Consider the following 71,299-nt stretch of genomic DNA (forward strand, 5'->3'; position numbering starts at 1 on the left):
CGATCACGTTTGGGGGGGGGGGGGGGGGGGGGGAGGGTAGACAATACCATATATAGTATAGCATAGCATACTATAGCAGGGGATGGGGGTACTTTCTTCGCTCGGGTTACCCTGATACCAAGAGAGGTCCCGGAGCCCCCTGCCTGGTAAACAGACAGGGAGCCCATCCGCTGGAGCTTGACCCGACGGCCACCGTTTGTGGTTTCTTACCCTTCACCTCTAAACACATCACCACGGTAGGTCACAACTTATTTTGGGGGGCTCGGGGTCCGTGGTGTCGCCAATACCATCACCAAGATTGCTCAAGGTGCCCCGAGCGGGGATTCTGCCCAAGTAATTACACCATTTACACCATTATGACGATTAGGTGGGTTACTTCCTCCAATTGTTATCGTACAAATGCAGGATTACACAGTTGGTCCGTGGTCACCGTTATTTATTCGTGTTTCGAGTGCTTTTTTCCGGACTAATGTATTTTTCTAGCATGATTTTGGGAGATGCATATTCTTTATTCAGTTTTTATAAAATATTATTTTGATATTGCTCGATTGTTCAAAATTTGCTTTCTCCATTTACTCAGTTACGACGATTATGTGTTACTTCCACCAATTACGCATCCCTGTGCAAAGGTGTTACATGCTCTTAGCTGTTGGGGAATGCTACCCAGTAAAAAATTTATAACCTTTTTTTTACCCAAGTTGTGCATTGGTATTATACGTATAGCACTGACCCTGGGGCACAGCCCAAGGAGTGCACGAAAGAAAATGCGCTTGTATTTTGCAATGCTGCCAGCTTCCCAGAAATTAGCTGACTAAAACTTTGGAGGACTGGAATTTGTCATGCTTGTCTAGCAGACAAACACGGCAAGTTCCCGTGGCCCTCCCGCAGCACACATAGTGACGGGAACAGCTGGGAACTCCGCAATATTTACAACTTCACTGCTAACTATGCAATCATGAAAGCGGATAAAACTTTGCACAATGTTGAAGTCACCTTGGAAGCCAATTGCCACATAAGTGATTTCAAGATAGCGTTGGTAAAATCAGTTACAGCTGTCTTCTGTAACAATACTTTCTCTGTAGACAGCAATGCGTAGACCACAGATGGGAATTCTGCAATGTTTAACCCTTAAACTGTGATTTACGAGAACATGAACCTCAGCATAATGATAAAATCTTGGCAATAATCAGCTCTGCCTCTGCACGGCATCTTGCGAAGCCAGCAATGTATGCCCCGGTGAGATAAAAGGAAAACAATAGGGCAAGTCACGCCGCGAGTGCATTCAAAAGATTTGACGTTTTGCGCTATAAAAAGTCTCACACCAGCAAAACGCGAGATGGGTAAGCATCACGAGATGAGCAACTGTACCCTGCCCTCCACTCAACGTGCTACCTCGATGCCTTTTGCATGCAAAAATCTCCTTCGAGGATCTCCTAGACTGGAGGCTCGAGTGGAGGGGGCACTCAGAACACCGGCAGGGTGAATGAAGTCCTGCACACGCTTCTCGCAGTGCTACCCCCGTGACCGTGCTCGAAGCCGTTTCCGCGGAGCTCGAACATCCTTTGCCTGTGGCAGCTACGGCATGTGTGCTGGGACTATGCTGCAGCCCGTTGGGACACGCTACAGGCAACAGCCACAAATTGTGCCTCATTAACTCCTACGCCCCCAATGTTAATGCAACTTTAGTCATGCCCCGGCACTAGCTGACATTTGTGATAAACAAGCCATTGAGAGTTTGAAGCTACCACTACCTGAAAAATTAGCAGTGGCTTGGCTCGGCTATGCCAGGGTATACGTATCGCGAGCCAAGGTTCAGCTGGTTATTCTTAGGTTTCCTGGTTGTCTAGGATTAGCTGATTATGCTTACTGCTGTTAAAACGATTTCCAATCCAGTCCAATCCGGTCTAGTCGTCACTGCTCCTCGCGCATGCGCAGCACGGCTCTCCAGGAGCCGCGCAAAACGGCTATCAAGCGGCTCCTGTGCAGCGTCAGACTTGGCTACTGCACAACGGAGGCGCACAGCTAGACACGCACCAGCGCATCTGCCGTGGCTACGACGTCACTCCTCTGGAATGCGCAGACCGGCGAATGTGCAGACCCAATTCTCTACACACCCGTACTCCAATTGAATTAGTAGATTTCAATCCAACACAATCCAACCAACGCCGCCTGTATAAACAGTGCCTAACGCGTGAGCGAAAAATGGCCAAACAGCCACTCTCCTGTTGCTCTCTCCTACCCTTCCCCGCTCCGTAGCCTTCCAGCGTGCTTCCGTGTCCGCCAGCCAGCGCCGCTTCTCGGAAACTATGCAAAATAGTGGAAAGTTTGTTTAGCGTTCCCGTGGCAGCGCTCCTACGCCTTCTTGTTTTTCACCATGCCTGTCTGTCTTGGTCTGTCACTGATAAAACTTCCTTTGTCACGAAGCAAAATCCCTTGCGCTGCCGCAGGCTGATGTCGGCTTTGCGCGCTTATCTACTCGGATCACAGGCCCTGAAATTTTCTGAGTGAGGCATCCCACCTCCATCCCCTCCGCATTTAGGTATTGTTTTGACCCCCCCCTGTTCGCACTCCGCATCGGTACGCACTTCTAAAATTGAGGACTGTACTGTAGAAGCGCCCGGACAGCGTGCCGGGATCGCAGCTGCTTTTGTTTCCTATAATTTTCTGAAGTTTACAAGCACGTGATAATATTGGAAAGTAATCGTAGAAGTGAGCGCCTGAACAAAAAACGTGCACGCAATTTTTTCTTCTCTAAATACTCCAGAAAGAAAAATATCAGTAAAATAATGGCTGCCCTATCCGAAAATATCGTTTTTCTGTTAGCTATATGTCTACCCGACAATCAGAATGTTCTTAGACTATTTCAGTCCACCTCCGTCTTTATCTTTGGAAAAATGCAGCAAGTATGAAGCGAGCGACACGTTGAACGAGATCCCCAGTGCGCCACAGAACTAGCGCCCCGTCACGGCTCAGATGTAAGCGAAACGGCCCTTGAAGCCCAACAGGCAAGCTGACAGACACACGTCGTAGAAGTGGGTGCAGCGTTCGCGACTCGCGAGCAGTGACGTAAGGCGAGATGTCCACCGGCACGCGCCACATAGCGGATCAGTGCCTGAACTAAGCGTCCCTACCCTTCCCATTGAAAAGCGTGCGACGCGTCAGGCAATGTTAATACAGGCGGCGTTGATCCAACTTAATTAAATCCAATCCGATCCAAACCAATCTTAATGCTCCTCGTGCTTGCGCAGAACGGCCCTTCACGGCCCACGCAGAACTGCTCAACCTCAGCCTGTGTAGCTTATGCTACAAAAAGTTGACAACACTTACAACCATAACTCTTACTCAGTGCATTAATACACTTTTCCTAGTTGGAATGTGCACGCTGCCGGACTACAAGTTCAGGCCACAGACTACTGGTTGTTGGCACAAGTCCAACAGGAGTGATTCTTCGAGCCAGCGTAACAGCTGAGAGAGGACGGACACGCGCCGCACTGGCGGCTTATGCACAGGAGAGAAAAGGGGTGTTGCCGAAGGTTGAATCTTGACTGTGAATTTAGGTCTGCAGTACTTTGGTACACACATGCGAGAAAAAGACACGACACTTGTCCCCATTCAATATGAAAATGACAAAATCGCGCTTTTATTTTTACACGTCATCTCTATGAACAATAATAACAGGGCGAAAATGGGCGGCTTCCCCGCTCCGACAGCGGGAAAACCCAGACTATGCACACAATGGGTGTGGGGGGATGGTCCCGAGCCGTTTGTCCAGTCACTACACTGATGTCCTGACGACCGTGGGCAAGCACTGCAGCCAACCAGGCACCACTCAACACGGGGGCGGCTGCACTTCTCGGGGCCTCCGGACTACATCATCCCACAAGTCCTGCGATGCGAGCGGGAGACTGGCCAGTCCCAGTCAGCTGCAGCGCTGCCAGACAGGGCCCAAGGGGAGTACTCTGCTGCTCACATGCCCATGCCCCCCATGCCTCCCATGCCACCACCCATGCCGGCCATGGGGTCGGCCTTGTCTTCCTTGGGAAGCTCCACCACCACGGCCTCCGCTGTTGTCAACAGCGACGCCACGCCCGACGCGTCCAGCAATGCTGTCCGCACCACCTGCACACGGAAAGACTCGGGTCAGCCACTACTGCGGCAGTGCCCCCGTTGGCCTGCATCCCATTCAAAAGAGTTTCGAGCTGCTTTCGTTGGTTGCTCTGCTCAGCAACCACAAGCAGTTTTAAGTGCGAATGCACTTTATAAGCGACCCCAAACCATCCACCGGCGGCGGCGGCGGCGGCGGCGGCGTCCGCAGTGCTCCTCTATATTTAAAAAAGAAACAGCATCCGGCGCCAGGTTTCGATCCGAGGACTTTGCGGCCGCAGCGCGACGCTCTACCAACCAAGCCACGGACGCGACGCTGATATCAGTGTTAGTGACGCGCCTTATATCTTTAACGCATTCAAACTACGTCGTCAGCGGCGTGCGTTGGCGACTCAGCGACGTTATAGCGGCTTGATAACTGCGTGGTGTACACATGATACTACAAACCCGATGGAAGAGATGGAAGAGAAGGCGGCGAGGCGGTGGGCTGCGGGGGCCCGAGCGCAAGCGCCGCAAGCGGGCCGACAACCGTGCATTCGCACTTTCACATTCTCCCCCTCGGGGAAATGCGGGGGAATTTTTTGCACAAACCTTTCTCGGCCCATCACATGCGGCTCGGCTGCATTCCTGCCTAGTCATTCAGCCTCGTCTGTAGACACTGGCCCGGCACTTTGGCCGCTAATGCTAGATGACTCCCACAGAAAACACCATCTAAGTCACTGGCAACTGCAAATCATTTCGCTAAATCAGGACGGTCAGTTTACAGGCAGTTGGTTCCTAAATTCAATGTCTAAAGTCAGGCACATCCCCGCAGCTGCCATGACACCCAACTGCGGCGGCACTCGCCTGCCGACAATTGTACCTATGGGCTAAAGTGCACGGTGAAAATAACAATAAATGGCTCGGGGTTCTGGGAGAAACAAGTTTCTTTCCTCGCACGAAAGCCTGGGATTCTTGCCTACATACGCTTGGCTAGCATTGGGCAGACAGACTTTTCGTAGCATGCAAGTCTTAGTGAGTAGCCCCAGCAAGGCACCTGAGCCAGTCAATAGTGCCCATCTACTGGCCTGGGGCAGCCACAGGAACTTGACCAACCTCCGACACCTCATGTGCGCAGGAAACTGCGCAATCGTTCACAATCTCCACTCTCCACTGTGCCCGCACTCGGGTACCGTCTTTACTCGTATCTAGGCCGATACTTTTAAAAAGTCGTTTACGAAAGTCGGGGGTCGGCTTAGATTCGAGGGTGCGGCTTTCCTGTCACCACTAGCCACTCAACGCCCTCTCGCGGCCATAAGCTTGCAGCCTGCAGGTTTGCAGGCGCCATTTTGTTCGTTTGAACGTTGTGAACTCGGCTCCGAGTGTTCTGTGTCTGCTTGCGTTCGTTGCTGCGTGACCTCGAGAAGCGCCCGTGTTCGCAGCACAATGGTGCCCACCAAGCGGTGCCACTACACCGCGGCTTTGAAGCGGAAGGTAGTCTTGGAGGTCGAGAAAACTTCAAACCTTCAAGCACAGCGCAAATTCGGCGTCGATGAGAAGAACGTGCGCCGATGGCAGAAGCAACGAATTGAACTTTTCAGCTGAGCTGCCAAGCGAATGGCCTTCAAGACCCAAGAAAGGTCAACACCACGAGGTGGACAAGGAATTCGTTGACTTTATCTGGCAGCAAAGAGAGGGTGGAATTCCTGTGACGACGGATAAATCAGGCGAAGGCGAGGGAGATCGCAAACGTACGAGGCGTTGCGCGGACTCGGTTCAAGGCCAGCAGGGGTTGGGTCACTCGCTTTATGAAGCGGTTCGGGTTTAGCCTGTGACGGCGGACGCCTGTGTGCCAAAAGCTGCCCCCTGACTTTGAGGAGAAGCTGTTTGCATTCCAGCACTTTGTCATCAAGAAGCAGGTGGTAAAGGAGTACCGAGTGGGCCAGATCGGTAACGCCGACCGGACCCCGGTGTATTTCGACCTACACCGAGAAGTGACAAGGGCGCGAAAGAAGTCAAGGTCAAAACTGCAGGCCACGAGAAGCAGCACGCCACCGTTGCATGGCCGAGAGGCAAAAGCTGCCACCGTACACTATTTTTAAGAGGAGGACTCTTGCGTTGTGCGAGCCCACGAGAATGGTTGGATGAGTGGCACCCTCGTCGAAGATTGGGTCGGGACTGTTTGGTAGTGATGTGCCGGTGCTCTGCTGTTTAAGGAGTAAACTCCTGGTTCTGGACTCCTACCGCGGCCACTTGACAGATGCCATTAAGTCCGTGCTTTTGGAGGGGATAGAAGCTATCTCCAGCTTTTTTTTCTTTTTGTAGTTCGGCGAAAGCTGTTTGCCTTGACTAAGTAGGCGAAGTCGTTTTTCGCTACAGCCCCTTCCGAAAAACGGTCCGTGGATTCCAGCAGGCACTTGAGTTTTTTGAAGCTTTGACTTCCTCCCTTGCATCTTATTGGGCTCTTTTCTCTTTGAAGTTGTCTGCCATGACAGTGCTTGTTTCTGGATACCTATGCCGGGCTTAACTCTTCTGAAATGGGAACGTTGAGCAGGCCGCCATGGTTTTTTGCAGCCTCGCAGATACGCGACAGCTCTGCCAAATTCTCGACCGCAACCTGCCTGTTGATGCTGAAGCCTCTTTCCACTGAGGCCTGGCCCAGAACTGCGAGGAAGAAGCATTGTGCTTCAGCAGCCGCACGAGAAAAGTGCCCCGACGTTCATGACCTTTTCCACAGTTTTCCTAGGCAAAACCGTGCGCACACAATGTCTCGTTTGTGCTCAGGGTTGTCGACCAGGCAGTCAGGCACAATTCTCAGCTTCCCAAGGCAGGGGTCGAAACATGAGCCCATGAACAACAGGGCACCTCACACTTCCCGGATCAGGTTCACCAGGAACTTCCGGCACTCTACTTTGTAGACTGTGGTTGGGAGTGACCTTCACAAAAGCCTACTCCTTCCTCATCGGGATGGCCAGCAGCGCCCACTGTGATGCCTGCGGGGCGGAAGAGGCTATAGAACATGTGCTGTGTCGCTGCCCCGAATACTTGTCGGAGAGGAGCGTGCTTGCCACCGCGCTGAGCCGATTGTTGGACAATCAACCATTTACGGTGGAAACTATTCCAAGTCATCGGTCTTTACCATCGACCTCGCAGAAGGCGACGAAAGCCCTTTTACGTTTCCAGAGTGAAACGAACTTGCGTGAAAGACTATAGTGCCCGAAACGGGACTAGAGTGCGCGCTTTCCCATTCCTATCTCTTCCCCCCCCCCCTCCCTTCTTTATTCCCTGAGCCCCATTCCCCCAGTGCAGGGTAGCAAACCGGGCTCTACACCTGGTTGACCTCCCGGCCTTTCCTTTCTTTTTTCTTCTTCTTCTTCCGGCACTCGCTTTGCTGCTTTGCAAAATCTCCTCAGCTGCTCCACCTTTTCAAGTTCTGCGTAAAAGCATACCTGCCAACCTGGTGACATAGAAATTCGTAATATCTGCGGACTGGGAGAAGTGGTGGGCAGCACACTTTAATTTTTAAGTCTAAAATGATTCATGTTTTCTTCACACGTTCTCATGTTTTCAGAACCATACATGAAGACCGTCAGTGTTGAAGAGTAATGAGCAGCAACTTCATTGGGAAGGGCAGCAAATTCGGATATCTACGATTTCGAGAACACTTGGTAGTGCTTTCGCGGCTTCGAGCCCGCCTTTGCACTGCGAAGCAACTACCGCAGTCGTACCACGCACAGGACGTGGCAGTCATACAAAGAGCGCCACGAACACGGAAGTCGTAACCGGCCCGTGGACAACATGCTATAAGCAGGCTTGCCGAGGTAGCAGCAAGTTCACCCCGCTGCGTAGCCCACCCCGAGAAGACGACAGAAATCGCAGCTTCGCAGATGGTGATAACAAGACTACGTATTGCTTTCTCGTGGTGGCGCAGGTTCCACAGTGTCGTTTAAATGGATGGTCCCAGTTTTTTCAAAAATTCGTAAAATTTCAGGCAGGATTTGTAAAATCGGAAGACGCATCAAAATGCGTACATTTTACGGAAAATTCGGAAGAGTTGGCAGGTATGGTAAAAAGCAGCATCTTCAACATCAATTCGCAGCAGCTTCGTGATGCTGCTGGCTTCTGTCATTGCGGCTCGAGAGGATGTTTCCGTGTTTTCCCACTGAAAAGTCGTTTCTGTGATGTTTGCCGCTTGCAAAAACCTCGTGGCGGAAGAGCAGCCCTCGCCTGCCACAACTTTGGATCGGTACTTGGCACTTTTCTAATGGCTCTTCAAGGCAGACTCCCCCATTATTGTGTTGCAATGTCAACCAACTTCCGACATACTGCGCACTTCGCTCGATAAGGACCGCTTGCCTCCGGCCTCACCCCGTGACGATATTCACTGTGTTCCAGCCACGCAGACAAACTGGCACTCTGTGCCTGGCATCCCATCAAAGTAAAGTTGCAGGCATGGCACGAAGCACAAACGCGAACCTCCGCCGAAAATGACGCGAGAGACCGGCGCACGGACCGAGTACCGACCGCCCGTTGATATAATTATTATATTGGATCGTATTGGATTATATTGGATTTCTGGCTTGCATTTGTTGCCAGACGACGCAGGCATTGCAGGTTTCGAAACCAAACTTGCCGTTATTGCCCTTCTGTCAAGACTGCTTGTTTTCGTGGTCAGTAAACGCGTTTTTGAAATCAGTGTGACTTACGTAACCAAGTTGTTCATTTGCTTTATTGCATTACATTCCTTAGTGAACAGTCCAGGTCGTGACACTCTTGGTTTTCCCGGTTCGTTTTTTGTGATTTTTTTTATCAAATAGTTGTTCACAGTCGACATGCCTGTTGCACATTAACCTCTAAAAAAATGAAAACTAAAATACATTGTGCTGTACAAAAAAATTCTAGAACTGTCACGACCTCGTCCATTCATTTTGGAATGCAAAGCACTCTGAACAAGTTTTCTATCATGTTTTATAAGTTGCTCCAGCTCGGTACAAGTGGAACAAAAAGAAAATTTATTAAATAAAAGAGTTATCAAAAAAATATTACCTTGAAATTTTTTATGGTGTTATCACAGAAGTATTTCCAGTAGCTGCGCCAATTTTCATCCACATCCACAAAGAAATAAAAAAGTTGATTTTGAAAGCCCTGCTGCCCCAGGGAACCCTGTCTCCCTACGCCCTTCCCGACGCACCTTGGTGGGGTCGATGATGCCGGCGTCGATCATGTTGACGTACTCGTTGCGCATGGCGTCGTAGCCGAAGTCGGCCTTGCCCTCGACGACCTTCTGGACGACGACGGCGGCGTCGACGCCCGCATTCTGGGCGATCTGCATGCAGGGCTGCTTGAGGGCCTTGCGCACAATGCCCACGCCCGTGCGCTGGTCCTCGTTGTCGGCCCCCAGGGCCTCCAGGGCGGGCAGGCAGCGCAGCAGGGCCGTGCCGCCCCCCGGCACAATGCCCTCCTCCACGGCCGCCCGCGTCGCGTTCAGCGCGTCGTTCACCCGGTCCTTCTTCTCGTTCACCTCCACCTGCACGCACCACGCAGCGTCAACTGGGTTCACCAGCTGTTGTAGCTCCCCACACACAGGCCTTCTCGTTTGCTGCCTCACACCACGGAAGTGCAGCAAGTTTACACAAGACGAGAGCTTTTGCTTTTTTTTCACCGCCTGCTCAAGTTTACCGCAGATGCATCCTAGCAATGGCACCGAAAGGCTGGCCCACAAAAGCCCTCCCACCAGGCCCCAGCCCAGCCCAATCCAGAGGTTGGTGGGAGGGCTGACGTTTCCAGCTTCGCAATGGAGGGCATGGCTTCTCAACTTCTCTTACCTCACGGGGCAGTGACGGATTCTAAACAGAGCTCATATCGAAACAGTTGACAGTCAGTGCTGGCTGTCCTCTTGACCGTGAAACCCACAGCCTGTTGAAACTACAAGGCACACAAGCAATGTGCAATTTACAGAACAAACTTCTACTGTCCCTTTGATGACATGGTCTGCGTGTTCAAAAAGCACGGGAGAGCTGACAAGTGTTCCATGCAAATGACTGCACTGCAGTGCCACATGAGGCATGCACACAGGCACAAACAAATACAATACATACGAAAAAATTTTTGTTTGCAAGGCGCACTTGAGATTTGTGATACAAGGAAGGAAACAGCTGCCCGTAATTCACCAGGGATTTACACAGCTGCAAACCTTCTCTTCTGGTTTGTCTTCAGTGCATTTTCAAGGCATTTCCTTCTCACTTGCTTGCCGCAATCTTGTTGTTAGGAAAAGGGTTTGCAATCACTACCCCGTTCTTGTTGAATTCAATTTAAACAGATTTTTCAGCAAAAATAGCACAACAGTGGAAAACAAGCACCGCCAACGATGCATGCCAGTCTGTTGACTGTTTCTTGGGTGCTTGAGCACAAGTTCGACGCAATAAACGGCAATTCCTAAAAGAACCTCCGTTAGCTTTCCACTGGGTACAGTGACGCGCGAGGGGCACATTCCACTTGTTACGAGATGGCGTCCTGCTGGGCACATGTGCAGCCAGCCCCCAAGTGCAACCTGTTCCTACTCGCATGCAAACGAGCCTCTCATGACCAAGTTTCCCGTGCCTAAGTCAAATCTATCAATGGATAGCTGTATGTCGGACACACGAGAACCTCGCTTCTTTCTTATAAGGTAAGCCCTCTGTACGCACTTCAAAGCTGATACAGCCACCGAGTTCAAGGTTAGCCAAGTTTGCTGTCCTGCCAGAAGGAACCAAGGCAAACACTACGGTGCAAGAAGCCACTTTGCCCGTCATTCGAGCCCCGAGAACCACCACCCTTCAGGGGTCCCCTGGTGAAGGCCCGGAAGAATGGTTAGAGAGGCTGGATATTCAACAGGTGGCCCAACACTTGGGCATATTCAGAAGGTTCTGCTCCAAATGATAGGCTCCCGTATGACCGGGGTGCTTTTCAACAGCGAGTTCTTGAAGACATTCACTGCCGTCGTACGAAAGGAATGAGCCGAGCTTTCACTGCAGACACGCACGCAACACCCTAATCAAGTGGTCCCTATTTTTGCCAAGGGGATGAGACTATTTCACCGTGCTGACCCCGCATATGACCGAAGAGAAAGTGCTGTTCTTGATGCGCGCAATAAAGCAAGAATTCTTTGTTGGCCTTGCCCGCAGCCGACTGAAAACTGCTAAATTTCTCTCAGATGCAGTCAGGATCGAGAAGGCCCTTGACATGCGCTTAAGACAGTACGACCGGCTAATCAGTACTCTACCCCCACAGATGTCCTCTGTGAAGCTGGCCAGATCTAGCATCGCTGCCCTTACAATGAACTCGGTCTGCGAGGTTTTCGGTCAACGCCCGAATGAGACGAATACCTGTTGCACACCAGCCGATGCCGGCAGCGCTTCAACTGCTCGCCATATGCAGAGATTGCCAAGTCGCTGCAACGGCACTGACTCGGAGCACGGAAGGTCGCCCACTTGACGTAAGAGGGAAATAAAAGCAGCAGCTTCTGGACAGCATCGACGGAATGCAAACCCTCCAGCACCGCAACGACACAAACCCTGATGACGCCAACCCGACGTGACCAAAGCATCACCCGCAAAACACCGACTGGCCAGCGCACACCAGCAGAGATGCGATGTCGATGACGCGGCCTCAGTGAGAAGCTTCTCGCATCTTGGACCACGCATCTAATTTGTCTACGAGGTTGTCCGATGGTGACTGCGGCACATCCCGAGAATGCACGTGGCTTGAAGTCATCCACATGATTTGTCTCAAGCCATGCTACGCCATATGACGGACGGTGAACCTTGTCTTATTTGTTTACTTGTGTTTTGAGTTTACCGCCTGGTCCAGTTTCTCTTTCTCGTGTTTTAAGCATTGCCTTCCTTCTTTGTAGGCCACACCAGCCACCTTGTCTTCAAAGGGAAAGGGCAGTCACTTAGTTCCCAACTTACATTTAGGCTTCCAGTAACGAGAGCAAAGCCAACCCTGCAGGTTCCCTGTGGCGCCTCACCTCGCTGGAGCCCCCGACGCGCAGCACGGCCACCCCACTAGCCAGGCGGGCCAGGCGCTCGCCCAGCTTCTCCTTCTCGTACTCGGAGTTGGAGAGCTCGATCTCGTCGCGGATCTGGGCCACCCGGCGGTCCACGTCCTCCTTCTTGCCCTTGCCCTTGAGCACCAGGGTGTCGTCCTTGGTGATGACCACCTCGCCGGCCTGGCCCAGGTCCCCGGCCTGGACGTCCTCCAGCTTGACCAGGTTGGCCTCGTCGCCAAACACCAGGCCCCCCGTGGCCACCGCCATGTCCTGCAGGGTGGCCTTGCGGTTGTCCCCGAAGCCGGGGGCCTTGACCGCCGCCACCTGCAGGCCCACCTTCAGCCTGCACGCACAAGGCAACCGAACCACCGTTCACGGCCAGGGCGGTGTTGGCCCACATCAGCTGGGACTGCGGGGTTTAACGCTCCGACGCAGTAGTGGAGGGCTCCACATTACCGTATTTATTCGAATATAGGTCGACCTTTTTTTTCCAAAAATGTGCTTAAAAATTGAGGGTCGACCTATAATCGTGACCGAAGAACCTCGACCTATAGTCGTGATCAAAAATGGCGAGCGCACCGAGCGATCCGTTTCTCCGTCGCGCCCGGCGCTCCTCAATTTGAGGCGGCAGCGCGGAGCATCTAGAACAAAGACAGGCAAGAAAATAAAGGAAAAAATAACAAAACAATCAGCGTAAGAAAACCACCCACAGTCACTGCCGGCTATCGCGCATTACCTGCGGCCGAACCGGACACGAGCGAGCTGACGTACTGGCTAGAGAGCCAGATTGGCTTGGCTTGGTGTCTTCGGAGCCGCGGTAGCGGCTAGCGCGAGGTGGGGGTAAAGGTGACTTTCGCCAGCTAGCGTAGCCACCTCGTGAACGGAACGGCGTTGCCTGCTTCGCTCGCTGTCTCTACTATCTCCCGTTCTCCGTTTCATGCGCTTTCTTTGTGTTTGCTTCGTTGTGATTTCCGGCTGCACGTGGAAGAGGAGCGTGCGAAAGGACACCGAGTGTCCTGCAAAGATATTCAGACCAAAGCTCAACAGTTAGCGCTGCAAGGCGGGATTGGCCGTTCAGCCTTCAAAGCCAGTCGGGGGCGGGGGTGGGTAATGAACTGCGGCGCATGCGGCGCAAGTTCCGACGACGACGCAGTGTGTGGCTCCGACCAGTGAGGTGACCGCGTTGTAAATAAATGGGAGTTTTAAAAAGTTTCCTCAAGTTTTCTCTTAAAAGTATGGGTCGACCTATAATCGAATATATTATTTTTTTTTCGGCGACTTCAATTTTTAGGGGGTCGACCTTTATTCGTGCTCGACCTATTTTCGAATAAATACGGTAGTTTTGACCACCTGCGCCGAAATCTCGTACATTTTCACTTTTCGCCCCCATCAGGAAAGCGGCCGCTGCAGCCGGGAATCGAACCCGCATCCTCTGCTAACTGCGACCGATTTCTCCCCACAAACTTTTTGTTTCTGCCCCCCCTGCCAATGCTGGCCTTCTCTAGGGATCCACTCAGTTACCCGTAATGACCAACGGTTATCTTGCCTTCGCATTACACACCCTGCCCACGTACATTTCTTCGTGTTAATTTCAACTAGTATGTCCCCTGTTTGAAGGCAGTTGAGTTTTCACATTCCCCTGCCATGTTTTGGTGTCGCCACAGTTGCCCAAATTTTTTCTCGTAACTTGACAAAAAGTTCAATATTAGAGTTAAACTTGCTTAAAAATAAAAAACAATTATTAGTGGCACAACTGATAAAACCTACCAACACGCTCAAAACAGGCAGTTTTTCTTTTTTTTTGCACCACCTGTGTACCGAACCAGGTTACTCTCTAATCCCATATCAAGTGAAAACTTATTACGATCAAGCTCTTTAAAATCGTTCTAGACTTAAATAATTGTTTTTGTAACAACAGCATACAGGAACTGCACCCAAGAGCACGAGCATTCACGTTTCAAAGTCCTTTGAGAACCCCAAAGTCCCGTTTGCTGAAATTTTAACGTAATGAAGTTTGGTTGTAGAAGTAGATTTTGGGAGACGCAAGAGCTGAAACGGGTGTCGATAAAACTCAAACGGCAACACGGGCCACCCAACGGCACGAGCGAGCTCCTTGCCTACTGTGTATGGCGCCGCCGCATTGTCCTTCGCTCAAGTTCGCTCATGCTTGTTCGGTTCCATCGTTCCAGCAAGTGCGCGGCAAAGCATTTGTGGGCCTTTATGAGCCTTGCTCCCGTTTTTTCACGGCTGTGTCCGCAATATGGGATGCGCACACCCTATGGCGAGAGATTAGAAGCGTGTGGGGATGCCGGCTGGCCCCGCCAGACGATTAGGCCTACCACCGCGGAGGATATTGGATGGGTACTTTCCTAAGCGGTGCGGATGACGTTTTACAGTGTAATTTTGGCCACATTACTAGCTTCTTGCCTGCATGAGTAACTTCGTTTGCCACACGTGTAGCGTTTCAGAGAGCGGTTAGAAGCGGTCGCTTGAGCTACCCACAACACGCAAGTGGTCTCCTGCGCGTATGCATCAACGTGCTTGTGACTCGCGAGGCGCGTTGTTGCACGCAGAAAATGCTCCATGCGGTTATGCCCGCGTAGATGATTAAGCTCCAACTAATGCGGTTAAAAAAAAATCCTTGGCTCTGACAGTGCCAGCACAAACACAAAAAGTGCGCAAGCCACGTTTTTGTTAGCAGGAACTGTTCCACACGGTTAGCACTTCATTTTAACCGCGAATTTCAATGTAGTGAAGTTTCAATTTCACCAACTTCGTTACACCAAGGTTTGACTGCATTGACAAAGCGACTTTGAGCAGCCCTCTCAACGGCCCCAGGTGCACACCTGTTGAGCACGAGCGTGCTGAGGGCCTCGCCGTCGACGTCCTCGGCGACGATGACCAGGGGCCGCCGCTGGGCATTGGCCAGCTCCAGGGCCGGGATGATGGACTGCACCGAGGAGATCTTCTTCTCGCTGAGCAGCAGCAGTGCGTCCTGGAACTCCACCTTGGCCCCCTTGCTGGTGTTGATGAAGTAGGGCGAGATGTAGCCCCGGTCAAACTTCATGCCCTCGATCACCTCCAGCTCGTCGCTGAGCGTCTTGCCATCCTTGACGGTGATGACGCCGTCACGGCCCACCTTCTTCATGGCGTCGGAGATGAGGTCCCCGACGGCCTTGTCCCCGTTGGCCGAGATGGTGGCCACCTGGGCGATCTCCTCGGGCGTGGTGACGGGCTTGGAGAGCTTGCGCAGCTCCTCGACCACCCGCTCGACGGCCAGCATGACCCCCTTGCGGATCTCGATGGGGTTGGCCCCCTTGGAGATGCGCTCAAAGCCCTCGCGGGCGATGGACCGCGCCAGCACCGTGGCCGTCGTGGTACCGTCCCCGGCCTCCTCGTTGGTGTTGTTGGCCACGTCCTGCACCAGCTTGGCCCCGATGTTCTGGAAGCGGTCCTTCAGCTCAATGGCCTTGGCCACCGTCACGCCGTCCTTGGTGATCTTGGGCGACCCCCACGACTGCTCCAGGATCACGTTGCGGCCCTGCGCAAAGACGGCAGGCAGGAGGGTCAAACATGGGGCTGGGGTGCAAGACAGCGTTTTTTTCCCTTTCCCATTTACTTCTAGGGAGGACAAACACTCCAAGCAGACGACAACACATGGAGTTCAAAGCCTCAACTCTGATCTCCCACAAAAGAGTGGCAGGGTCAGCGTGCTGTCGGACTGCAGAAGTTGTTCTCAAGTGCATGCTCAGCACGAACAGTGGCCACAGAGATAATATACTGACTCTAGAGGGAAAGCGTGCCGCTGAGCCAATGCATTGGAACCGTATGACACATAGTGGCAGACATGATACAACGATTTGAAGGTTGCCAGCTGAGCTTTTGCTTACTAAAAATGGCGAAAGCGATGAACCTGGCAACGTGCTGCTGTGGTGTTTCCGCGTCCGGCTAGCAAAGCATGATGGGAGAAATTGTAACATGGCGGCCGGCTGGCCAGACGGATATTGTGTAGGCGGCATCGACAGCATTGCGCAGTTTATCTCCTGTGGGTAGGTAACCAACGTGTTTTTGGTTTAGCGTGTGACTTATATGTACTGATACTATTTGAACAAGATGTGGCAACGCTCACACAACACTTAAGCTCGAATGATCGCATGCGTGAGGACGCCAAGGAATCAGGTGATCCGCACTGAGACGCACAGAAAAAGCAAACCAGTTTGTATTTCGCGCGTTCGGTTTTCTGACTGCCTTGATGGTAGTTCGCGTCGCAGCTGACAGATGGCGCCACCAGTCCACGGCGCGCGCGCCGCTCGTGGGACTTTATTTTCGGCGGTTGCACTCGGTCTTGCAAGAGGTAGCGTCAAACATCCCCCTCGCGAGGGGCACGATCAAATGCAGAGCATTTCCGGGGGCGCACGATGTTAAGTAGTTTGCGTTACGTTAATGTTGTTGCACTTGTGGCAACTGCTGACGAGAGAGTGCTCGTCAGCAGTAATTTCCATGCTTTTCAAATGAAGTGAAGTGAACTGTGGCTTTAGCTGAATGTGAAACCGTTATTGATACACACACACACAAAAAAGAAACGTTATCACATGGGCCAACGCTCATATTGCCGGTGAGTCGCGGTCCCTTTGAAGCACAGGAACAAAAGAGCATGGTCGATCGCAGGCCAACGGAGTGGCAGAATGCATGCCAAGGGAGTATGCGAAGAAATACAGTCAGTGGCGTGTCCCGTTTTCCTTTCTGTCTGTATTCTTCAAGTTCTAGCTACTTTCCACCACTTCGAAGGAAAAGCTTGCGGGACTGAATGGGGGCGTAACTTGCCGCACAGAGCGCGCGAGGAGAGAATATTGACTTATTGTTACTGATTAAAAAAAGAAACCTCACTTCGTTACATATTTACCTTCACGAAGGTTTGCGCTAAAGTTCGAAGCACGGAGAGCCGTTCCATGAATAAAACTGAAACGGACCGATTATAAAAGCTCCTTTTATTTCTTTTCCAATGGGAACGACCACTGGCTGCCACTCCGTAGCCTGTAGTGAACTTGCGGTCGTCAAGTTCAGATCAGAATCGCTCTTCCGGCGTCAGTTCAGGGCCATAGATGAAGTGCTTAACATGAAGAAATGAATGCCAGCCTAGCAAGCGCCCAGGAAGGCAGTTGCTCAGCGTGTGCATCCGAGTTGTTCCCGTTGTACACGTTTTGCACGCACGCAGATCTGAGCTGGAGACTGCACACACGCACACTGCGCAAGGGCCTCGCTACATCCTAGCACACTTAAAGAAAATCGAAAACAAAACTGAACGTACTCTTTGTTTGCACTTACTCTGTTTGCTAATTAAAGCTTAATTACACTAAAAGTTTTTTATAAAGCTAGTTTTAATTACTGAGGCAATTGTGTGTAACCATTTTCCTTCAGTTCATTGTTTTAGATAAATAATTACAGAAGGCTGAATGCAATTGCTCTGGCAACCATGGGAATTGTATCATGTCAGCGCCCACGATTCATACGGTCTCGGAGCTCGCTTTACCCCCGACAGGCACTGGGCCAGTTCAGCAGTGTCCTCTCTGTGTCCTGCAGCAAAGCATCGCAATGCAAGCACGCCCACAGAAGCGTACAAGCTTGCCCAAAGCGATGCCATTCCCCATCTGCTGCTTAAGTTCACCAAAGCTGGAGGTGCCAGGCATGCTTTTCCTTGCTCAAACTGCACTGCATGGGCAGCATACCTTTCCTGCTAACCTTTTCAGATTACGCCCATAGAGCATTGACAGCCGGCTATCGTTACATTCAAGGGCAGATTTGAAAACCATGCTGGCTGTTTCAATTAACCAACAAGCCCCTCGTGCCATCTACCATTCTGCGAGAAAAATGCACTTTTGTTCATATTTTGCCAGCCAGGTGGCAATCCTGCAAAAATCCCAAATGGGATTGGCAGTATGTCAAAATAAATAAATAAATAAATTTTTAAAACCAACAGCAAAAGGTGAAACTGCGTATCAGTTGCGGAACAAGATGGCCCCGTGTGCAGTGTGATGCAAGCTATAAAATGCCACAAATCGCGCGATACCACTGCGTCTTCGGTGAATTTCAACAATTTTAAAAGCAGAAATTAGGATGCGGACGATGCGACATTACTGAAGCTCAGTTCCTAGAGGGGTAACCAGTAGGTTCCTGTTACTTTTTGGAGCTTGTTTGGTGTTCTCTGTAGCCAATTGGGGTGCTTTATGATGCAAAAAACGTTATTTATCTTATCTGACAGTAAACAGGACTTGCTGCCTTATCTTGAGGAGAGACCCAGTGCTATGCCAAATGGCGTGCACAGCTGAAAGGCTGGCAGTCATATGTTCTAACTCTTCCATATAAAGAATAAGACTTTGCATACTTCAAAATGGGATTAGTTGGTTTGTTTGTTTTTTGAGATACAGTCGACACCCGTAAAAGGGACACTACGGCGATTTCAAAACACTGCTGGATTACTTGTGCAAATTGTAGTCTGGAGTCTCTAGGCCATGTTTCGACCCCTCGTTGTGTTTACACGACTATTTAGTAGAGAAATCAATTTGAGAGTGCTGTCCTCCTCTCTGCACCCTCCGTGCCAATTTCCTACGACGCTCACTGGAGATGGCGTGGCTTGAGTGCGCTACTACTGTGTGGCTCGCTGACCCTCCGACAGAGTCAGTCGCAGCGTGGTTGGGGCACTTTTTCGGGACATTTACGACTGCTCCCGTACAATCGGGAGTCTCTGGGAAAATTGAGAGTTGGCAGGTATGTAAACCGCTCCCACAGTGCTGTGTGCAACAAAGTCTTCTGCATATTTTTTCTATTCTGCGACGCCGTTTTTTCATGAAGCATCAAAACCAGCATGCCCAAGTTTCCACTGTGCAACAAAGCCGGCTGAGAACCTCAAAAAGACACGTGTTTTAACTGGCCTGTCGCTTCGTCAGCTTGTCAGTTGCAGTGCCGCGAACAACAGTACAGAACACGGCCCTGTTTTTGAGCTAGACAATTTGAATTTTGTCGAAAAGTGGTGGTCACCTCCACGCTTTAGACTTGGAACAACTCCCGATTTAACTAGCAACTATCGATAAATTTCTGCCACTGGATTGCACGTACCATTGCCGGGACCAGCCCATCACTTCTAATTAACCAAAAATTCTAATCAAGCAACTAGAAATTATCGAGAGTCAGCTGTATAAGCTCGTCAAAAGAAGAATGGGGGCATGAGAAACAGAGCAGCAGCCCACCTTGGGCCCCATGGTGACGGCCACGGCATCGGCCAGCACGTCGACGCCCTGCAGCATGGCGGCGCGCACATCGGGGCCGAAGCGGACGTCCTTGGCGTAGTGGCGGCGCAGGGCCTGGGACACCCACCCGCGCACGGGCACTCGGCGGTACATGGCAGCAGTGGCTGCACGGGCACGGGTGAGAACCGCATTTGCTCCACACTCCCTTTCTCACAGACAAGGAGGTTGTTGAAAAACACACCAAACAAAAGCATGCCAACGCAGCACTGTATTCAAAACAAGGTGCGGCAGTTTCGCAATGAATGTTAAGAACAGACCTCTAACAGCAGAGCTGCTTAGGGGCCCACCACGCCCTCCGTCTGCCGTCACGCTCCCAGTATGGAAAAATTCGCAGCAAAATAAAATGCTGTCCGGCAGCGCATTTGTGTTTACAGGCAAGACTGGTTGGCTTGGTCCTTGTCAGCTGCTGAGGACTTCGAGAGTGACGGAGAAATTCAAGGCGGCAGAAAACGATTCACTGGCAATCCCGCAAGCTTCCCTGCCAGCTTCAACGCTCCCATTTCTTCGCTACTACCTGCTCACTGGATTGCAATGCACTCCTTCAGCTATCCTCATGCTGGCTCTCCCGCATGAAACCCACCACAGGGGTGAACTGCTAGAACAGTTGGCAGTGGCCACAAACACAAACACTGCCCTTGGCCCAAAAGTGGTGCCGATTGCACTGTGCACACCTAGACAGTGAGACTGCCATTGTGTTAGGTGCGGAGTACCTTAGGACCGCACAACGTCCGTCCGCCTCCGTGCGCATAGCATTTACAATCACAAAAAATCCCACAGGCACCAGCAGGATTCCAGCCTGTGTCTGGTAGACCAAACAGAGTTAGTGTCAGCCGTCTTACCCATTGGGCTACGATCGCAAGTTAGTACCTGAGAGTGGAACAGCTTACTTCCCCGCCTGTAACGGTGCGGAGTAGCGTAGGACCTCCCAATGTCCGCCCGCGTCCATGCATGCGCACACCACCATCAAGCGAAATTCGATTTGAGCCGCGAGTTGCAGTTTCACTCGGGGAATAATCAAGGTGCCACTCAGGGCTCAAATTGAATGACAGTCAGGGAGCAAATTGCATGTCACTCGGGACGCAACTTGGATGTCATTTCGAGTCCCCGTGCTCCGCACCCTTGCCATCATCGACGCTGCCATTTTTTGGGAGCTTAAGTCCACTGGGTCTCCTGCTTGGGGTGGGGGGGGGGGCAAGAGATGACGACCTCCCATTCTGGGAAGAATGAAGGACGAGATGAGTTCTACGTGATTCCGATATGTCTGGGCACGACCAAATGACAATGTGACACGGGGTTTCTCCTACTGAACTCCGAGATGAAGAGTGGGAAGTGATAGCTGCCCGAGAAGGACTGAGCAATGGACGCAGTGGCAAAAATGGCCAAGGATATCACCACGACAGTAACGAGCTGCCACAACCCGCTCCAGGCGCTCCGAAGTAGTACAACATGTGCCCACACATTGCATCCCCCACCTTTGAGACACTTGGAACTGAAAACCCGGTGCACCAATGTCGGAGGCAAGTCATCAGCTACAGTTGCTCCTGCCAGCGCTTCCCCATGTCCGCACATTCAGGGCGAGACAATGAACAAAAAATTACAGGGGGTGGAGTCCTGGGAGCAGATAAATTGCCTTTTGGAGCAGCCAGGAAGGCCGTTGGACTGGGGCTGGCACAAGCTTCTGTGGCAGCCCCCGGCGGATTATGTTTCAGCTATTTATATGCTATATTAAGCATTCCAAGGAAGATGGCTCCACTCCCACAGCATTTGTGGCCTGACTGGAGGAGGAATGAGCACATGTGCGCGGTTTCTCTGGTCCTTCAAGGCAGGGCAGCTCGACAGCTCCAAAGATGGTCAACGCTTGGGGAGCGGGGAAGACGTTTGTCGGTCGCGACGGGGGTTTCTGGCAATTATCGGGGCTGGAAAGCGTCTCCTGTGCTGCCTTGTGTGCCTCCTCGTTGCCCGGTATCCCGTTATGTCCAGGGACCCAGCGAATTGCAATTGTGCGGCCGACTTGTCGAAGGCCTCCTGGACTACGCGCGTTATTTTTCCCGCATTCTCTCACGGCTTCCTTGGAGTCCGTGTAGAGCAGGAAAGTTTACATCTATTTTCGTAGTTTTCATTGCTTACCCCGCCATTCTTGCTGTTGTAAAATGAATATCCGTTATATTTAAGCGCAAATACCTCGTCTGTCTAGCTTACAAGCCCTGCCTAATTTGCGTTTGCTTTTGCCGACCTATGTAGGTTCTACATCACAGGCTCTGTTGCGGGAAATGAGCTATTGGGTTGCATGGCCATTCCCTTTTTTCCGAATTATATAGCTTATTTGTTCACGAGGGTGCTGATTTGGGCCTGTTGATATAACATGACGGAGAATTGAAGCGCTAGGACACAGGGACCTTGTGTGGGGCCTTGTGTGTCCCACTCGCTTGTCCCTGTGTTCTAGCGCTTAAATTCCTTGTGTGTCCCACTTGCTTGTCTCTGTCCTAGCGCTTCAATTCTACGCCAGCTTATTTGTGTGAAGTGTGCGTTAAAAGTGGTGTCAGTATGATTCCAACCAGGCAACCTTTCGAATGAACCGAACTTGTGTTTTGTCTGCATGGCCCCTCAAGTGGAAACCCTGTGACCCAGGGCAGCAAACCCTCGTCCCCCTTCTACCTCGGACTAGGTAACCGGTAACCGCATGAAAGAGGCCTTCTACCATCGCGTTTCTTTCGCCTGAACTGCTTTCCACACTACGCCTGTGAAGTCGTCCACAACGTGTGTAAGTGGAAGAAAGCACATCACGTGACGGCACTCAAGAAAATCGCACAAGCGTGCGTAGCGGAAAAAAAAAAAGATGATCGACTCCTATTATAACCGCCTTTAGGTTAGTCTAGTCCACCGGTTTGTTACTTTTAAAAGGCGCTGGTGAAAATGCAGCCATCGGAACCTCCATTTGCTTCACTAAAACGCAATTTTACGCAAGCGGGGTCATACTGCAAAAACTTACACACGCGACGACTCAGGAAGGACGACGGGACAAGCCCTCTTTTATTTGCCCCACGATCCCCAAGCCACCGCCTAAGCATACAAAAACGTTAATAGTATTCCTCTAGGGCTATCAGGTCGTGATTCCAATATAGTAACATTCTCTCCGATCCTGAAAATTGCGGAGCGCCTGTTGTAGTTCCCTTCACCCCTGGCTACCAGCCGCACCGCGCTCGAGCTGCATCGTGCGGTCCGCGAGCGCGATGGCCTCACGCGAGCACGAGACACTCGCAGCGCGGCGTTCCTCGTGCAATAGCTTAGTGTCGCACGCCAACAACGCGCGTTTGCTCTCCCCGCGCCCCACTCGTACTTAACCGCCAAGTGACCATCCGGAAACCTCACTGAGCACCGGCACGCCGGCTCTACGTCGCCTGCTACACGTGGGTTTAGGGCTAGATCTTGTACTACGCAAAGCTAAAACAAAGTGCGGGCGATTCTAGCCCCCCGGACATCACAGAGCGAACGAACTACAAGGCATTGTTGGTTTGCTCTACTCACTTTTTTAGCAGAACGACGTGAAAAATGCCCAAACTTTGGTCTCCCGACTCGCCGCGAACCACGCTGCTCGTCGCCTGCTTCTGGAGCTTTCGGCAACTGGCGAGTGCGATTGGCAAAGGTGAAAAAAAAAAAAAAGTTGTTATCTGCGGCCCCAAAACAGCATAGACTACTTCCGTTTCCAAGACACTTCATTAAATTTTAAATATTTTTAATGTGCTTGTACTTTTTAATTTAAAAATAATAAACTTACAGTATGTGTCAAGTAAATGTCAGCTTGATGCAGTATTTTTCGCAATAAGCTTAATGTTGTTAGTTATCCTGTTCTGGGGCCTAAACGTTCTAGAAACTACCAGAGACAAAATAATGTTTAAGCACTGCTTAATTAATGTGCTATAGTTAATCTTAAAACTAATTTCAAAATAAATTATTGCGACTGATATTTTATATTCCAATTTTTTGCTCTTTTTAGCGGGGCTAATGGGTTGTCTGCTGTTGTGCGCATGCGCCGTGTTGGATAAGAAACCCATGTGCTCGCCGCAGTCGCCCTTCAACCAGCATACACCGGTTCGCAGCCGTTAGGTTTACGGTTTCTAGAAACTTCGCGTTTCGCCCTCAAGTTAACGCACACCGTTAAAGTCCAGTCATGGTAAGTAGCTTCGCGCGCACAGAGACCCACTTTGGGCACGATCAGTGCATTCTTGACGCTGTGTGCTTTCTACTGGCGCTTCCGGGCAGTAGCATCGCGTGCGCACGTGCGGCCGTTCTGGTAATGGTCGTGGCGTGCGAGGCCCGCTTCAAGCCCCACTCTCTGGTCGCAGGCTGGCGTGGGCAAGCGTCTGATCCCGCTGCTGGACCGTATCCTGGTTGAACGGTTCGTGCCGGAGGCCAAGACCAAGGGCGGCATCATGATTCCCGAGAAGGCACAGGCCAAGGTTCACAGCGCTACCGTCGTCGCCGTCGGACCCGGAGGACGCACAGACGTGAGTGCGACTGGCCGGCGGAGCGCGTGTGTGGGTGTTCCGCGCGGCTCAGCGCGGGTACACTCCCTCATTGATTTCACTTTTGGAAGACAAATGATCAGTTCTCACGTTTTTTTTTCTACGAGCGAAAATGAACTCCACGTCTCCAGTGGTCCCCACCCAGAGCCGGAAAATGTGTATGAATAGTTACCGTCCAGCGGTCACCGGGCGCCACTCTCCCTATCGCATTTGAGAGTAATGTTTTGTGTTGTTGTTCTGCTCGCGTTAGCGCCAAGGTCCGAAAGCCTGCATGTACTATCCTGATACATTGAAATGCGAACAACGGAGTGCGTGGCTTTCAGTACATGCCGCGCGTCCTGGCGACGGGCCGCGTATGGGCAGCAGGAGCAAATTAAGTTACGAGAGTTCGTGACCAACCTTGGTGTGGAAAGGCCATTGTCTTCCCATCCGCTGTTGAACGTTCGGTACCAAATAAAAAAAAAAAGAAAACAGGAATATGCAGTTGACTCAAACTGATGTCTCGATATATTGGTCAACTCGAAACTTTTCTCCCGTGCAATTACCTCTCAGGAGCCATGTATTTGCCCCCCCACCCCCCACCTTTATCTCGAAACTGTTTTTTCGTGGGACTGCGCCCTGCTTGAAATGTCGACAGAGAGGACACAAGGCAAAGACTGCGCTACAGACAGCTGATAAGGTCTCCGTGCTAACACTTCGCTCCCACTAAGCGCCGTACACGGTCGTGAACGGCAAGTTTATGCTGTACGAGGTCGATGTTCCCGTAACCGGAATGCTGTCTGATGCCTACATCGTTGAGAGTGCTGTGGATGATGCAGCTGAGCATGAGGACGAAGAGGACCCTGGAGAAGTGCCGACAACGACAGAAACAACAAAGATGCTGTGCCTGCTTCGCAACAAGGTAGAATGTAGTGGTGGCGACCAACAATTGATGCGATGCAGCTTGAGAAAGCTTTTCTGGGACCAGGTGCGAACGCACAACTGGCGAGCTCCACGCAGTTCTCTCTTGCGCAGTAATAAAATTTGTTTGTCCTGCCAACTTTGTTGCTTTTATTGCGAAAGCTTCCCTGTAGAGTAGCGCTTACGTTACCAACATTAGCTCCTCTTTCAGTGACTTGGCCACAAATTTTCGGCATTTCGCTTCTCTCGAAATTTTCGGTGCGTTTTACGACTTTGAGTTAACGAGGGACTACTGTAGCTGTGTGCGCTGTTTTCACTTAGTGTAGGTCTGAAATTAGATGATCGCGTGAGCGGGTGCCGAATGCGGTGGCAAGACAACCCAAAATGCTGGCACGCCGAACGATGGTCTTTCCATACCAAGGTTGGACACAAACTCTCGTAACTTGTTCGTACTGCGCATGCGTGGCCCGTCACCGGGATGCGCGGCATGTACGCACTCCATTGTTCGCATTTCAATGTGTCGCAATAGTACAGCCATGAGCTTAACTTTACGGACCGCGAGAGCAGTGGCCAAAACTAACTGCTGCGCCATCTGGTTGCTGTTGCAGGTGCAGCCTGTCAGTACGAACCCCATGCCACTATCACTCACCTTTGTGTAACTGCCTTATGCACCGATAACCCGCCACGGTCGCTCAGTGGCTCGGGCGTTCTGCTGCTAAGCACGAGGTCGCAGGTTCGATTCCCGGCCGTGGCAGCCACTTTTCTGGTGGAGGCGAAAAGCAAAAACGCCCATGTGTACGAGATTGCGGCGCACGTTAAAGGAGCCATGAGGAGAGGAGGATGAGGAGAATAAACATTTATTGAGCATAAGTGCTGATAGCAGGGCACTTGCCCGGTTGAGGGCATCCTTATTCCGGGATACCCAGGCTGCGACTTGCCGTCCAGGCCCTCTAAACACAAGTTCGGTTCATTCGAGAGATTGCCTCGATAGAATCATACTGACACCACTGTTAACGCACACTTCGCTTAAATAAGCTACATAACTAGGAAAAAACGGAATGGCCATGCGACCCACCAGCTCATTTCCCGCAACAGAACCTATGATGTCATATGAGCCCACCTGTGCGATTGGCTGAGGACGAGAAAAGCGAACGCAAATTAGGCACGGCTTATAGGCTTTCTGAACGACCTATTTGCGCTTAAGTGTAATGCATATTCATTTTTCAGCAGTAAGAACGGTGCGGTAAACAACGAAAGTTACGAAAACGCACGTAAACATAGAAGTACCGATTCACACTGCTGTTGGTACTGGGCGCACTATGCTTGTTTTAGCTGCACAGCACTCTGGCTGTAGAACATAACAGAGCTTTAGAATGTTAGGAGTGGTTGAAATCACCATCAGGGATGACACCTGTCCCTTGTGTACCGGCCTCAGACATGTGGTGCTGTTATTTGAACCCCAGGGCATGAAGCGGGCTAATGGTAGCCTGCGCAGCATCAGAGAATATGGGGCGTGCTCTTCCACCAAACCTTGACCAATTTCTAAGAAAGCAATTGAGGCAGTTCATCCGTGAGCGATTTGACCACAGAATAGCAGGTTAGGAGCACATGGGGGGCTAGCACAAGCAACAATCGCCTCCTCACAATGGCAGCCGGTGTCAAAAAATTTTATGCTATGCACAGGCGGGCGTCTTGCTACAAATGGCTGATGGATTTCTAGTCTGGCTGCATGATTTACACTGCTTGTTTCGTTGTGCAATACCAAAAACTACCTTTGAGTTTTTTCGATGAAAAGAGAAAGTGGACTGCAAAGTAGTCATAACTATGACCATTATCTTGGTGGTGTTCTGGGCAACTTCATCATGCCCTAAAGAGTTGGTGTGCGACTGAAACATAATTTCAGTGGACCCTCGTCAATACTAACTCTGTTATGACAAATCCTGTAGTTAAGATGGACAAAAATTTTGCTCTTATGCGACATCCACAATGCAAAAAACGTATGCCTAAAGCAGATTTCTCGTAACGCAAATGAATTCTGGCAGCGGGAGTTTACTGGTTGGCTCTTCACTGCCATTGGTCTATTTTATGTTGTGCGCAGGATCGAAGCCTCTTGCTCCAATCTTGCAAAGGTTGGAAGGTGGAGGGTGGGAACACTGTGCAGCTATGAAAATTTTTCAACAAGTGTAGAAGAAAGGGAAAGTGCAGACTAGCAACTAAACTTTCATTGTGGAGAACAAACTCTTCATTTTAGAAATCGAACGCGTGCATTTTATTGCGTAAAAGTGTTTGTTTTATATTCTCTACAACTCGCTACTGCCTTGGCTATTGCAGTCTGGCCAGACGATCCCGATCTCCGTGAAGGCTGGCGACAAGGTCCTCCTGCCTGAATACGGCGGCACCAAGGTCGAGATTGAGAACAAGGCAAGCCTCTTTGTGCTCGTGCGAGCTGCATCGCAGTGGCTTAGGCATGCACAGGGGGGAAAATATCAGCATCTCCATTGGCAGCCTTGTTCGTGGTAATCTTGGGTGTGAAGACTGTTACAGAGATGCGTCCACACACCAATGTTCTCTCCAAATGGCTTACGGAGGGTGCGTGAAAACTTGAGCGCACCTTAAAGCGACCATTCCCGAGGCAATTTTATTATTGAAGACCGGAAGTTAAGGTACAAAAAAGTCAAGGTGTCGGGCACCTATAACACTGCAAAGTGTCATTTAGGCATATATTGGCGTCAAAACGTAGTTTACGCGTATATAGGCCCAATTCGTATTTACTTCAGCTGTGTATTTTCTCAAAGAGAGGGAAAGAAAAAGAAAGAAAGAAGGGAAGGAAGAACAAATTGAAGGAAGGAATGAAGGAAGGAAGGAAAAAACGACGGAAACAGCGGACAAATCTTGTGCTATGGGGAAGTAATTTTATTTTCTTTGTGAAATGCACCATGCAAGAGGCTCCATTTAACAAATTTACGTGAAAATTGGGTGATTAAAGGTGTTGTGCCACCAAATTTTAACTCTGTAAAAAGCCTGCTGTAGGCTTCCTCTGCATGCAACGACCCTCAACACGAAGTGCTGGGTACAGCAAGCGCTTAATATATATTTTAATTCGCTTCTAAAAATTACCTAAATGCTCTTCTGGAAATCGGGACCCATCGCTAGCGCCACTAACCATGACGTCAGTGAATTGCCAGCATAGCAAAGTTTGTGACGTCATACAACGTTAGCGACTCGAGCGACGTCAACGTGAACTCCAGTTACCACAGTTTGTTTGGTCGCTTGGTCGTATCGACACACTATGCCGATACGACGACGACGCGACACCGACGAGTCGCCAAACCATCGGCCAACTGCCTAATTACCAGACCGCGTTGTCACACTACGCCGACGGCGACACAAACACGTCGGCCGATGGAAAGTTGCCGGAGTGTGACTGACTCGCCGACTGAAGACGCCAACAAAACCGGTCGCCTCACTGGTCGCACGACGCGTCGTTGGGAATCGACCGAGAAGCGAAAACTGCGCCCCGACAACATTCGTGCCGCAATGAACGCGGCTCTATTTTGTTAGTTTCTGGAGGGTAATAAACTCGGTAAGTTCCATGAAGCCCATACAACTCAACACTAGCGCTAATGCGATCCGTATTTTGGCGTTCGATGCTTTGGCCGTGCTCTTCGACGACGCCGCTACCCCGGAATGCGTGTGCGATTGGCTCGCCTGTAGAAAATATAAGGTCAGTTTCGTGCAGAAGAACAGTTACGTAGGGTAATTTGGGTAATAAGAGATCAGTATCAGCAAAGGTTTTTAACGTAAAACGTAAAACCAAAGTACGGCAAGCACTATCCCTTCAGTGCAAAATCGCAGTCGCAGCCGGGCACACTTATTTTTGCGAGCGCTTTCGCAGAAGAGCAGAGTTGATGGCGATAAGCTGTCGCGGGGGCTTCGCGGAACCTTGCTGCGCAAGCGCTATTTAAGAAATTTGAGTTTACAAGCCAGGAATTCTGTAAACTAGCTAGTAAACACCGACGTACGACTCCAAGGATGGGCCTCCATCTAGTACACCGGCTTTCTCCCGGCGTAAGCCGTTTATTCACTGGCTCAATGGTCTTGCGCGTTGCGCCCGTGCGGTCAACGTTGAGGGTTCGATTCGCGGCGGGGGCAACATTTTTTTTTTTGCGTTTTTTTTTTTAGCATTTTTATGGTTTGCATATCCATGGTTTTCATTTGTCTGCATCCGAGGATGCAGACAAAGAATCTGTGTCGGAGCTGTCGCGGCTTGACGTGACGAGTCGGCGTGTTTACTTCCGTGGTGAAGCACGTATGTGGGGGAGCAGACGCCGCAGTAAAGTCGCAACATACTGCAGCGCCGCATGGTAGACACACGTAGCAGAGCCTCCTCGCAACACTGTGACGTCACTGCTTGAATCGGCGCCGAGAAACCGAAACCGAATCCTGTTCACATGAATCATGCGATAATATATTTTTTACTCAGAATATGTGCATGTGAGAGCATGTATCATGCTTTCTAATGAATTATAAAACGTTTGCAACAAAGAATGCACAAGCAACAAATTTGGTGGCACAACACCTTTAAGCACTACAATAACAGTTTTTTGGCCACGATAATCCAGCCGTTGGAATGTTTTATGCATGATCCTTCAAGTCAATATTTGGGTGCAAAAACAAAACACTGAACGTCCACTGAAGTTGGCGGAAGCGTACTTGTACTTTGGAACGCTCCATGATCTAATTCCATCTGCAATATCAATGTTTGGTGCTCGAACCTTTGGAAGTTCTTTCACCGCAGATTATCCAGGAACGTTATGGCGTATGTTTGAGACAGCTGTAAGATTCAGAATGGCTCGGTCCTTCGGGTGTGGCGGCAGACCTGTCCCGTACCTTCAAAATGAGCTCCGCACTCCGATTTAGAGTGCTGCCCACTGCTGAGTGCTTTCCGCTGAGAACGGGAAATAAGCACGCGAATGGGCCAAGTTGCGTCAAGTGTAGCGTGGTCTTTTCCGCTGAAAAGCTGCGCATAACCGAGAAGTGTGTGTGGTGAAAGTTCTCAGGGGGCAACAACAGCCTCTGGTGGAGCAGCCACAATGGGTGACTGCCCCTGACGACAACACTGGTGGATAACACCACGAATAGTGCAGTGAAGTCCAGATTCTAAAAAAAATTGAGTCTTGCTGTCGTGCAGAATGGGATGCCCAGCAAAGCTGCTGGAAATAACACCACTCAGTAGCTGTGTTCTTCATGCCGATCAAAAACACTAGGCAGCAGGTGAGAATATTTTCAACTAACCCTTGGTGCTAGATTGTGAACGACCTTGAAAGATGCCCGGCACGGAGGTGCCCACTCTAACCTCTCTCTCACGTTCCTCCTTTTTCCCATTCGTGCTGCATCTTGGCGGCTTCTTGGCTGCATCTTGGCGGCTATGTCCCCATGGTCGGCTGCACCTTGAAACTTTCACGTGTCGGATGTTCACACGGTTTTCCCCTTGAGCGGCACATGCGCGGTTTGTTGTATTTAATCCTGTCTTCACTTCTTTTGTATTGCATTAGTGGTGGACTGGGCATGTGGGGGAAAGTTCTCACCATTGATAGCCGGACACATCGCGACAGAATAGCACAGAACCAAAAGTTCACGTGGACAGCTGGCGGCGATGTTGGCTGCGGTGTCGATGCGTTCGGGCCTCTGGTGGCCTAGTTTAGTTTCTCGGCGTAGCTCAACACGAAGTTGCAGCAGCTCAAGCATGGGTTACAGCGTCGCCTCCTTGCAAACAGCACGAGACAAACCGAGTTGCAGGTTTCTGAAGCGAGAACAGGTGGCCAATCTCGCATTTAGGGAGATTGGCCTACATTGGCCACAAAACAACTCCAGCGTTTGCCATATTATGGCCACACTTGTTGGAACGAGAAAGACATGTCATAGTGTACACTCCCTCATTCGTTCGATCTTGTGCCACATGCACGCACTGTGTACCTTAGAAGAGCCACAACTTGAATGTCGAAGCTGCTGTAGGTGATCATTGACTCTGCGTGGGCCGGCTGCGGATACATGTGCATGGCTGAGGAAGAGGCCGCGCTTCAAGGGGCTTGGCGTGCAAAGCATCCACTAGAGACGATAAGTCGCACTAGCAGAGTGGTGTACGAAAAAGTCAACAAAAAGTAGCAATGGCTTAGCTTGGCTATGCCAGGATATACGTAGCGTGAGCCAAGGTTCAGCTGGTTATTCTTAGCTTTCCTGGTTGTCTAGGATTAGCTGAGTATCATGCTTAATGTTGCTAAAAAACGATTTCCAAACCAATCCAGTCCAGTCCAGTCACTGCTCCTCGCGCATGGCTCCTCCCGCAGCACGGCTCTCCAGGAGCCACGCGAAACGGCTATGAAGCAGCTCGGCACAACGTCAGACTTGGCTATGGTGCAAAAGAGGCGCACAGCTAGGCACGCGCCGGCGCCAGTGCATCCGCTGCGGCTATGACGTCACTCCTCTGGAATGCGCAGACCGGCGAATGTGCAGACTCAATTCTCTACACACGAGTACTCCAATTGGATTGGATTTCAATCCAACACAAGCTGATCCGATCCAAACCAATCCAATGCTCCTCGCGCTTGCGCAGAACGGCCCTTCATGGCCCACGCGAAACTGCTCATCCTCGGCCAGTGTAGCTTACGCTACAAAAACGACAAGCTCACTCTGGCCTTGCTCAACTTAAGGTTATTGAAATGCTATGCTGCCGACATCAACCACGACACCACAACGATAATGAAGCTCAACTTTGTTACCTACAGCAGCTTTTCCATTCAAGCCTTCCGTGTGAGTGGAAGCTTCAGCAATTTTTTATGGGGGAACGTGCATACGAAAAACACTGAAAAGGAATATATAACCCAAAAACGGCATTTTCAGTTGCTAAAAAGCCCACATAGGCAGGAACCTCAAAATAGGCACAATAAAGTATTGGTTATAGTGTTCCTTTTCCCTTAATTCATGCTTAAATGTTGAACAGGCTTGATACAGACTCTAGAAACAAAAAAAGGACATTTTCCTTAAATTTGCGGTATCTATATTATTTCTCTGCTCTGGATGGTGTAACTCAGTGGTAGCTGCAAGTGTCGGCTGCCGTGGTTGCAGTGCTGCGCTGTTTTTGTCGTCGTGCTCAGCCCTTTCCCTGCTGGGCTGTCTCTGTGTGCAGGAGTTCTACATCTTCAGGGACAGCGATGTCTTGGGCAAGTGGGCCGACTGAGCAACTTCCTGGCCACTCCTCTTCCATAGTGTGTCATCATCTCTCTCATAGGGCCTCCGTCATGCAGCTGTGCTGCACCAGCCTCTTTCTTTCGTTCCCTTTTGTACACAAATAAAGAGCTTCTACTGTTCTCCGCAGTCACAACTGTGCACTGGGCCCACCCAGCACTTGGTTGGTGTGGGGCCATGTGCAATGGGTGAGGGAGAAGAGACGCGCACCATTGGCGTGCCAGTTTGGGCTGCTGATCATGGCATGAAGTACTCTCGCGAAGCGATGGAGTGCAGTGCGGGGATCTCGTCAAGGTCGGAGGTTCAGGGCGAGATTTCGCGGCCCAGCATGAATACGCTGAGCTGGCAACTTCGCCTTCACTAGCGCGTGAACGTGGTGCTCACTAAACGTGAGCAATGGTTTAAACAGCTCAAATTGGCAATGTGGGACACATTTTTTTCTTGAACGCATTCTGCCCCATAGTTACATACTAACATACACTAGAGGGTCACTGGCGCTAGTGTCTATGCCGCCGGTCGTCTGCTTCAAGGAGGTTTATAAAAATTCGTCTGCTTCAATCAAACCCCATGAGGCCGGCCATGCTATGGTGGCTGGTGGACGTGTGATTTTCGAACTTGGCTTGACTCAGCCGTCATCTTTACTTTGATCAAAATACTTTTTTTAAATAGAACGTTTATTAGTGCATAAATTATTAGTCCAGCAAACAACTTGTACTATATGTTAAGTCTAAATTAAGGTTTAGAAGTATTCTTTTATAAGACAGGAAGAGATTTGTACTCTATAAACGGTTGCATTTAGCCAAGCGGAACCAGCGATTCGGCGGCGAAGGGCTTTTTTTTTTTTTGGCTGCATCTGCCGCAACAGTGGAAATAATAAGGGCAAAAACAAAAAGCTGCTAAGAAGCAACTTGACAGGGTTTCTGCCCCGTTTTGACAGCAAAAGAACAGCAGAAAAATTAATACAAATGGTTGAACTTTTTTTGGATGAAAAGAGCATACACAAAAGAATAATTGTCACGTGGATGCATCTAAATACAAATAAAAATACATGAGCAGTCATATGGACACTGGGATATACATATATAATAAGAAAGTAGATACAAACTCACATAACATATACATACACCCAATTAAAATATTACAAATATTTGTTTAATGTACTTGATGCAATATGACGCAACAAATGTTCATTAGTACCTACCATATGGTAGGTACTAATAAACATTTGTACCAAGTGGAAAAACAAGCAACCTGTGTAGTAAAAACATACAGCCAGAGAAATAATAGGCTCATGTAACAAACTAAAAGAGAACTTTTTCGGTGAACGAAAAACAGGGAAAAACAAATTGCATTATAGGAAATGTTTCGGAGAGAAATCCATTCAAAAGAATATAATTTCGGTGTGCGTGGCCGCGTTACAAATTTATTAGTGTCATAAGCGAATACCATTTCTATGACGTGCTCTTTCCATTTTCTGGTGGAGATAATATTTATTTGGTTATTTTTGCTTGCTGAATTATTTAAGAGACTGGGCATACTGTAGCCTGCGAAATCCGTGGTTTGTACGTGAGAAAGGAGTCATCCAAGGATTTTTATGTCTGATATTATATATAACTTCCAAAGGTGTTGTAAGGTTGGATAAAGTGAGGAAACATTTGTTATTGTACTGGACAGACTGTTTGTATTTCATCCCAAGATTATAATTATATAAGCTCGGCAGAGGCAACACCTCAAATTCTGAAAAAAAGTTTTGCAGTGTGGGCGTCGTATGAAACGTTTGCAATATGGCGAAGCGCTTTCTTTTGCAGGAAAATAATTTAGTCATGTTTGCTTGAGATGTGGTGCCCCATACAAGATGGCAGTAATTTAGGTGGGGGGGAGTGCGTTGTATAGGAGCAGTTTCGTTTTGGTGGGGATAACATGTCGCAGTCTGGAAAGAATACCGCAAGCCTTAGCCAAGCTTCCTCCTACGCGTTGAACGTGTGTATCCCAAAATAAATGTTCATTGAAGGTTACTCCCAGGGTTTTGACTTCTTTTACAACCTCTACTTTCTCGGATCCAAGGTATAGGTTTAAATCCGAAGTAATGTTTTTTGTGCAGTAGAAAATAGTACAGCTTTCGTTTTTCTTATGTTTATTTCAAGGGCGTTTAACTCACACCACTTCAGCAAATTTTTAAGGGTCATATTGGCTGAGTTTGAAAGTTCATTTAGGTCATATCAGACTGAAAAAAGAGGCTGGTATCGTCAGCGCAGACGACATAATGGGCACATTCACTAATATTGCATGAATATATGATTTATAAAAATATTAAATAAAATAGGACCGAGAATGCTACCTTGCGGAACTCCCGCTGTTACGTTCCTTAGCGAAGATGTAGTTTCTTTGATCGTGACACATTGTTTCCTGAAATTCAGAAAATACTTTATAAGTTCTAGAGTAACGCCACGAAAACCGTAGTGTTCTAGCTTGGTTAACATAATTTCATGGTTTATCCTGTCAAAAGCTTTCGACAAATCGATAAAAATGCCTAAAGTAATTTTTTTTTATTTTCGAATCCGGTATGTGTTCTTTTTGGGTTAATTAGCAGGGCGGGTTCTGTAGACATACCTCGTCGGAAGCCAAATTGATTCGGTGATATAATGCAATGTTTCTCACAGAAGGACGGTTACAAATTATTTTTTCCAATCCTTTCGACATTACAGGCAATATAGAAATAGGTCGATAATTGCCAAATTGCCAAATTCATTTTGGTTTCCAGATTTAAACAACACCGTAACTAAGGCGTGCTGCATATTTTTTGGAAAAGCACCCGTGGATAAAGATAGGTTAAAAATATGGCAAGCACGGGCACCAACAAGTCAAGTACAAATTTTAGATGTTTTATTTGAAGGTCATTAATATCGCGCGCTGTGCTATTCTTTAGGGACATGAAGACTGAATAAACCTCAGAGGGAGTAGTTGGCTCGAAAAAGGCCGAGTAACTGTTTGGTGGACCCAAAAACTGTTTCAAACCGTTTGTATTAAGCACTAAGGTTGTAAAATATGTATTGAAACTGTTCGCCAGCTCGACACCCTGTATCGTAATCACCGATTAATAATTCAAGTTTTTCAGCCTGCCTTGACCCATGGTTTAGGAGCTTGTTTATTTCACGCCGTATGACGTCATTACGGGAGCGAGAAAAAATATTCTCAAAGTGAGTTTTCTCCGCCTTACGCAGGAACTTCGACACAAAATTGCGATACTTCTTAAAAGTTTTGAAATCATCCGGCTTCTTTGTTTTGATGAACTTCGAAAAAAGGGAGTTTTTCTTTCTAATAATCTCAAGGCATTCATTTGTTAACCATGCTTTCCTTATCTTTTTAGATGTTCGTACTGTCTTTAGATTAAAGCAGTTATGATAAACTTCCTTAAGACTATTCTCAGCTTTTACTTTTCCGAGTGTTTCGTTGCGCTTATGAAAAATGTAGATGGGAAAATGATCGCCCAAGTCCGACATAATAGTCCCAGATACTATGCTATCAGACATGTTATTTGTCACAAACAAGTCCAAAAGGCTTTCAGAGTGGCAGGTGATATGCGTAGGCTGCGTAATCACATTCTTGCACGAAAAGGAATCGAGTAGGAAAAGCAAATCTCGAGATACTTTTGTGCACTGCAAAAGATCAATATTGCAGTCACCACCTATTACTATATCTAGGTTGTTCAGAGGCACAAAAGAAAGCAGCTTTTCCAGAAAAGAGTAAAATTGATCCGTTTTCTCATCGGGTGGGCGGTAAAAACCGACAAAATTAACCTATTGCAGGGTCAGAACTTCAAAATCTGATGTTATGGTTGAAAAAACTCCCACCTCCCCTCGCGGGAACCCCTGTGTAGATGCGACGCATAAGCGGAGCGGCGAAGGGGCCGCGTTTTATAGCGCGCATAACGTTGAGGGGACTGCGTAAGCCGGTGCCAGACGATGACGATGTTGGCGTACTTGTAAAGCGGCGTGGACTCTAGGTGTTTGAGCCAAGCGTGAATGTTGCTTCGCCGGAGAACGGTACACCGGTTATATGCGCAGCGCGCCCGAAGGAGAGGAAACCGCGGAAGAGAGAGTATTGCACATGCGCCGGCCCCAGCGCGTCTGCCGCGGCTATGACGCAACGTGCCGCGGCTATGACGCAACACAATCCACTTTAATCCAATCCAAGCCAATCCAATCGAATCCAATCCAATGCCCCTCGCGAGAGAGTGTTCGCTATCGGAGAGGAGAGGGTGTGAGCGGCGGAGAGCGCAGCTGGCGCGGCGAGGAGAATGGGGGAGGGGCGGACAACGCCGCCGCCGACGACGACGACGCCGGAGGGACAAGGCGGGTGAATCAGATGCTCTGCATCTAAAATCTGCTAGCATGCTGCTTGCCAGCTCATTTGATACCAGCTGCATGACACCCCCGCCGCGTCGAGATGATCTATCAAGAAAAAACTATTCAAGCATATGGTCCGCCACTGCCCTAACGAAGAGGTATGTCAGGAATGTGGCATAGTTCATGCCTTGAAAGAGAATGATATCTGCAAAAACGCTTGCTACTGCTCCGTATGCAAAGAAACAGGCCACCTAGCCACCAGTAATAGCTGCCCAAACCGGAGAAAGCAGAAAAAAGGGCCCATCTCCCCGCGAGGGGGACTCGAGTAAATGCGTCGCATAGGGGGTGGATGTATTGCGTTAACGTTTAGTGTTTGGGGAGTTGGTGGTAGTGAATGCGTTGTATCAGCAGCTTCTTGACGTAGTTTGAATGAGTCAAGGATATAAGGCGCGTTCGTAGCCTTCCATTGTGTGTCGGCTTTGTGGCGCAGTGGGTAGAGCACCATGTACCTTGCGTTCCGCCCGCAGGGTCGTGGGATCGAAACTAGGCGTCGGTAAGTATTTTTTTTATATAGTGTAGGGGGAGGGGTGCGGACCTGTTGTTGAGAGCGAGGAGGGTAGCGTGATGCGGGAGAGGAGGAGTGGGGGAGAGGGCGCACCTGGAACGGCTGTTGCGGACGCCGAGGCACGCCAACGCCGGGTGACCTCGTGAGTTAAAGAAATGCCCTGCATTTAAAACAACAAAACAATCATTCGACCGACGCACCAACAGAGCCAGGAAGCGCTCGCGTTCGGGGCCACGTTCCCGCTCCCGAAGCAAGACTCGCAAAGATACAGCAAACAGTGCCAACAACTCGTCAGGCATGGACCTAAATGCCTCCAAACAATGGTCCGACGTCGTCTCTGACCAGCAGCCAGTTACGTCGCGACTACGCGACAAGGAAAGACGCCTCCAAGAGCTGACTAGTATGATTGACGACTTGCAGAAGACATTAGAAACTGCGAGGCAGGAAATGACAGCGCTCACGACGGAAATTAACCTTGAACGCAACCGCCAGGTGCGAATAGTCTCCCCACCAGGATATCGGCGTGAGAACTCCAAACAGCGTTCCCAGACACACTCGTCAGCGCCACCTAAACAGTCAACCTTAGCTACGAAATCGGATCTCCTTCAAATTAAAGCGCAGGTTCTCCACGAAACTTCAAAGGAAACTCACAAAGAAATGCAAACCCTCAACGCGAAACTCGACAACAGTAAGCAGATCCACCGCACCGAAACGGAAGCCTACCAAACGAGAATAAACATCATTGAAACGAAAGTTAATGACATCGCTGGAGCAATCAGCAACCTCAACACCACAATCATGGCCCTGCAGGAGAGAGTGGAATCGCTAGTACCTTTGCATCAAACCCCAAGTCAAGGAAAGGCCCCTTCCACTCATCGCGCTCCAAATCGATCCGCTCCGTACCCACCCGTGAATGGGACGTAATTACCCTACCATTTTGCAATGGAATTGCCGCAGCCTCACATCAAATGGCACAGACTTGAAAACTCGGCTCACGGAACAATTATCGTATGCGAAATGCCCCATCGCCATCCTTCTACAGGAGACTCGAACAGCCAACTTTCACATTCCTGGATACATCAGCCATTTTCCTCCTACGATTACACATAAGGCGACAGAAAAGCCTGCGGGACAGAATGGGATGTTCATTCGCTCCGATCAAGTATACACCCTCATCGACACACGCAAATACTGCACCTGCATGCAGGAGATCATCGCAGCACCCATACAGCTGGCCACCGGCTCAAGAAAATTTAAGACGTACCTCCTGGTATCGGCATACTACCGCCCAGAAACCAGCAAGAGCACAAAAGGGTCCTTCGAGTGGGTCGGAGAACTGCGCACGCTCTACCCAACAGACCACATCATCATAGGTGGGGATTTTAACGCCAAGCACACCACCTGGAACTATACCACAAACTCCCCGCGAGGCAACGACCTGCAGGCTTCCATGGAAGCGTATGGGTTCTACCTTCAGAATAATATTGCCACCCATACCAGAATCGGTTTGCACGTGAAACAAACGGACACTAACCCAGATTTCACTTGGGCAGACGGCCCCCCTCGTCCATGACTGGCACGTTAAAACAGACCCTTGGGGTAGTGATCACTACCCCATATGGTTTGGACTTAAACGAGCTCAACTCGGGCAGGGCACACGGCGAATTACCACCACCAATTGGGAAGCCTTTCGATCCTGCCCCATCTGCCCAACTAAAGCGCACAAGATAACTAGTCTCGGTAACGAAATACAGCGCGCTTATCAAACAAGCTCTCAATGTTCCACAGTAGATGAAGACTGTCCTTGCCCTGACCGGCACTTGCAAAACCTATGGGATACCTACAACATACTCGTGAACCACTACAAATGTAATGGGAGGCGATTTCGAGACCTGAAGCGAGCCCGGCTCAAACATAAAGAAATTAAGCGATACGAAAAAGAGCTGTCTTTCTTGCGTTGGACGGAATACTGCGATAGCTTCAACAAAGACACCTCTACTAAAAAGCTGTGGCACACATTTCGATCCCTTAACGGCAAGAAAAAGACTGGTAACTGTATTGTCAAAATTGCTCTCAACATTGGCTGTTCTATCGAAACAATTGAACAAGAGGCGGCTTACAACTTCTTCCCCAACGCCAGCCTTACGCCTCCACCTCTCCACCCTCGCGTAACGGTTACGGACGAGGACAATGAAGAATCACTGTTCACTATGGCGGAAATGGAGACTGCCATCCACCAAGTTAACAAGCGTAGCGCTCCTGGTAAAGACGGTATCACTTGGACGATGCTTCAGAATTTAAACGAACAAAACAAACAACTCCTCCTCCAACTCCTCAACGATGTTTGGAAATCTGGCTCCATCCCTGCCTCCATGAAACACTCGGTTATACAACCTGTCCCCAAACAAGGGAAACCGACAAACCATGTCCGTAACCTCCGACCAGTCTCTCTAACATCTACGATAGGTAAACTTCTTGAAAGCATGGCTGCTAATCGTCTCACTTACCACTTTGAACAAATTACCAACCACTTTCACCCTGGGCAGACTGGTTTCTGCCCCAACATGGGGACTCATGACAGTCTGTGGCTTCTAAGACGGCTCATCAATTCAGATCGACCAGGCCCGCCATCAGGACAACCACATATTCTGGTGGCAGTTGATCTGCAGAAGGCCTTCGACATGGTGTCGCACGAAGCCATACTGGCCGAAATCGAGAACCATTATCCGGGCAAGAGGATGTACAACTACGTTGCCAGTTTTCTAGAAAATAGAACGTTCGAGATCCGAACGGGCAACGACCATCCGAAGACCTACTACAATGACCGCGGAGTACCACAAGGCTCCATAATATCACCCCTCCTATTTAATTTGGTGATGAGCGCGCGCCTCACCGTCTATGCGGATGATATCACGCTGTGGACGGAGCGAGACGATTATCCTACCACCGAGGAGGCGTGCATAGACCTTCAAGCAGCCCTTTTTGCCCTAGAAAACGCCATCCAGGCAGCAGGAATGCATCCCTCACCGGAAAAGCTCACTTTACTGCTTTTGGGTGGCAAAGAACAGGAAAGGCAAAACTTTACCTTGAAAATCAAGAGATTCCGCTATCCTCGCAAGGTTGGATCCACCTACTCGGCGTTCCTATCTGTCAAAAAGGCAACGCCACAGAATGGCTCAAGCAGGTCCGACAGGGCTGGGATGCTATATACAGCCCACCTTATCCACAGAATCGGCACAAAATTCGGTGGCGCAAGCACCGCCCTCATACGGAACATCGGAGCCATTTTAACTTCCCGGCTAGCATATGGCGGGACCTGCTTTAACCTGACGCAAACCCAATTAAATAAAGTTAGAACTTTACATCACAAACTGCTTCGAGTCATCACCGGACTCCCTCAGCACACCAAGCTAAATGACTTGTATACTTTTGCATCGCTTGCACCAATTGAAGCAACACTGGAAGCAGCGCGCGACAACCATTCCGACCGTCGCGAACTCACCGTTCAGGGCCGTCATCTCATCGCCTACGATGAGACACGAACTTTTATACCTGGCCCGTCAGCAGACATGTCTTTGACCCGAAACCCGCCTTGGCAATGGACACAGCCGGTAAATCACAAACCAAGGTCGACAAAAGAGCGCAAAAGGCACAAGCATCAAAGAAACACGCGCACCTACTAGAACCAGGCACATATGCCATCTACACTGATGCCGCACTAGCATCTGACCGATTTACGTGCGGGATACACCACGGTCAACGATCCGAGCTTGACAGAGTACATGACGTTCTCTACGAAATCCGAAATCGACCCACTTACAGCAGAACTTAAAGGGGCCCTAAATAGGTTTATGATGGTCGCCATTTCAATCGCACAATCGCTACAGTACCCCCTCACGACAATGTATACTAAATATTACACCTCTGCGTAAAACAGGGGCCGCACAAACACGCAATAAAGATGCTTTCTTTCTTCCTTGCTCACCTACCGCTTCCTTGCCGCCACACTTGCGCGCTGTGACGTGCGACAGAGCGGTTGTGACGCACCCGTGGGGCGCACGAAGCTCTCAACAGTACGGCTGCGCTATTGGTGGGCGTTCCCGGCTCTGGGAGAAACGCGGTTGCGCGCAGCGCTCCTGCACCGGCGGCACGGCGCATTCGTCCTGCACGGGTGGCACGGACGAATGTTTATCGTCGCCATCCGTTACACGAGCGTAGCTGAGTTTGTAGTCGTTTACAAGGTATGAATAACGCTGAAAAACACGGAAAATCTCTGCGGGCACAAACGGCCGCTACACGCGCGACCGCGGCAAGCATCTGCCTGCTCGGTCGGCAAGCAACCCACTGTGCGGTGTACGCACGATAACGCATACACCGCAGCAGCTAAAACTTGTCACCGCCCGCCAGTGCGGGACTGTTGCTGAAAATCAGTTTGCAAATACCCGAAAGTGGGTGATAGTGCAGTGAAAGATTGCGCGGGGGGTCGTCGTCGTCGCGGCCTCGCAAAGCAGTGTCTGGATAACTGCGGCGATGCTAAGCCTTTTCACCGACCTCGGTGGGACGAGTTCGCCGCGAAACGCTAACGCTAGCGAGCCGCTAGCGAGCCGCTATAGTCGTCGGTGGCAATCTTCAATTATTGTCGTTAGCGAGCACGTTGAGTTAGGAAGCCCCCTATCTTGCCTTCAAACGCTCGTTTGCGCTTGTTTCCGACGACGCGAGCACGGCCGGCGTGAGGAGCCGTTCGATGCTGAGCGGTAGTAGGCGGAGCTTGGCCGTCGTCTGCTACAAGCGTGACGTGCCACCGAGCGGAGCCAATGGCTGCGCGGTTCTCGATGCAACCCAGTTTCTCTAGGTGTCACCGATCAGATCTTGCGCCTGGTCGGTGGCGTCTCCGCTTCCACAGTGCTTTGGAGGAGCGGTTAAAGGGACACTGAAGTGAATTTGTCAAGCTCCCGTTTTTGGTTACACTGTGTAGACTGGCTCAAATTAGCACACTTTTCATCGTTTATCCGGTTGACAAATCGGTAATTATTTTACAAAGCGCGAAAGAAGAAAAACTACCATGCGCGGTTTGCGGCGGCCGCATTCATTAAATGGTGTTCGTTGTTACCTTTTTTCTTTCTTTCTCTAATCTCCTTACTTTTATTTCTCTACTCATCTACTGCTAATCCATCCTAATAATTAATTTTTTTTCTTTCCCTTCAAAAATTACCTAATTTCTTTCGGTAAGGCGCCCATTTCCTGGCCAATCCCCCTGAGTGGGTACGCGCCATTGAACTGGAACCACCACCACCACCAACTAAGGCTGTGACGTTGGGAGGAGGGCCGCCGTGATTAGACGATGCCCAAGGTTAGCAATCACACAAGTTTCGGTTTCGGTTCTGTAAAACATAACCAATGGCGTTGTTGGATGGGCATTCTCAATATCTCAGTAATCATCGTACCGCGCTTCTGCCATGTTGTCGGCTGTAAAATGCACAAGATAAGCCTCCCAGGACAGCTTGTAGTCGTAGCATTCACTAGCCGAGACCTACGCAGTGCATGAACGCCCTCCGCGTACCTGCAGACGCCCAAATGTCATGCGCTTTTCCCCCATATTTGGAGCTTGCCTCCCTCATGCCTGTATCGTAAAACGCGTGTTCGCACCAGGCCAAGGGTCTGTTGATTCTGGCCTGTGCCCACTGCCTGCAAGCAGTCGGTGCTTATGGCAACAGCACGCCAACGAGAACTCGCTAGCGCGCCAGTGCCAGCCTGCGCGCGTTTTGTGAACTAGTTCGTGTAGCCATGAACGTTGCGGCCTAACAAAAGGTGAACTAAATATAGAAAACATCGGCGGAAAACAAAAAAGTGAACTTACAAAAAAAAAAGCACGTACCCGCGGGGAATCGAACTCGTGACTTGCAAAACATTTGCGGTGACATACCTAGCGCCCCAGACCACTGAGCCACGGAGCGTTTTTTTTTTGTAACAGTAACTTTATTTACAGATATACATACAGGGCCAGATGAAGTGGTTACAGAGGTTTCAGAGAACAGTGTAACATCCTTTGCTCACACAGACAAATAATCACGTTCGGGAACTGAACAAGCCAAGACAAGATTCAGCGTGTTTCGCCAGAGGAGTGGAAACCATTCGTAGGCAGTGCCAGCAAAGCCACGTAGTGCTGGCGTGGTTCCTATTAGAAACACTTACAAATGGGCGATGGTGTCATTTGTTTACAGTAAACGGTAATGAAGTAGGGGCAAAGGGTTGGGCGTAGAAGTCGTTAGTGGGCAGAAGTGGCCCATGGTGCTGTCCCGCTTCCGGCCCTCAGATCAAGTCCCATCTCCTTTGCTGCTCTACCTTAAACTCCATGAGGGCTCGTGAGCCCCGCGCCAGTGAGTCGCGAAGCTCAGTGTCTGAATCGGGCCCGTCAAGGGCGGCCACTGCCCACTGCGCCTTCTGTACAAAGTGCCTCCACGCCGGCCGCGGGTTTTCGGCACATTCAACCACGTCGACTCTCGCCCTCCATAGTGAGTGGAGACCTATGACGTGGACGCAGTCACGGAGGAGCGGGTGCTCTGAGGCCGCCTCCAAGAACCTCAAGTTCATCCAGGTGAGCTGCCAGTACATGTCGAAAGAGCACTGCAGCTCGTCCCAGAAATACGACGCCGTGTTGCACTCCAAAAAGACGTGCTCTGCCGTCTCCCTCCTTCCACACAACAAGCAGTTGGTCCCTCCAGGAAGAAAGAAGCCCCTCTCCCCCTGTCTTGCCTTAGTGGGTAGAACCCCTGTGTGAAAGCGGAAGAAGAAATCCTTTGAACCAGAAGGAATGGGGAGCTTCCGCACTCGCCGGAGGACGTCACTTTTCATGCGCCCTAGAGGTGGTGAGCGATACATGGGGGGTGGAAGGATCTGTTCCACCAGGTCCCAGTACAACTTCTTCGGGGCCACTGCGCACAGGTACTCCCAAGAGAACAGTCCCTGCAAGAGGGCCACCGCTGCCGCCACTTCTTTGTAAAAGCCCGTTGCCCGGTTACTATGTGTAAACTCCGCTGTTGTTGGGAGCCAAGGGGCCAAATGTGAGGAGCCTACGTTTTGCAGAGCAGCCCGAAGGAAACCGTCACGACGATCCCGGAAGAAGAAAAAACGTTGCACTGTCAGCTTGAGCTCCACGTTAACAAGCCCGAGACCACCCGCTTCCGGGCTCCAGAAAAGGTTAGTGCGACGCATAGGCTCGTAGGTGGATCGCCAGAGGAATACTGCGAACAGCCGGTGTAGCTTGGCCACTGAGCCTGCGTCGATGGTCGATACTCTGGCCACGTACAGGACGGCCGGGTATAACACGGCATTGCAAACATGTGCCCTTGAGAAAAAGGCGATGTGTCGCGCTCGCCAGGGCTCCAACTTCCCACCCGCGGCTGCCAGCTTTGACTGCCAGCGGGGGGCAATGGCTCGGCCGCAGTCCAGGTTGACTCCGAGGTAGCGGGTGATGGCCTCCTTCCATCGGACTCCGTAGAGCTGTGATGGTTTGGTGGGCCATTCACCTAGCCATGATCCCTCACACTTAGAAAGATTCAGCTGAGCACCCGAAAACCGACAGAATGATTGCGCGAGCGCGACGATCTCCCTCACCTGTTCTTTCGATGAAAATACGAAGGCTACATCATCCGCGTAAGCCAGGACTCTTAGTTCTTCGTCGCCGAGAACCAAGCCTTTGACTGACTTCGATGCCATTGCCATTCTGCAAAGTGGCTCTATATATAATGCAAACAGAATCGGGGACATGGGGCAGCCCTGCCTGACCGACCTTCTCACGGCGATGGGGCTCCCCACCTCCCCATTCATAATGATGCTGGTGGTGATTTCAGTATAGCAGATCTTGATCCACTCCACCATTTCGTCCCCTATCCCGCACCGATGGGGGAGAATCAACAGAAAGGCGTGATCTACTTGGTCGAAGGCCTTTCTGAGGTCGAGTTGCAAGACAGCAAGGGGAAAAAACCCTGACTCCACCACCTCACAGACAGTCCTCATGCGGTGTAGGTTGGTGTTTATAGAGCGGCCTCTGAATCCGCATGTCTGATGTGGTCCCACCACACTGCTGAGGGCCTTCTCGAGCCGTCTGGACAGGATTCGGGATAGGATTTTGTAGTCTGTTGGTAACAGACTGATAGGACTGAAATCTTCAACACTGGGTGCCGTATCATGAGACGTTTTTTTAGGTATAAGGACCAAATTACTGCTCCGCATTGAAGGTGGCAGCAACTTTGTGTTTTTGATGTTTTCGAATACCGACGCCAAAACAGGGCTGATCTCCTCTCGGAATACCTGGTAGAACTCCGAAACGATCCCATCCGGCCCCGGTGACTTATTCTTTGGTAATTCCTTTATAGCGCTTTTGACTTCTTCGACCGTGATGGGGTTGTTTATGGCGGCCTTAACGTCCTCCGGGACCTTGGGCAGCTCATCGAGGACATCCGGCGGAGGAACATCGATAACAGCGCGCGAGAACAGCTTCTCGTAGTAGTCGCCAAAGGCAGCCGCCACCTCCCCGCTCCCACGAGCGAGCCCATTAGGGTGGTTGACCTCGGAAATCGCTTTAGTGGCTGTTCTTGCCCGCTCGAAAGCTCCAAAACGTTTTGACGGCTGTGCCTCGGCCACCACTCGCTGCTCCCTACTCCGCACAAGAGCCCCCCAGTACCGCTTTTCCAGCTCAGTTCGGATCTCCTATTTAACGCTGCGAATGTCCTCCGAGAATTCCCCCGGCCTCTCCTCGTCCGCTTCCACAAGAGAGCGTAGGCACTCCGTGAGTCGACTCAATTTCGCCTTTCTGTCTCTCGCTTCCTGTCGTCCGATTGCGATTGCTGCATTTTTTACCCGTTTTTTGAAGCGCTCCCAGGCGACCCCATCGATGGGTGCAGCATTGAATGCTTCAATTTCGCCTCTTATGCGATCAGCGAAGGCCGCATTATCGAGGAGCGTAGTGTTCATCAGCCAACGGCTGCCAACCCCTCCCTTGATTTCGCGCTCAATTCTAATGGTCATCATCATCATCATCATCATCATCACCAGCCTTTCTACACCCACTGCAGGGCAAAGGCCTCTCCCATTATTCTCCAATTGCCTCGGTCCTGTGCCAACTGTGACCAATTTATCCCCGCAAACTTCTTTATCTCATCTGCCCATCTAACTTTCTGCCGCCCTCTGCAACGCTTGCCTTCTCTAGGGATCCACTCTGTTACCCTTAATGACCAGCGGTTATCTTGCCTTCGCATTACATGTCCTGCCCACGTCCATTTCTTCTTCTTAATTTCTACTAATATGTCTTTAACACCAGTTTGCTCCCTGACCCACTCCGCTCTCTTCCTGTCCCTTAATGTTACACCTATCATTTTCCGCTCCATTGCCCGCTGAGTTGTTCTCAATTTAAGTTGAACCCTCTTAGTGAGCCTCCAAGTTTCTGCCCCGTAGGTGAGTACCGGTAAGATGCAGCTGTCATACACTTTCTTCTTCAGCGACAATGGTAGGCTGCTATTCATTATCTGAGAATGTCTGCCATATGTACCCCACCCCATTCTGATCCTTCTAATTATCTCTGCCTCATGGTTTGGATCTGGGGTCACAACTTGGCCTAAGTAGATATATTCGCTTACCACTTCCACTGCCTCTCCACCTATGTCAAACCGCTGTGCTGTCCCGAGGTTATTGATCATTACTTTAGTTTTCTGCATATTAATTTTCAGTCCCACGGTTCTACTCTGTTCGCCCAGTGCGGAAAGCATGCTTTGCAATTCGTCCCCCGAGTTACTTAGCAAGGCAACGTCATCAGCAAATCTGAGGTTACTGAGGTATTCTCCATTAACCCTTACACCCACCTGTTCCCAATCCAATCCAATTCTAATGGTACATGTTACCAAACCGTGGTCCGAGAAAGCAACAGGGGTGACGGCGTAGTCAGTCACTAACGGAGCGGTGCGCAAAGGCCTTGCTAATATAGGATATATATTGTATAACCGGTTTACACTTTTATTTAGTTTTGGCATTTCAAGCAGCTTAGGTGACTATTTGTTGTACTGCGATCATGCAGTAAGCGTCGCCCGAGTTTCCACAGTAGCTCACGTCTAGCAATTGCATTTCGTAGACGGAAAAGCGTTCGCAGATGCGTAGTCGTGCTGCTGACCGCTGTGCTTGCTCGCCCAGCGCAAAAAAGTGCTTCCCGCGCCCTAGTTTTACGCTGTACGGTAAACATATCAGTTGATTTTATTTCCTTAGTACCTATATTGACTTCGCTGACTCTTCTCCCGCCTTCAAGAGGCCTTATATTTTCCTACTGGCGTACCAGTCAGCGAAGCGTCGCATGTGCGCTTGTGCAGCGCTTGTGTGAAGCGACCTTGACTTGGAGCTAGATACAGTGTACAAACAAACCAAGTAACGAAAGGCACATTCTTCCATTCATAAACGTGTCCTGGCTTCGTTTCAACTAAGCGAACGAATTGCGACCAAGCAATTTTTTTTAACCTCCTGGACTGCGACGACCCGCCGGCGGCCTGCGGACGAAACGCTGGGCCGACTGACTCTGTTGGCCGGGGAGCCGTGCAGTAGCGCCGCAGCCAATTGCCAGCTCATCCCCTCCTGACGCCACACGAAAACGCCACAGAAAATGGGCGAGCGTAAAGAGAGGAGGACAGCATTTTCGAATTAGTTTTTCTACTTAATAAATTCGCGTAAACGCGCCTAGAGTGGTCGAAACATGGCCTGGGGACTCCGGACTACAATTTGCGCTAGTAATCCCGCAATGTTTACATATCACTTCAGTGTCCCTTTAAAGGGACACTGAAGTGATATGTAAACATTGCGGGATTACTAGCGCAAATAGGGACACTGAAGTGATATGTAAACATTGCGGGATTACTAGCGCAAATTGTAGTCCGGAGTCCCCAGGCCATGTTTCGACCACTCTAGACGCGTTTACGCGATTTTATTTAGTAGAAAAACTAATTCGAAAATGCTGTCCTCCTCTCTTTACGCTCGCCCATTTTCTGTGGCGTTTTCGTGTGACGTCAGGAGGGGATGAGCTGGCAATTGGCTGCGGCGCTACTGCACGGCTCCCCGGCCAACAGAGTCAGTCGGCCCAGCGTTTCGTCCGCAGGCCGCCGGCGGGTCGTCGCAGTCCAGGAGGTTAAAAAAAATTGCTTGGTCGCAATTCGTTCGCTTACTTGAAACGAAGCCAGGACACGTTTGTGAATGGAAGAATGTGCCTTTCTTTACTTGGTTTGTTTATACACTGTATCTAGCTCCAAGTCAAGGTCGCTTCACACAAGCGCTGCACAAGCGCACATGCGACGCTTCGCTGACTGGTACGCCAGTAGGAAAATATAAGGCCTCTTGAAGGCGGGAGAAGAGTCAGCGAAGTCAATATAGGTACTAAGGAAATAAAATCAACTGATATTTTTACCGTACAGCGTAAAACTAGGGCGCGGGAAGCACTTTTTTACGCTGGGCGAACAAGCACAGCGGTCAGCAGCACGACTACGCATCTGCGAATGCTTTTCCGTCTACGAAATGCAATTGCTAGACGTGAGCTACTGTGGAAACTCGGGCGACGCTTACTGCACGAGCGCAGTACAACAAATAGTCACCTAAGCTGATTGAAATGCCGAAACTAAATAAAAGTGTAAACCGGTTGTACAATATATACCCTATATTAGCCATGCCTACGCATCCCGTTCCGTGGCTCAGTTGTCTGAGGCGCTGAACTGAGGCGCTGGGTATGTCACCGCAAGTGTTTTGCAAGTCACGAGTTCGAATCCCCGCGGGTACGTGCTTTTTTTTTTTGTAAGTTAACTTTTTTGTTTTCCGCCGATGTTTTCTATATTGAGTTCACCTTTTTTTGGGCCGCTACGTTCATGGCTACACGAACTAGTTCACAAAACGCGCGCAGGCTGGCACTGGCGCGCTAGCGAGTTCTCGTTGGCGTGCTGTTACCATAAGCACCGACTGCTTGCAGGCAGTGGGCACATGCCAGAATGAACAGACCCTTGGCCTGGTGCGAACACGCTTTTTACGATACAGGCATGAGGGAGGCAAGCTCCAAATATGAGGGAAAAGCGCACGACATTTGGGCGTTTGCGGGTACGCGGAGGGCGTTATGCACTGCGTAGGTCTCGGCTAGTGAATGCTACGACTACAAGCCGTCCTGGGAGGCTTATCTTGTGCATTTTACAGCCGACAACATGGCAGAAGCGCGGTACGATGATTACTGAGATATTGAGAATGCCCATCCAACAACGCCATTGGTTATGTTTTACAGAACCGAAACCGAAACTTGTTTGATTGCTAACCTTGGGCATCGTCCAATCACGGCGCCCCTCCTCCCAACGTCACAGCGTTAGTTGGTGCGGCCGCCGCAAACCGCGCATGGTAGTTTTTCTTCTTTCGCGCTTTGTAAAATAATTACCGATTTGTCAACCGGATAAACGATGAAAAGTGTGCTAATTTGAGCCAGTCTACGCAGTGCAAGCAAAAACGGGAGCTTGACAAATTCACTTCAGTGTCCCTTTAAGAGGGATCTCCCGTCCATCAAGACAAAACACAATCCTTCTAAAGTCGTCATATATACTGACAATGCAGAGGCAATCAGCACAATACACTCTCCAGATCCGCATGACTACATCTCCAATGCAATTAGACGAACCATCGACAACCTTGCCGAAATGAATGACACCACAATTCTTATAGAATGGACCCCCGGCCACCAGTCCAACCCTGGGAACGAGACGGCGCATCGCATGGCATCTGTGTCACTTCGTACCTCCCAGAACTCTCATGCGACGCCCGCCCCACTTCCCGAACCTGCCCTCAACAACCCAGTCGTTGAACGCCGTATCCGAAAAATGCGGCGACACCGCCACCTCAAGGAAACGACCCCAAGGCCAGACCCACCAGTTCCCGAGGACATCCCGCGAGGCCTCCAGGTCCTTCTACACAAGGCCCGCTCCGGCACAGCGGTCACTCCTGACGTCCGCGACCGATGGACCTGGTACCGGCGTTCCGGCAGAAAAAGACCAGATGGCTCCACACCTGGTCCCCCTCCTACCCTTCCCTGCCCCCTGTGCAGTGCCGACCCAACCCACCATACAGCACCTTCTCCGGGACTGTGCCGGACTCTCCGAGGAACGGCGTAGGTGTCTACCTCCTCACGTCACGTCCCTTCAAGAATGGATAACGCCGTCGAGCGACGTGAAAGAAACTTTACTGACCCTGTGGGCATTTGCTGAACGTACAGGTCTAGTGAAAATGACCTAAATCAAGTGGTCCGTGTGCGGGGCGGACATGCGTTGTCCCAATCCCCCCGCTGGTTTATTTCCCCTCCTCTTCTTCCCCTTACCCTGCACGAGGCGTTCGACCTCTCCCTTCTAAATAAATTCATTCATTCAAGCCAGGCAGACGGAACACTTCGTCTTCACACGTGTACCAAGTTTCGGTGGGCATGACTACTTTGAAATTAAAGTGAAACTCGTTTAAAAAAAAATTGCCCCCACCTCCCCGAAGGGAATCGTGAGGAAGTGCGAATGCATTTCTTGCGCCGAGAGTACACGGCGTAGTAATTCTGCCATCACCTTGAGAGGCGCAGTACCGGCGAGGGGGAGCTGTCAGGCGAGGGGAGAGGCGCGCGCCGAGGGTGAGTGCAAACCTAACGGGGGGAGAGGCGCGCCAGCTGCAGAGCATGTGACGTCACGGCGCGAGGAGCGGTGCGGGAGCCGGCGCGGGCGCGCGCAGCCACGGCGCGGGAGGCGGAGCGCGCGCGGTCACGTGGGGTGTGACGTCGCTGCGCCGTTGCTACAGACGCTCCTCTCCGCTCCTCGCGCCGTTGCTAGGGGAGAGGAGGAGGAGCAATGCGGACGGCGGATTCAGGGTCGCTTATAAAGTGCATCGCACTTAAAATCTCCCACCTCCTGTGTAGATGCGACGCATAGGGGGTTCACGTTGCAGCGTTGGACACCGGAGGAACGGCGCTGGAACGATGGAGCGGAGCGGCGCAGGCACCGCGTTTTATAGCGCGCATAACGGTGAGGGGACGCGCCGGCGCCAGTGCATCTGCCGCGGCTATGACGCAACACAATCCAACACAATCCACTCTAATCCAATCCAATACAAGCCAATTCATTCGAATCCAATCCAATGCCCCTCGCGAGAGTGTGTTCGCTATCGGAGAGGAGAGGGGTGAGTGGCGGAGAGCGCAGCTCACGCGGCGAGGAGAATGGGGGAGGGGCGGACGCCGACAACAACGCCGACGCCGGATGCAGGGACAAGGCGAGTGAATGAGATGCAGTCGCATCTAAAAAATGGTAAGATCGTCGTCTTTGTTGCGTGCAGACTGCGCATTGCAGTGCAAGAAGGAAAGATAGCGACCATCAATAGGATACTTGATATCGGCAGGTGATGCCATCGTCGAAAGAAAACTCACGTACGCCTTAACACACTACATTATTCACAAGGAGTGGACGGGACGGGAGTGGTATCGTGCATCTTTCCCAGATCTGCTTCACAAGTTATTTGAATGGCCCTTGAAATTCCGTTTTCCGAGCAAAGACTTTGCCGCCTATTGACCATGCGAAGCGTAAGTTCAGTTCTCTTTTCTTTGCAATTGTCATTCCCAACAGTTTCTTTATTTTCGGGCAGAGGTGTTCATTTACATAAACAGAGGTTTTATGTAAATAGAGACAGAGGTGTTCATTTACACCTCTAGGTGGCGCCGCTGAAGTTAGGGGGAAAGATAAAAGAACCGTCAATTGGGCGAGTTGGTACTTATTCATCTTCCCTAACAGCGCGCACACACGAAGAATAAGGCAAAGAAGGGGACAGGACGAGCGCTGACTCACAACTGACTCATGTCTTTCTTATTGAAGAAAGACATGGAATTATATACTAACAAAACACCAGCTGCGCATGACAATACAAAGGAAAAGCATCAGATGAACATAAAGCTTGATATGAATATGGAGTGACAGCTGTCTACGTGAATTCGGGCACTCCCTTACGCGTGTGCGAACGCCACAGCGGCGTTCCCGAGAGAGCGTGAGCTCGAGGTGTTATACGCCTCGAGCTTCACGAACACTGCGCCGCCTGCCGCCGCTTCTCAGCGGCGTTTACGGGATTAGCGCTGCGTGGCTAATAGGTGGTCATGCAATGTTTTGGTTCTCTTTCGCTTGTCTTTGCCTTTCTGCGCACTAAAAAACTTATTATGGTGACGTCTGTAAGCACATTGCACGTTTAGGGCATTTAAAAAAAAACAGCTGCGTGTTGGTAGAGCACTCGAACGCCAACAAGAGCTACCTGGGGAGGCGGTTCTGCGCGCTTCTTGGCCGCTCTTGCGGGCGTCGGCGGCGGCCGCAGCGTATCACCACTGTCACCTTTCAACACGCCAGCTCAAGTGAATTCTATTTATTCTCGCCTCGTTTAGACCTGATATTGGCACTGTAAGAGGTTGGTTCGTTTTGCAGCGCAGACAACAAATGCAGTTTTGCTTCGAATATGTTCGTCGTGGAAAAATATGTGTGACAAGTGTGTGGCGCCCCCCAACCATGATATTCGTTGGCCGCTAGGTCCAGTGGCCCCACCAGGCTCGGTGGGCAACATTGTGTGGGGCTGGCGAAATTAGTTCACTCTAGGCGAAATAAACACCGCCGAGCACAGCACCTCGCGGTCAGTCACCATCACCACCAGCACGCTGCAGGTCGTCTCTCTTCTGGAGGGTACCCCTACCCTCCCAGGTTCAGGAACGCGGGGCTAAATCGTGACACTGGCGACGAAGGAAGAAGCCCGCGGAGCGGCCGAAACCACCGAGAGCGCCGCCACCGAGAACGCTGAGACACCGCCCCCTCAAGCCAGCCGCCATTACGCCATGCCGCTGTACGGGAGGCTCGAGCCGTCCGACGGTGAAGGGTCCGCCTGGCCGGTCTACGAGGAGCAAGTCCGTGTGTTTTTCCGGGCGAACGACACACCCGAGGCAAAACAGCGCGACATCTTCCTGGCCAGCTGCGGGACCCGCGTCTTCGCCCTCCTGCTCGACCTGCTCAAGCCGGCCACGCCGCACGACAAGTCGTTGGGTGAGCTGCTCGCCACGCTGCGCTCACACTTCAGCCCGGCTCCGTCGACGTTAATGGATCGTTTTCGCTTCAACAACCGGAGCCGCCGAGACGGAGAGACGCTCGGGCAGTTCGTCGCAGCGCTGCGAGGGTTGGCGAGCGGTTGCGCCTTCGGGGAGCAGCTCGACTCGCTGCTCCGGGACCGTTTCGTCTGCGGCATCAACGACCCCGCCATGCAGACGCGACTCCTGGAGCTGCCCGACCCCTCGCTGTACGACGCCGTAAAGGCAGCGCTGGCGATGGATGCTGCGGCCAAGGACGCGGGCGAGATATATCGTGCGGCCGGCTCACCGTCGGCAGAGGCGGCGGTGAACAAGATGGCGACACGGCATGGCAGGTGCAGTCGCTGCGGTGGTGGCCACCCCCCCTCACAGTGCCAGTTCGCGGAAGCGGAGTGCTTTGCGTGCGGAACAACTGGGCACATTGCTCGGGCGTGCCGAGGGGGGACGACGGCGGATGGACGGAAGCAGCAGCCAGCGTCGAGCACAGGTTCCGCGCCAGCCCACGGCCAAGGAAGTCGGCGCAAGGGTAGGCGGCGGGGGCGTGCGGCAGCAGCTTCGGGTGCAACGGCTAGACTTCACGTCGTGGCCGAAGACCCGCAGATTTTCGACATGTGGCACGCGGGCACAGTGCAGCCGTCGGTGCCACCATACTTGCTGACCGTCGAAGTCAGCGGGCGCCCCATCTCCATGGATCTGGACACAGGGGCCAGTGTGTCGGTCATGGCCGGGAAAGCCTTCAAGCGCACCTTTCCCGGAGTGTCCGTCGAGGCGTCGGGCGTCATGCTGCGCAGCTACTCCGGACAGCTCGCCCAAGTCGAGGGTCAAGCCCAGGTCAGCGTTCTCCTTGGCAGCAGGGAGGCCACCCTGCCCCTGTATTTGACCAAGGGGCCGTCACCGACGCTGCTGGGCCGGAACTGGATCCAGGCTTTGGGTGTGCGGCTGCCAGAGTACCAGGAAGCAGTGCGTGCGGTGGAAGACATCCCGAGCCTCCTGACCAAGTACCAGGCCCTGTTCCACCCCGGGGTGAGCACATTCACCGGCACGGCGGCGAGCATTCATGTGCCAGAGGGAGCCAAGCCCCGATTTTTCAAGCCCCGCCCGCTGCCGTTCGCCCTGAAGGACGGGGTCACCCAGGAGCTGTAACGGCTGTAGCGAGACGAGATCCTGGTGCCCGTCAAATCTTCGGAGTGGGCTGCTCCCATCGTGCCAGTCCTGAAGCAAAACGGCAGTGTAAGGATCTGCGGGGACTTCAAGGTCACTATCAACCCCGTCGCTACGGTCGAAAAGTACCCGCTGCCCCGCATTGAAGATCTCTGGTCGGTGCTGTCCGGGGGACAGAAGTTCACCAAGCTCGACCTCAGAGATGCGTACCAGCAGCTGGTGCTCCAGGAGTCGTCCCGGAAGTATGTCACTATATCGACTACGTTGGGACTCTTCCAGTACACGCGCCTAACGTTCAGCGTGGCCTCAGCTCCTGCCATTTTCCAAAGGGAGATGGACAACCTGTTCAGGGGCATGAGGCATGTGGTGGTGTATTTGGACGACATCCTGGTGACCGGTACCGACGACAAGGACCACCTGCAGAACCTACACAACGTCCTGGCACGATTGCAGGATGTCGGGCTGAAGCTCAAGCTGGAGAAATGCATTTTCTTGACCCCCAGCGTTGAGTACCTAGGCCACGTCATTTCCCAGGCAGGCCTAGCCCCGGCACCCCGCAAGGTTGAGGCTGCGCTCAAAGCGCCCAAGCCCCAGAACAAGAAAGAGCTGCAGAGCTACCTCGGCCTCATCAATTTCTATAGGAGCTTCCTGCCGAACCTGTCGTCGCATCTGCAGCCGCTGCATCTTCTGCTTCGAGATGGACAGCAGTGGGCGTGGAAGAAGGAGCAGGACTTGGCCTTCCAGCGCAGCAGGGAGCTGATCACTAAGGCTCCAGTGTTGGTGCACCTCGATCCGGCCAAGCCTGTCGTCCTGACCGTAGATGCGTCGCTGTACGGCGTGGGAGCTGTCCTGGCCCACCGAGACAAGAATGGCCAGGAACGCCCTGTATCGTTTGCGTCCCGTCGGCTTCATGCGGCAGAGCAGCGATACAGCCAGCTGGACAAGGAAGGCCTGGCCCTCATATTTGGGGTCGAGCGCTTCCACCAGTACCTGTGGGGCCGAAAGTTCGAGGCGGTCACGGACCACAAGCCGCTGCTGGGACTGCTGGGGCCTGACAAGGCGGTTCCAGTGCAGGCCTCGCCTCGAGTGGTGCGCTGGGCCCTGAGTCTCGCGGCCTACAGCTACCGGCTGGTCTACCGCCCGGGGAAGGACCTGGCATCACTGCGAGCCGGCCTAGTTGGAACTGTCCGTGTGTTCCTTTCTTTGTCCCCGTTTCTGTGCGCTATTAACTTCAAAAGGACCTGGCACCTGCTGACGCCCTGAGCCGACTACCCCTGCCGGAGGTGCCTGCTGCTGTTCCTGAACATGCCGAAGTGTTCATGCTGGAGCACGCTTACCCGGAGGTGCTGTTCAGATCGGCAGTGTCGCAGGCGACCAGCCGGAACCCAGTCCTGTCGCAGGTGGTCAAGGCAGTGTACCGAGGGGAGGAGTTGGCTGAGCGGACGTACAGCCACAAGGCCGCCGAGCTGAGCCTGCAGCAGGGCTGCCTGCTGTGGGGTTCCAGGGTGGTGATTCCGCAGAACCTGCGGTCCAGGGTCCTGCAGTTGCTGCACGCGGGTCATCCAGGCGTGGAGAAGACCAAGATGGTGGCCCGGTCCCACGTTTGGTGGCCTGGCCTGGACCACGACATTGCTCGCATGGTGCAGAGCTGCCAAGTCTGCCAGGAGAACCAGCGAGCCTCGCGCCATGTGGAGATAACCCCCTGGCCGTTCCCGGAGAGACCCTGGTCCCTCCTGCACGTGGATTACGGGGGGCCGTTCAAGGGCCACTACTTCCTGGTGGTGGTGGACGCCTTCTCCAAGTGGGTGGAGGTACTGCCGGTCACCATCGGCAGGAGCAACCATTGCGGTGCTGCGGCAAGTCTTCGCAACCCAGGGGTTGCCGGACGTCATAGTGTCCGACAATGGACCCGCTTTCGCCAGCGAGGAGTACCTGGCCTGGCTGACGAAGAACGGAATCCGTCGGATGATGGTTCCGCCTTACCACCCTGCGTCGAATGGTGCTGCCGAGCGGGTGGTGCAAACGGTGAAAGACAAGCTCAAGAAGAGCAAGGCTGGGGATTTCCGGACACAGGTTGCCCGAGTCCTGTTCCAGTACCGGACCACACCCCATGATGTCACAGGCCGTGTCCCCTGCGAGCTCCTATTGGCCCGGATGGTGAAGACACCGTTGGTCATGTTACATCCGGACCTCCGGACCACAGCGCTTCTGAAGCAGAAGCTGGCTGCTGACCGAGGTTGCCATCCTGGGCCTTTGCCAGAATCAGGGGCTCTGGTCTTTGCCAGGAACTTCCGGCCTGGTCCACCCTGGTCCGCTGGACTTGTGCTCTCTCTGCAGGGAGTGCGTCATCATTACTCGTCCGCATGTCGTACGGGACCACGTGGCACCGGCATGCTGACCATGTGAGGCCGCGCCTGGCAACCTCAGCCGCCCCTTCAGGAAGCCAGCAGGCAGGAGAGCCAGCTACACCGACCGCTGCCAGCACAGCACCAGGGGCTGGTGCTACTCACGCCACTGTGGCGCCACGTGCAAGTCCTGCGACACCTGCAAGGCTGACGGACGGTGCGAGAGTGACACAGGCGGCACCCGATGCTGCCACACCTGCATCGACACCTGTGCTCAGGCGGAGTGCGAGACTACGGAGACCGCCAGACCGTTACTCGCCGGGGTGACAGGTGTTGTTTCGTGTTTGTGTAGGACAAACAAACTTGGGGGTGAGGGGTGTGACAAGTGTGTGGCGACCCCCAACCCTGATCTTCGTTGGCCGCTAGGTCCAGTAGCCCCATAGAGTTTCATACAAATAACATTGTAAGAAACTCTATGCAGTAGCCCCACCAGGACCGGTGGGTACATTGTGTGGGGCTGGCGAAATAAACACCGCCGAGCACAGCAGCTCGCGGTCAGTCACCATCACCACCAGCACGCTGCAGGTCGTCTCTCGGCTGGAGTGTACCCCTACCCTCCCAGGTTCCCGAACGCGGGGCTAAATCGTGACAATATGCTTCGGAAATGTGATAACCCCATAGCTGACAATAACTTGTGCCTTTTCTGGGAATATAAGCCACGGGAAAATGTTAAGTACACTCAAAGGCTGTGCGTTGTTAAATATGTGCCCACTCACGCCTTATATATAGCAATAACCAAGGTATAAGTTAATGAAACCACGGAAAAATGAATGGTCTGCGCAAGTCAGAAATAAATAAAATGGTCGTACGGGAATGAAAAAAAAAAAACCCAGTGCAGCTTCGGAAATGCTAAAGACGTTTGTTTAAGCAATGTAGTATTCACCAGACCACCCAGATGCGAAATGCACTCATATTTTGCAAGACATGGGGGGGGGGGTGAGGAGGGGGACGCTCAACTATCGTTGTTTACAAATGCGGAGCGAAATCAACGAATGAACGTTTTAGTACTCACACACACAAGCTGCGTGTTCACTTTCCGTTTGTTTTTCGCCGTCAACGAACGGCTGATCACTCGGCGGAATCATTTTTTGAAGAATACAAAGATTGGACGTCGCAAGCGATACAAGGTGTCGTTGGAAGAGTTGATTGATTGATTGTATACGGTTTAACGCGGCGACGCAACGGACGCGATGAGGCGCTCCGTAGTGGAGGGCTCCTAACGTGCGCCGAAATCTCGTTGCAAGCGTTTGGTATCTGATGAGGCCTTCTGCTTTCGGTTTATGCTGGGTTATGCAGTCTCCCCGTGTCGTATGACGGTGTTTCGAAGAAGAGTTTAGTCGCGGACGCGGATTACTCTATAAGCCCGTCTCCGCGGTTCTCGTGGAGGATAAATGTAACACGTGAATATTTGCGAGCGCTCACCTCGTGACAAGACGACCTAGCATTAAATTTGTCGTCGTGGGCTGACTCCCGAGTATAATTTTGCATTATCCATCGTGCTTCTTTCGTAGAATGTTTGTGAAATTTATGGCGCATTGGCTTGTCCAGGGCAGTGATCAATATCTGATATGTGATATTGGCAAGCGTAACTTGCGTGCTGTCAGGTATGAGTGCTCCGCTAGATTATGTAAGCGCACAAAGCCGATTTACATCATAGTGTATGGCCGCAACATGACCACTGGAGGAAACACTGCTTACGGAGACACTGCCACTAAATTTCAGCTGCATGCATATGCCGGCTTCGGTACGCTGGCCTGTGACACACACCTGGCGCTCATACAGACCGAATGTACCACACTACGATCACGTCATAAACGTTTATACTCTCGTAAACACAACACGCTTGCAAACAGAGTGCCTACTCCACATTATTCTGTATTTCGAACGCGTACAAACGGTAAATCGCAGTCGTGAACGAGCCCCAAAAGCAACGGCAACAGGGGGGAGCCGGCCGGAGACTCCCGCGGCTGCTTTCGAAACGGGCCGCTAGGGGGATTTCAGTAGCGCCCCTACAGGCCGCGCTCGTGGGGTATAAGGCCGAGCTTGGCCGTTAGAAATCGTTCTTGTCTGAGCGCTGAGCTGGGCAGTTCCCGGCGGGACAAGGAGTCTCGACCGTTAAAGCTAGGTTGGGATTTGTGAGCCCCCTAGGCTAGAGGTTAATGTCGCGTCGGAAGTTTAGGGTACAGCGCCGTACCGGGCAACTAGACGGATCTTGCGGCGAGACAGAGTCTCGGCCGTCGTTTCGCGAGCGGTTTGTGTACACTCCGAGAATAGGAGAGTTCGACGAAGTTGAGGAGCTCGAGTGATTTGTGCGCATTCGGAGCTGAAGTTTGAAGTTTTTCCTTTTTCTACTCATGTACCCAGTTTTCCTACTGTAAATAGCTGTATATAAACACTTCGTTTCATTTAATCAACCCCAACACCTCGAGTTCGTCAATTCGATCGCCGTCTCCAAGAACTTCAACACCATTGCCCTGCCAGCCCCCTGCCAAACCAACCGGAGCCCGGGCGATTGGGTTCCTGATCGACACCGGACTTCGGGGAAACGAACCACAACCATCTTTACTCCGTGTGATAGTTATATGCATATAGGGGACGACGGCAAACCTTTTTCTTTCTCTTTGAAGCGTGCTTTCGGGAACGTCAGCCGACTGCGTACCCTTCAGCCACGTAATGAGGTTCTGGCTGCTTCGCGCCAAAACCTCATCAGGGTAACCAGCCGACTTCAGCCTGGTTCCAAGTACGCCTCTTCAACCGTGTGTGAACAAGACTTCTGGAGTGAGGATCGAAGGCAAGACTTTGCAACACCGCCTTTTAGATTCTTAGAGTGCCCCGAATCAAACTTCAGCAGTGGCTTGACAGATCTTGGTCTGTAAAGCCAGCACACATGACTGCTCAAGGGAAGTCCATGGAGCAATCAGGCGCCCAGGCTGCGGGGTGAATCACAAAGACCCATTTGTTCCGTGTTGCACGGGGGTGGTTTACAGCATTCCGTTGGTATGCGGGAGCCAACATATAGACCAAACCGGGCGGTGCCTTAATGTGCGCCTAATGGAGCAGCTTAAAAAATGACGCGCAGGCACACCTGTCAATGCATTGCGAAACTTGTCCTTCACAGTGCTACCCTCATTTCAGAGAAACTAAAGTACTATTTAAACATAAAGATAGGATGACTCGTGAGGTGGTATAGGCATTCCATATCTCCAAATTGGGCAAAATGTGCGTCAGCCATCCCTCGATATCGCTTAGCCACGAGGAATTCGAGTTTTGTTTTGTTTCTTGCAGTGGCGTAACCTTTTGATGATTTGGCTTTGGTTATCCATATCAAGCTTTATGTTCATCTGATGTTTTTCCTTTGTATTGCCATGCACAGCAGGTGTTTTGTTAGTATATAATTTCATGTCTTTCTTCAATAAAAAAATCCCCGCACCTCCCCGAGGGGGATTGTGAGGATGCAGAAATGCATTGGGTGCACCGATGAGTGTGATGCGATTAATGGCGAAGAGAGAGGTGAGAGTGTGAGCGTAATCATTTATTTTTTTCTTTTCCCACACCCGTCATTTCCGCTTCGTTATAGAGAAGCGTCTTCGAGACCGCGTTGAACGCAACCGCCAACTGCAGAGGATCGTTCACGTCAAAGTCGTCGGGAATCGTTTCGAACTCACCGTCAGCATCATCGACGTCGTCTTCCTGCGGTTCCTCTCGTTCGCCGCCGTCATCGAAGTGATCGAGCCGACTCCAATCGACCCGAACGTTGATGGCGCGATACAGCGGGGTGTGTTCCAGGAGCCAAGCCAGGATGTTGCCGCGCTTCACCAACCCGCGCTTGTACGTTGCCTGACTCATCAGCCTCCGCTTGATGTGAACGTCGAACGCAACGTCCTCGGGTACCATGCGAGGAAGGCACCGCACAACCTTCGATACGTCGATGGGCACGTTCACCGCCTGTCCCTTGATTCCAAACTGCCCGTTGCCTCGAGTCAGCCGCCTGATGCTCATGAAGGGGAGTCGAGGCGCGATGAGCCGCTATTCGACCGGGTTCAGATCGGGAAGATGCGCCGGCCGAGGAGGAGAACGGTAGCCAAAACTCACGCAGCCCTCCTCTTCGCAGCTTTGTCTTTTTCTCCTTCTTCTTCTTCAGAGGTTCCCCTACGGGAAGAGACGATGGTGGTTGAACGCGAAGCTATCTCGTGATGGATTGTTTGGTTGGCCAATCCCTAGGAGCATCATGCCACAATCATCATCAGACGCGCTGCGCACGCCGGCCAATGGACGCACGACAACCCCCGACTATAATGCATTTCTGCATAAAAGTAGTTGTGAGTCAGCGCTCGTCCTGTGCCCTTCTTTGCCTTAGTTTTCGTGTGTGCGCGCTGTTAGGGAAGATGAATAAGTACCAACTCGCCCAATTGTCGGTTCTTTTGCATTTCATTTCTAGTACAACGGGCTCTTTTCTATGTGCTAATTTGGATCTGACTAACCCAGCTGTACTGGCGCCTTTGATCGCCATTTGCCAATGTAAGGCCAAAACCGCTACCTGGCACGTCAGACATGGCACAAGCCCGCAGGATCTTCAGTTACCTTGTGGCTTTCTGCAACCATCGAGTGGACACACAAGAAGAATGCGCCGCATGTGGTCGTCGGAGTGGAGACGCCAGGCGTACTTCTTCCGGGACTGTCTCAGATCAGCGTGTGATTTGGCAGGCGGGGGAAGACGCCATTCGCGCGTGTACAGCGAATATTGCGAAAACTCTGGCCAACTCACGCAGTTTCTCTGGAACTCGACCCGGCCGTTTCTTCCTACAAGAAACAAGACCCCGACCATGGCCCGAGAAGCCTCAGTACGGGTGCTAGGTGAGCAGAGCATTCCGGAAAAGTATGGCAAGGTTCTTGGACTGGGCCCTAAGTTCCCGTTTGAGCCCCGGCTCAACTCTCCGGAGCAGTTGGTGCTGTCCAAGGCAGTTTCTAACCTGGTTCCGCAGGATGTTCGAGCGCGTTGCTCCCATGAGTGTGTTGATGTTTTGAAACGAACGGGGGCGCCAGGCCTAAGCGCAACCCAGTTGGTTCCATTGCGAGCTGGTGTGCTTCTAATGGGCTCCGTGTTGTACTATCGGACAAAGAAGGGTGCTTTACTGTCTTAAAGGGCTTTCTCATGAAAAGGCATGTGCTGCAATTGAAAAGAATTTTAGGCTTGTTTCTGTTAACGCGAGTAGGATTAAGGAACAGGCCTTGTGCGGTGGTTAAGTTTTTGAAGGATGATAATCCTGGTGTGTGTCATGCATTCAGCGTCGATGTAGACGATTTGTTTTATTCTATACCGCATGATGCCTCGTTGAAGTCTATAAAAGACTATCACGGAGGATAATGACAAGGCCCTGTTTAGGCGGAGCTGTGGAATTTCTGTTGAGGCATTTTTAGAGTTACTGTCTTTTTACCTCTAGTCCACAGTTGTTGGTTGGCATGATCGGTTTTATGTACAAAGTCTGGAGTTTGCATTGCTCCTGCGTCGCGCCTGCTCTCAGCAACATTTTTTCTTGGTAGAATAGACAGGGCACTGGAGCAGAGTTTGGGGGACATTCCGGTTTGTTGATGATTATCTAGTGTTCACAAAAAAAAAAAAAACAAGGGTTTGAGGATAGGATGGCGCACATTCTGGACATGTTCAGGGAACGGGGGTTGGGGTTGCGCTTACGTTTGAAGTACCACAGCCTAATGAATTGCAATACTTGGACTTAACCCTCCGTTTCTTGAGCAGTCATGTGTGCTGGCTTTACAGACCAAGATTTGTCAAGCCACTGTTGAAGTTTGATTCGGGGCACTCTAAGAATGTAAAAGGTGGTGTTGCAAAGTCTTGCCTTCAATCCTCACTGCAGAAGTCTTGTTCGCAGACTGTTGAAGAGGCGTTCTTGGAACAAGTAAGCAGGCTTAAGTCGGCTGGTTACCCTGATGAGGTTTTGGCGTGAAGCAGTCAGAACCTCATTACGTGGCTGAAGGGTACGCAGTCGGCTGGCGTGCCCGAAAGCACGTTTTAAAGAGAAAGAAAAAGGTTTGCCGTCGTCCCCTATCCTTTCAGCGCCTGTTAAGCTAAGCGGTGTGTGTCAGGCGGTTGAAAGGAGGAGGGTACGTGACAGTTCATCGAACGCCGTTTCATCGAACGCCGTTTCATCGAACGCCGTTTTATCGAACTGACGTCGCCCGCTTTATCGAATGCTGTTCGGGTGGTGCGGTCGCGATTAGTATTGTGTCTAGAAAAGTTTATGCTCTCTCGTCATAAAGAAGTGCATGAAGCTTGAAGGCTTTGTAATTTAGGGTCGCGTAAGAAAACCGCGTACTTTTCAAGCACGAGTCATTGTCACTGCCACTTCCCTGATTATAGGCAACATGTAATTATAGTTGAAGTTGCTCCGGGTCATGGCGCGTTTTCTGTTGTGATTATTGAAGTTAGTTATTATTGCCTCTCTTTAGGTTTTCCGAAACTGTGTTTATACAAAGTAATTGATCGTACAAGTCATCAGTAGGCATACATTACAGGACACACTAAAAATTTATCGGCCGACTGCCAGAAATCATAAAAAGTTCATATAGCAAGAAAGATACGAGCTGTATGTGTAACTGCAATGTGCAATTACATAAAAATGTAGGGAAACGCTGTAACTCTTTTTATTGATGGTCATTTGCCCTCAAAAAATCCTTTGCTGGCATGTTTCTCCGGTGGTTCGAGATGCGCTCGAGGGCCTCTTTTTTGGCCATCACTGCCTTCCTCTGCTGAAGCGGCTGCTGGATACGGAAAAGTGGTTTGAGCTGGTCGTCCGTAGCTTTTTGTTCCTGTTGCAGGCGGCGGAGGGACCGCCCAACACCGGAACGTCAGATTCAAACAACTTTCGAAACCCTGCAGTGGCAACTTTCTACAGATGTATTTCCTACTGGTAACCGTTGTTCTGCTAAGGGCTGAACGAACCAGAAGGCAGGCCCAACCGAGGTGGCGCGCAGATAGCCAGTCCACCGGCAGCTCGGTCAGCTCCGTGGCTTTCCCTCGACGTAATTTTATCCGAACCAGCATACCAGCTCGGTGACGGCTGGCGGAAACTCCTTCTTCAGCTCGTCAAACGCCTGCTAGCCCGTAAGATTTCAGCAATACGCGCAGTAGCTGTAGTCTATTGACATTCAGTCGAATTCTATGGTGTGGCAGGACGGTCAAACCGCAGGTTTGTCGGACGGAGGCCGAAAAATCGGCGTCGCTTGCTGAGGCTGAGACACGTACGTAGATTCCAGTATATAGCGAACTCACGAAAGCTTAGCTACATGTCAAAGTGCTTGGTCCCACGCTTCAACAAAATAAATAAGTGATTTCTTAGGTATTAAAATGGCCATACCAAAACGATCAGCATGAAGATAAAAGCCCGCAAAAAATAGCAATCTTATTTGTTGCTGTCCATGCTACCTCATGGTTCTTCTGTATTGTGTACGACCAAATTCGATGACATGTCCTCGATGAAACGTCCTTCTACCAAACGGCGTTCAATGAAACGGTGTTCGATGAAACGGCTTCTATGAAGTGGTGTTCGACATAACCGCGTTCGATGAACGGTCTGCAACCCGAAGGAGGGAAGTCCATGGAGCAATCAGGCGCCGAGGCTGCGGGGTGAATCTCAAAGACCCATTTGTTCCGTGTTGCACGGGGGTGGTTTACAGCATTCCGTTGGTATGCGGGAACCAACATATAGACCCAACCGGGCGGTACCTCAATGTGTGCCTAATGGAGCTCAGGAATAGCTTAAAAAATGACGCGCAGGCGCACCTGTCAATGCATTGCGAAACTTGTCCTTCACAGTGCTACCCTCATTACAGAGAATTACCCTCATTACAAAGTGCTATTTAAACATAAAGATAGGATGACTCGTGAGGTGGTGCAGGCATTCCATATCTCCAAATTGGGCAAAACGTGCGTCAGCCATCCGTCGATATCGCTTAGCCACGAGGAATTCGAGTTGTTAGATAACCGGTGAAGTTTTGTTTCCTGCAGTGGCGTAACCTTTTGATGATTTGGCTTTGGTTATCCATATCAAGCTTTATGTTCATCTGATGCTTTTCCTTTGTATTGTCATGTGCAGCTGGTGTTTTGTTAGTATATAATTCCATGTCTTTCTTCAATAAAAAGTAGTTGTGAGTCAGCGCTCGTCCTGTCCCCTTCTTTTAGTCTTTGTGTGTGCGCGCTGTTAGGAAAGATGAATAGGGGGAAAGATGGTTAGCCTGGTGATGGAGAAGGCGAAAGAGCAGGTGTGGGGCACAGTGACAGAGAAGCACCTAGTGGTGATAATGGGGGGCTTAAACGACGTGCTTCAGGGAAGAGGACGAGGCATAGCGAAGCAGGTGGCGAAGGGGGTCACTGAACTCCGGGCGATTTCGGACGACGTCCACATCGCGGTCTGCACGGTGCCGGAAGTTGAGGGCAGAGGAGGCCACGTAGCAAGGGCAGTGTTAGAAGCCAACAGGGAAATTTGGACACTCGCTAAAGCAATGGATTTTGAAGTGGTTGACCTAACCGGGAAGTGCACCGTGCGGGCCGGGGCCGGGCGTTTGTTAGGGACGGAGTACATTTCACTGAGGGCGTAGCGGAGCCGGTGGGGAGGCGACTAGCTGCGCGGGCGGTAGCTTATTTAGGGGGGCCAAGAGCATCTCGGAAGCTGCAGACTAAATAACAGGCACAGTGAAAATGCGACAGGGACAAGCGACTGCGATTGAAGTCGAATGTACAGCGCAAAGGAAAGTACCAAAGTTAGCACACGGGGCGCACAAAAGCTTAGAAAGGGGCATGAGGTAGCAATGCAGGCGAGCGAGGAGGTAATTCGTCCCTCCGGTGACCGACTCTTATCCCAAACATCGGAAAAGAATTAACCGAAAGAAAAAGCGTGGGGTGACTAAGATTACCTACATAAACATGCACGGTAGCAGATCACGGGAAAAATGGTTAGAGGTTCGCGGTCAACTAGAAAAAGAAAAAACTGAAGTATATATGCCTTTACAGAAACTTTTCTTGGAGATTTAGAAGAGCCCCCACCAATGCATGAATATATATGGCAAGGCTGTAACAGAACTGTAAGTACTAGAAAGGGCATGCTTATTTAACAGGGAGTGGGCATGCTTTTATGAAGTGGTGGGCATGCTTATTTAACAGGGAGCCGATTGGCACAGAGTAAACGAAAACTGTGAAGAACATATGTGGGTTAAGGGCACGATAGCGGGAAGAGAAACGCTGTTGGGAGTCGCCTCTCTGTGGACAGGTGATGACAGGGAGGTTAGAGAAAATAATGAAAAACTGGTAGGATGCATTAAGCGGGACCTCGATCGGTTAAGGCAATCGAGAGAAGTGAATCTAGTGGGAGACATGAATGCCCACATTGGGGACCTGGACGGATACACAGACCACAACGGCAAACTCGTACTAGATATGTGTGAAGAACATAATCTCATTGCAGTAAACAGAGAGAATAAATGTGAGGGACAAATTACTTGGGAACGAGGGAAAAAGCAGTCCAGTATAGACTACAGCCTCCTTTCAGAAGGAGTGTATGAAAGGTTGACTCTAATGGAAATAGATGAAATAGGTGCCCACAGCTTATGAAGTGACCATAAACGGATAACATTGACTTTTGGAAAAATGGATGGTCAAAACGAGAAAACGGTGGTACACGACATGAAATTAAACGATCAGCAAATGGCTAATATTGCCAAAAGCCTGGAGACGGAAATCGACAGACAACCTACGAAAGATTGGGAATACAGCGAACTGATTGGTTTCATTCAACGCAACTACTGAAAAGGAAAAAGAAAACCTAGAAGCTGGTGGAACAAGGAAATCAAGGAAGCTATAACACAAAGGCAGCAAGCATCGAGAGAGCACAGGGAGGCCAAGCGAGTGGAAATGCAAACAGAGGAAATAACTTTGAAGTAGAATTGCTACCGCCTTAAGAAGCTGGAAGTACAAAAACGTGTACAGCAAAAACTTAAACGAGAAAGTAAGCGATGTGTCTCGAATATACGGGCAAAGGATAAAGGGGCACCGAGAAAGTTTTGGAATCATGTAAAGGAACTAAGGAAAAAGTCCGAAGAAGTACAACGTCATGTCATAAACGGCGAAGGCCAGGTACTAAAAGGGGAAGAAGCGGTATTTCACATACGCTCAATGATACAAGAGAAGTTCAGAAGAAGAGAGAGGGCTACAGCATTCAGGGAGTGGGGCAAGCGAAGTGCGTACAGATATAGAGCTAAAGTTGGAGAATCTAAACTGGAAAAAAGCCGAATAAAATGTTCCAGAAAATACGGCAACAGGGACGGATGAAATTCCTATTCGGCTGGTCAACCTACTGGGTCCAAAAAGCAAGGCACAAATGATTCGAGCAATCGAAAAAGTGATAAAAACTAAGCAAGTACCGGACAATTGGCGTAAGAGCAGGATGAAGATGATATATAAAGGTAAAGGAGACAGGGCTGATGCCAATTCGTACAGGCCTATTACAGTTACCTCAGTGGTATAGAGGCTGGCAATGCAAGCTATGAAAGCGGAACTACAGGCGTGGATAGAGGGAAACAGCATACTGGGAGAACTACAAAATAGTTTCAGACGAGACAGACGCTTAGAGGACAATTTATTTGTCGTAACCCAATGCATAGAGGTGTCAATGGCTCAAGAGCGACCACTATGGATAGCATTTCTCGATATAAAGGGAGCCTACAACAACGTAGATAGAGAACTTCTATGGAGCATACTTGACCGGGAGGGATTAGGCCAGGACTTTATACAGCTGTTGCAGGGAATTTACAATGAGAGCGAGGTGCAAATTACCTGGGAGGACCAAAAGTGCACGGAACCGGTAGTCACAAATAGAGGTTTAAAGCAGGGTTGTCCTCTGTCGCCATTGCTGTTCATGGAGACTAGAAAGAAAGCTTGAAGGCAGTAAAATAGGTTTAAATCTGTGTTATAGCCGCAAAGGACAGGAAGTGGAACAACATATCCCGGGACTGATATATGCAGATGACATAGTACTACTAGCAGATAGCAAACAGTGTCTGCAACAGCTCACAGACATCTGCGGGGAAGAAGCCACTGAACTGGGGTTAGAGTTTAGCACAGCAAAGTCGGGAGTTCGGGAGTTCTAGTTTTTAATGACAACGCCCGTAACGAATCGGTATTCGTTCGAAAAGCAGCAATACCGTGGGTAACGGAATACAAATATATGGGCATATGGTTAAACGAAGGTCAGGCGTATCTAAAAACTCATGAGGAGCATTTAAGAATGAAAGGCAGAAGAAACGCCTCTATCATGAAGCACAGAGCACTGTGGGGATACAACAGATATGAAGTAGTGAGAGGAATCTGGAAGGGAGTAATGGTACCAGCACTCACCTTTTCAAACGCAGTAGTGTGTGTCAAATCAGAGATTCAATCAGGGCTAGAAGTAAATCAGAGGGCCGTAGGTCGATTGGCATTAGGAGCACACAGTAAAACAACAAATGAGGCAGTGCAGGGAGACATGGGATGGGCATCCTTCGAAGTGAGAGAAGCACAGAGCAAAATATGTTTTGAAGAACGACTTAGAAATATGGATGATCAGAGATGGGCGGCCAAAGTGTTACGGTATCTTTACATGAAAAGTGTCGACACACAATTGAGGAAAAGAACCAGAAGGCTTAGGACAAAGTATATGAAACCTGGAAGCGCAGGGGAAACGACCAAGGCAATAAAAAATGAAGTGAAAGAAACAGAGACAACGTCCTGGAAAAAGAGGATGGATGCGAAGACGTCCTTAGATATCTACAGGATCGGGAAGCAGGAGATCACAAGGGAAAAATTATTCGGTAATACCAAAGGGAGCGCATTGCTTTTTGTAGCACGGGCGGGTTGCTTGCGGACAAAAACGCTTATCCGCGAGCCGGTACAGGAAGAACTATGCGCGGGCTGCGGAAATGAGCCAGAAACCATGCGACATATTGTAAGGGAGTGCAAAAGTATCCGTCCAGTCCTCAGTGATGGGGCCATCCAGCTTCCGGAAGCCCTTGGCTTTAAGGTTAGCGGAAAATTGAATTGGACAGCAGTAGAGGAAAGGTTAGAATGTTGGTGGGAAAAGAGCAGAAAACAATCTGGGAAGACATGTGAACAAAGAAGTGAGACTAGCACAGAAATATCGTAAAAGTATTTTCCTTTTATTTTGACGTTATTTCTTTTATTTATTTTGTTTGTATTTTTTTGGCGAGGTGATTGTACAGTGTCGTTGCGACTAAGGCCGCAGTGCCACCCCGTTAGAAAGGGGAAGCAACTAAGCATCATCATCATCATCAACGGCGCCACGGAGAAATTTCAATGGAGGGGAAACAAACGACAAAAATACGTGGGTTTCTAAAGGCCACTAGTCGGTCAAACAAGATTCCTTTAATGTGCGGGGAAATTATGCGCAATGGGGCAATGTAAATCTACGAAATTCACATCAGGCATTAGCCTGCATTGCTTTCCGCAGCCGGAAACGCAACGCCAATGATCTGGGAGAGGCTAGTCACATTCTTTCCATGCGACTGAAGAAAGAAGAAAGTGGGAAGTTGTCTCTAGATCAGACGGCTTATGCAGAGGATATTTTGGAGACGTTTGGCATGACAGATGCAAGACCAGCGTCATCTCCATTAGATCCGGGGAGCAAATACGAAAAAGGAGACAGCAGGAACCCGCCGAAAGAAGACCTAAGTTCAGGTATGGACAAGCAGTCGGTGCACTGCTTTACCTTGCTGGAGGCACAAGGCCGGGCATCGTTTTTGCCACTGCATACATGAGCCAGTTGAACGAGCACCCGACAGAAGAACACTGGAGTGACATAAAACACATTCTTCGCTACATACAGGGGACGGAGAGTTATGTGCTTGTTTTCAGGAAAGCTGGAACTTGCGTACAAGCCTTTTGTGACGCAGACTGGGCTAGCGACCGAACGGATACGTGTTTACGTTGGCTGGTGCTGCTGTTTCCTGGAGCAGCAGAAAACAGCGATGCACTGCGTTGTCAACGGTTGAAGCCGAATACGTGGCCATGTGTCAAACTGAGGACGGAAAGTTGGGCTAGTTGGTTAGACGATAATGGGTGCATTTTACTAGCGCAAAAGACGTTCGTCCTGTGTTTTTCCTACTCGTGTGGGCCGTCTTTTGCGCAGTAAAATGCTCCCATTACCATGTGTCAAGCCGCAAAAGAAGCGCTCTGGCTTCAACAATTCTTGGGGGAACTTTGCACAAGCGAATTTGCGCAAAAACCGCAAATTTCGAAGGTGGACAATCAGGATGCTATTACTCTCGCTAAAAACCAAGTGACTTCGGAGCGAAGCAAGCACATTGACCTGAAGTATTTCTTCCTGAGTGAAAAAATCGAAGAAGGGAGGCTGTAGCTGCAGTACGTTGAGTCGTCAACAAACAGCGCGGATCTTTTCACGAAGCCGCTAAATAGAAAGAAGACACATGCGCATTGTGAGTGCTTGGGAGTGAAAAGTGTGTGCTGTGCACTTCGTTCTTCATAAATCGGTGGCAGTTCATTAAGGGGGAGTGTTAGTTGTGTAATAAACGGCCGCCGGATGGTGCCAAGTGTACTGCAGCGCGCATGCCTGCTGAAGAGACTGTGACTCACCGCAGAGTGCGCGCACCGTCCTGCGCTTTTGTTTTTAGTTTGTACGGGCGCATTTTCAATTCAATTCAATTCAATTCGTTTTATTCACCAGATAATACTGGTTGGCTGCCTGGGCTAGAAGCTGCGGGAACAGCTTGACGGGGGGGGGGGGGGGGGGGGGGGGGGGGGGGGGGGGGGGGCGCACGTATTACGTTTCAATAAAGACGATGGCGGCTTGACGGCCGCTTGTCGTTTCTTTCGGCTCCTCGTGAAGCTGCCGCAATCCCATTGTGGTCATGCTGCACACACCACAAGAACTAACATAATCCGCACAGAATAGGCACCGGACACTGCAGTTTGCGCGCGACTCCAGCGCCGCCTCTCGCCGCCGCTTAGCAACTCTGGGTCGGTGGATGTCGCGACTGGCCATTCAGCGCACGTAAAAACACACGCGCTGCGTGCTGTTCGACGTTTCATGGCGGAAGTTTTTTAAGAAACATAGTTATAATTGCAAGTTGCAGGGTCCGAAAGGCTCAAAAGGCGGCAGGAAAGAATTAGTGGCAGCGCCGCTACTGCTGCGCGAAAGACAGCCACAATCCCGAAAGACAGCCAGCCATCGCTCTGTAGAGGTTTCTCGCTCGGGCAGCCGTGGGAGAATAAGCGTCGCAAGAAATGATTTTAGGAGTAAGAAAAGTCAAGGAAGTAAGAAAGTCATGACATTTTTTGTCAGTGGAAGGAGTAAACTTATGAGTACGATTACCGTTTATGCGCAGCGCAGACATGAAGGGCTGTAAAACTAAAACGTTTGCTTTCAGTGTTCATACACATCACGCGCTGCGATGAATCGCATGCCGTCGTATAAAAAAAATGAATCGCATAGCGTCGTACCCTATAGTTGCATAACACAAGGTATTACCGCTTCCGCACTATTGTTTTATCAGCAGTAACCTTTTTTTAGCGACATTCGCGGCAC

General features: G+C 50.7%; 2 protein-coding genes across 2 annotated transcripts; one reads left to right on the top strand and one right to left on the bottom strand.

Moving 5' to 3' along the window:
* Positions 1 to 3,611: 3,611 nt before the first annotated feature.
* Positions 3,612 to 23,088, bottom strand: LOC144154805 (heat shock protein 60A-like). Its single transcript, XM_077685904.1, has 6 exons — positions 22,942 to 23,088; positions 19,357 to 19,520; positions 14,959 to 15,653; positions 12,092 to 12,455; positions 9,275 to 9,610; positions 3,612 to 4,119 (listed from the first exon to the last, which is right to left on the bottom strand). The coding sequence occupies exons 2-6, from the start codon at positions 19,507 to 19,509 to the stop codon at positions 3,967 to 3,969; spliced, it is 1,701 nt and encodes a 566-aa protein (XP_077542030.1). The 5' UTR covers positions 19,510 to 19,520; positions 22,942 to 23,088; the 3' UTR covers positions 3,612 to 3,966.
* Positions 23,089 to 23,430: 342 nt separating this feature from the next.
* Positions 23,431 to 32,207, top strand: LOC144154806 (10 kDa heat shock protein, mitochondrial-like). The gene is made up of 4 exons (XM_077685905.1): positions 23,431 to 23,587; positions 23,760 to 23,921; positions 27,171 to 27,260; positions 32,026 to 32,207. The coding sequence occupies exons 1-4, from the start codon at positions 23,585 to 23,587 to the stop codon at positions 32,074 to 32,076; spliced, it is 306 nt and encodes a 101-aa protein (XP_077542031.1). The 5' UTR covers positions 23,431 to 23,584; the 3' UTR covers positions 32,077 to 32,207.
* Positions 32,208 to 71,299: the final 39,092 nt, after the last annotated feature.

Source organism: Haemaphysalis longicornis, unplaced genomic scaffold (genome assembly GCF_048455015.1).
Source record: "Haemaphysalis longicornis isolate Haplotype H1 unplaced genomic scaffold, Haemaphysalis longicornis Haplotype H1 scaffold_93, whole genome shotgun sequence".
NCBI lineage: Eukaryota > Metazoa > Arthropoda > Arachnida > Ixodida > Ixodidae > Haemaphysalis > Haemaphysalis longicornis.

Excerpts from the sequence above, each read along its gene's own strand:
- LOC144154806 (XM_077685905.1), top strand. Across the intron at positions 23,922-27,170 it reads GACCCGGAGGACGCACAGAC|TCTGGCCAGACGATCCCGAT; the intron begins GTGAGTGCGACT and ends TGGCTATTGCAG. Across the intron at positions 27,261-32,025 it reads AGGTCGAGATTGAGAACAAG|GAGTTCTACATCTTCAGGGA; the intron begins GCAAGCCTCTTT and ends CTCTGTGTGCAG.
- LOC144154805 (XM_077685904.1), bottom strand. The coding sequence starts at position 19,509 with ATGTACCGCCGAGTGCCCGTGCGCGGGTGGGTGTCCCAGGCCCTGCGC. Across the intron at positions 12,456-14,958 it reads AGCACGCTCGTGCTCAACAG|GCTGAAGGTGGGCCTGCAGG; the intron begins GTGTGCACCTGG and ends TTGTGCGTGCAG. Across the intron at positions 4,120-9,274 it reads GCATCATCGACCCCACCAAG|GTGGTGCGGACAGCATTGCT; the intron begins GTGCGTCGGGAA and ends TTCCGTGTGCAG.